Source organism: Cupressus sempervirens, chromosome 2 (assembly GCF_028749045.1).
Source record: "Cupressus sempervirens isolate cs-2001-9-10 chromosome 2, ASM2874904v1, whole genome shotgun sequence".
Lineage (NCBI taxonomy): Eukaryota > Viridiplantae > Streptophyta > Pinopsida > Cupressales > Cupressaceae > Cupressus > Cupressus sempervirens.
The window spans coordinates 687,021,511-687,093,599 of NC_143119.1; the positions used below are offsets into that span (position 1 = coordinate 687,021,511).

At 34.1% G+C, this 72,089-nt stretch overlaps 1 pseudogene; it reads left to right on the top strand.

Annotated features, from left to right (window-relative positions):
• The first annotated feature begins 11,259 nt into the window (after nucleotides 1-11,259).
• LOC149575250 (protein CTR9 homolog) lies at nucleotides 11,260-52,702 on the top strand (annotated as a pseudogene).
• Nucleotides 52,703-72,089: the final 19,387 nt, after the last annotated feature.

The window sequence follows — 72,089 nt, forward strand, 5'->3', positions numbered from 1 at the left end:
TCGCAGTTTGTTACTTTGCTCACTTCGCATTTTTCCTCCAGCAAGATTACGTAGTTCCCAAATTGACATTCTTGGAACAATATCTGTGCCTTAGGGTCATCTGAGGGTGTCACTATATATTTGTTCTTTGGTTCAGGCTCCAACTTTACTCGCTTCTTGCCTATGGGGATATATGCCTTCGACCAATCTAGTTTGATTTCTCCCCCCAAATACTTGCAAAAGGTTCTACTGAGGAGCATCCTGTAACTAGGTAGAATGTCGGCTACAAGGATGGTGAGTTTTACCCTTTTCTCAGGGCAAGCATGTAAAACAGCTTGTGCATCTTTCACTTGTCCTATTAGTGGCACTTGTTTTCCATCCATTGAATAGCAAGAACCAAGGGTTGGATTACAATCGAGGCCTAGGGCTTGAGCGACGACTTTGGGCATTACATTATCTGAAGCCCTGGAATCGATAATGCAGTTGCTAAGCTTCTGTCCATTTAATAGCAAGGAGATATAGAATGGTTCAAGCTTTCTTTCATCTCTTTCTCCTCAAACAGAGTGCATAGATATGTCATCATAAGTAGCACTAGTCTTGAACTATTCTGAAACAAAGATTGGTTCCTTGCAATCATTTGGACCACTAGAAGTATCATTTGTGAATTGAACATTATTGGTAGAACTACCTTTCACGTAATGAACCAGCTTGTCTAGTTCTTTAGGGTTGAGTCTTAAATATTCAGCAAGGGAGATAGTTATAGAGGATGACTTGTAGGACTCAACAATATCAAAGGATGAACTACCAGCTATTGCCTCCATCTTCTTCAAGGATTTTGGATCATCATGTGCAGGGTCTTTCCCTTTGGGAGCAGTTACATTTGGATTATCTCCAGAGTAAGGTTTTTGGTTTCCCTGTCCCCAATTCATCACTATGCATGCAAGATTCTGTAGGGTCATGAACACAGTACCCCCTTTCTTAGAGTCTAATTCATATTCTAGAAAATAAGCCCCTTGATTTTCCTCCTAAACCTTTGATTCCTCAGACGCTTGTTTAGCAGCAATAGCATTTTTGGCCATTTGTACACAATTTAGCCATTTAGGGCAATCATGTTCGTCATGATCATTCATCATATGGAAAGAGCACATTGTCTGTTTGGGCCTTTCTTCGATCTGTAGTCTTGTGGGAGAAGAACTTGTTGTGGGGTTCTTGCCAGAATTCTGAGGTAGTGATCGCCTTTGTGTGTCTTAGTAGGGGTTAGGGAAAGGGCCATGGGTTTTATTCTATTGTCTCTTCATCATAGCAATATCATTCATCAATTTTTGTAATAGAAGATCAGTGGAGTTTGAAGAGCAAGGTGTCCCTAGAGTTTGAACTTCTCCTTTCCATTTTCTTGCATTGATAAACGCATCCTCCAATCGGATAGCAAGCACTTGCGCCGTAGCAAGGGTGGCACATGCATCTTTTATTAAGTGGAAACTTATATCAGGATGTACAGCATTGATGAAAAATGATTTTTGACTTTCTACATTAGGCCTAGAAGTAGCAGGGATTCTTTGAACCAGTCTGTTGAATTTAGCTACAAACTCCCTCATAGGTTCATGCATTTCCTTTTTCATCTGGCTGAGCTGGAAGAATAGGGACTTTCATTTTCAAGAGTTTTGAACCTATCTTCGAAGGCATTTTTCATGTCATCCTAGCTAGCGATGGAGTGATGGGGAAGATGATTAAACCAGTCTACGGCAGCATCGGTCAATGTTTTTACAAATAATCTTTCCACGAATTCTTGTGTGGGGACACTTATAATGGTGCAGGCCGAATGAAAGGCACTCAGGTGGTCTTCTGTGGAGATCTTGCCATCTCCACTGAACTTGGGTAATACTTCAGCGGCTCCTTTGGGTAATGGGGCAGGATTGACTCCTAGGTTTAATGGTCCTATGTTCTGACCCCATGGTTCAATGGCAGCCATGTTTGGAGGTGGTATAGCTTGTAGAGGCCAGACGTTAATAATAGCAGGAATAAGCTGATTCAAGGGGAGCAAAGACTACACTAAAGGCAAAACAGGGGATTGTTTTGGAGGCGAACTAGGTCTACTTTGAGATTTGATATCTTTTTCTTTAGGTCATCAAAATCAGGCAGCAATTTCAAGTTCTTTAATGGCTCGAAGTTTTCATCAAGAATCCCTTTTTCTGATTCTCCTCTTGTGTATCTTCGGTTAGCCAGCTCATGGTGGGTGTGAGTTCAAGTCCTTACTGGTGCTTGAGCTAACCTATAAACAACTGCCACTTCTTGGACCTCTGGTACTCCTCTCAATAGTTTGGCTCTTTCTTCTTCTCTTTCTAACACAATTAATACCTGCTGGTATTGTGGACTATTCCTTCTTAATCTCCAAGCGGTTGCAGCTAAGTCTTCTATCAGGTCTTCTTGAGTATCTTCGAATCAAAGATTGAGTTGTAATACTAGGAAGACCTCGTTATGGGGAAGAACCATTTTTATACATAATTCTCCTTAGGGTTTTTAAGGTTCTTTAATGAGACTCTCCCCAGTAGAGTCGCCAAAAATCTGTTGGTGAACAGATTGTCCCACCTTTACAATTAACTGATTTTACTCTATGCCCATTTCTTGCGGGAAAACAACTATTCACAATAGTTGAAGAAGTTTCTACCCTACTCTTTAACTTCTTCTCTGAATTTTCTCAAGGTACAACTGCCTTTTCAGATTTACAATGAATTGAAATTATTTTTGCATTTTTACCAGAAAATGCTTAAGGGTCTCTCGGTTGCTCTTCGGCAATGAGGTGATTAACAACATCAATCATGAAACAATAATGAAATTTAAAACTAACATGTAAATAGAGTTCATTTCAAAGCATGATTTCGCTTCATTACATGCAACCTTTCAAGCAAAAATGATACTGAAACTAAACTAATTCTCAATCAACTTACATAAAAAGAACAACAGCTAAGAGTTCGAGATTCACAGTTTTCACTCACAAAGTAATGATAACATAGTGCCTCGAACACAAAGTCTCAAAGCATAAACCCCAAATCTTTAATATATGAATACCATAACTTTCATGCTCAAAGTCTTCTGAAAGCTCAAAGATGCATATATTATCTCAGCTTGATATTTTTTTTTTTTAAAACACTATCTGCTACTAAAAGAAACTTAACTATCTATTGCTAAAGATACTATTACTTGAAAATTAAAAAGGTTTAATGCCCCAGCATTTATAGTTTGAAATCTTGAAAAGAGCCTCCATTAAAGCCCAACTCTTTCGGTTAAAAATAAGAAACAATTATAAAAACTAAAAAGAAAGATGCCTAGCTATTCCTTTAAACTCTTGCACCTTGACTTGTTTCCTCCTCTTCTTCTCCGACCGTCTGCCGCACTAATTTCCAGCTATGAAACGTAGCCACCAATTCTTGAGTTGTGGCAGGGTGGGGGTCTTTCAGGCTTAAAAGCCAGGCTTGACACACATCATTTTGCCACCTGTATTCTTTCATCTTCAAGCTCTGTCATGGCATCAGGTTCCAGTTAAAGTGCAGCATGGCCTCAACACTCGTCAGCGTGGAGAAATCTTTGGCCTTGGGGTGTTCACTGTCCCTGATCTGCTCTGCCACTTTGGTGAAGCTCTTCATTAGCACCTCTGCGTCCATCTTTCTCTCATCAAACTGCAGGATGCCCGTTGGGTTTACTATCTTCATGTCCTTAATAAGTTCCTCGTGCATGTTAGTAATCCTACTTTCAATGCTCTGGATTTCTTTAATTGCTTCCCTGTAGACCGTTTTCTTCCAGTTCATGTTATTCTTGAAGATGAATAGCATGCATTGGTCTATGGTTTTCATAGGGTTTTCACCCAGGAACTTAAGGATGCCAAAGCTTTCTATCTCTGTCACATGGGAAACCAGGAATTGGCATCATGATAACTCTATTTCCCACACGGGTACTTACGTTTGAATTTCCCCTGACAGTGCTTCTCCTTCTGCGTAGACATTTGTAAATTCTAAAATAAATTTGTTACCTTCCTGAATTATGTTGTTTACCCAGACTCCCATGGCCTCCATCAAGAACTTCCCCCTTTGCACCTGTCTTGTACATAGCTAGCTTTCTGCAGAGTTGGGGTCAAAGGATTGCAGCAACTGGATGATTGGCGTGACTCCAAGATTTACCAAGGAATCGATGTACTCGGCCATGGAAGTCACCATAGCTTTCAGCTCCTTCTTTTCTCTGTTGTCCTTTTTTGATTGTGTGAGCATATGATCGGTAGAAAACTTGAAAAATTTGTTGCCAGTGCTCCTGTTTATAGTCCCTAGGTCAATGGAAGTAACCTTCATTCCTTCCTCATCTATTTCTATGGAATCTTGCTTCTGTGTATAAGTGGCCACCTTCGCAGTTATCTTCCCAATTTGGGGGTTCTTTACCAACTGGGCGTCTATTTTCATTTTCTTGGCCTTTGAACCTTTTGCCGCATATCTTGTGACAATGTCCTTAACTAGCATAATCACAGGTTGTAGGCTTCTTTTCTTGTTGATTTAATTTGAGAGCCAAGAGGGGATGGCAGGGCTTTCTGGCCTCAATTGCGTATCCCTAATCAGAGTCAGGAATCTGAGCTGGTCTATCTTGGGGGCTTCTTTAAATTGGACATCTTCGTTTCCACTATCAGATGGCTCCAATCCTTCACCCGAGTCTGGACCTTGAGATGCCATTTTGGTCTTTCGGTCCTCGACTTGTTCTAGAGTTTCAGATTTGGAGCGAGATCTTGACCTGGGGGTCGTTGTTTGTGGCTGGAGATGAGATTTTTCCTTCTTTGTTTGAATGATTGTGTCACCTGCAACAGGGGGAGAGGAAATGTCAGACTTAAAAAATTCAAGAGAAGAAGTTACTTCAACAGGAGGCTCTCTGATACTCCTGTGAGCTCTCAGCTGCAACCAATCATCCATATAGGTAAGGATGAATCCGATTCTTCTATTAATGTCATCTTCCTCTTCTTTGAACTAGTCTACTATCAAGAACCTTGCTTCGTCTGACTTTTTCCAGCGAGGTTCAATCAGATTTAGGCCATCATCCATTATCCCTTCTACATTGAAATTCAATTTGAAAGCTTTAATTTTTTGAAGGGTCAGCCTGGTATGATCTTTCTGCAGCACTTCTTCTTCATTTCTGCAATCTTCCCAAATATCTTCTAAATATGAAACAGTCGGAGGACGCATTTCTAGGAAAAGAGTCTCAGTTGCGTAGCCTTTACTATCAAAATCCCTCCTTCCACGATAGAACCCAAAATTGAACCCTAGTAAATTGTTCCAAATGATGGAAGCATTATCCATGCTGCTGCAGACAAATAAACTCAATTCAATGGGAAAAAGTAACCTCCAGTTCTATTTTGGTAGATTGTCTTTCACAACAGAAAAGAGCTGTCTGCACAATTCGGCCAAAATGAAACAATCCAGGGCGTACCTAGGTAACTTCATAGGTTCTTCTTCAAAACCTCCAACTCTTAAGTATGTGAACCTGGGAAATTGTATATAGAAGCTCCCATATTACAGTACTAAATTTTGAGCTTTTGTGGAGAGCCTTGGCATTTTCATCTTTTTCAAAGACATATGACCCCCTTTGACCCATATGAACGTTTCAAATATGTCCTTATGGGTCTTGGGACCCCTAGGGACATATGTCATCGTTTAATAGGTCAAAAGGTGTCATAAGACACCCTATGACCCACTTTGACCCATATGGCCCATTCGAATATGTCCTTAGGACCTTTAGGGACATATGTCATCGTTTAATGGGTCAAAGGGGATCATAGGGCACCCTATGATCCCTTTTGACCCATATGAACGATTCGAATATGTCCTTAGGGGTCCTAGGACCCCTAAGGACATATGTCGTCGTTTAATGGGTCAAAGGGCGTCATAGGTCACCCTATGACCCCCTTTGACCCATATGAACGATTCAAATATTTCCCTAGGGGTATTAGGACCCCTAGGGACATATTCAAATCATTCATATGGGTCAAAGTGGTATGTCATCGTTTAATGGTTCAAAGGGGCCATAGGTCACCCTATGACCCCCTTTGACCCATATGAACGATTCGAATGTCCCTAGGGGTCCGAGGATGCCTAGGGACATATGTCATCGTTTAATGGGTCAAAAGGTGTCATAGGTCACCCTATGACCCCTTTTGACCCATATGAACGATTCGAATATTTCCCCAGGGTTTATAGGACCCCTAGAGACATATGTCATCGTTTAATGGGTTAAAGGGGGTCATAGGTCACCCTATGACCCCCTTTGACCCATATGAAAAATTCGGATATGTCCTTAGGGGTGCTAGGACCCCTAGAGACATATGTCATCATTTAATGGGTCAAAGGGGGTCATAGGTCGCCTATGACCCCCTTGACCCATATGAATGATTCAAATATGTCTCTAGGGGTCCTAGGACCGCTAGCGACATATTTGAATCATTCATATGGGTCAAAACCGCCTTTCACCCATATGACCCATTCGAATATGTTCCTAGGGGTCAAAGGACCCCTACTGACATATGTTGTCGTTTAATAGGTCAAAGAGGGTCATAGGTCACCCTATGACCCCCTTTGACCCATATTACCCATTCGAATATCGCCCTAATGGTCCTAGAACCCCTAGGGACATATGTCATCATTTAATGGGTCAAAGGGACCTATGACCCCCTTTGAACCATATTACCCATTCGAATATGTCCCTAGGGGTCCTAGGACCTCAAGAGAAATATGTCATCGTTTAATGGGTAAAAGGGGGTTATAGGTCACCCTATGACCCCCTTTCACCCATATGAACGATTCAAATATTCCCCTCGGGGTCTTAGGACCCGTAGGGACATATATCATCTTTTAATCGATCAAAAGGGGTCATAGGTTACCTTATGACCCCCTTTGACCCATACTAACCATTGTAATATGTCCCTAGGGCTCTTAGGACCCCTAAGGACATATGTTGTCATTTAATGCGTCAAAAGGGGTCAATGGTTGACCTATGACCCCCTTTGACTCGTATATATGAATAATATACATATCTATTAATAACATACATACATATATATATATATATTACATTATTATATTTAATTAACAGATTACATTATTATATATAGATTAATGACATATATATATGTATTACTTTATTATATTTAATGAAAATATTATGTTATTATATATATATATATATATATATATATATATATATATATATATATATTAATAACATACATATTAATATAATCATATATATAATACATATTATATATTTATATTTAATATATTAAGTTATTATATATATATATATTAATAACATACATATTAATATAATAATATATAATACGTATTTTATATATATAAATTTGTTGGTGAAGAGATTGTCCCACCTTTACAATTAACTAATTTTACTCTATGCCCATTTCTTGGGGGAAAACAACTATTCACAACAGTTGAAGAAGTTTCTACCCTACTCTTTAACTTCTTCTCTGAATTTTCTCAAGCTACAACTCCTTTTTTGGATTTACAATGAATTGAAATTATTTTTGCATTTATATTAGAAAATGCTTAAGGGTCTCTTAGTTTCTCTTTAACAACGAGGTGATTAACAACGTCAATCATGAAACAATAATGAAATTGAAAACTAACATGTAAATAGAGTTCATTCCAAAGCATGATTTCGCTTCATTACATGCAACCTTTCAAGAAAAAACGATACTGAAACTAAACTAATTCTCAATCAACTTACATAAAAAGAACAACAGCTAAGAATTCAAGATTCACAGTTTTCACTCACAAAGTAATGATAACATAATGCCTCCAACACAAAGTCTCAAAGCGTAAACCCCAAATCTTTAATATATGAATACCATAACTTTCATGCTCAAAGTCTTCTGAAAGCTCAAAGATGCATATATTATCTCAGCTTTCTATTTTTTTTTTTAAAACACTATCTGCTACTAAAAGAAACTTAATTATCTATTGCTAAAGATACTATTACTTGAAAATAAAAAAGGTTTAATGTTCCAGCATTTATAGTTTGAAATCCCGAAAAGAGCCTCCATTAAAGTCCAGCTCTTTCGATTAAAAACAAGAAACAGTTATAAAAAATAAAAAGAAAGACACCTAGCTATTCCTTTAAACTCTCGTGCCTTCACTTGCTTCCTCCTCTTCTTCTCCAACCGTCTGCCACACTAATTTCCAGGTACGAAACGTGGCCACCAATTCTTGAGTTGCGGCAGGGTGGGGGATTTTCAAGCTTAAAAGCCAGGCCCGACACGGATCTTTCTGCAACCTGTATTCTTTCATCTTCAAGCTCTGTTGTGGCATCAGGTTCTGATTAAAGTGCAACATGGCCTCAACACTCGCCAGCATGGAGAAATCTTCGGCCTTGGATTGTTCGCTGTCCCTGATCATCTCTGCCACTTCAGTGAAGCTCTTCGTTAGCACCTCTGCGTCCATGTTTCTCTCATCAAACTGCAGGATGCCTGTTGAGTTTACTATCTTCATGTCCTTAATAAGTTCCTCGTGCGCGTTAGTAATCCTATTTTCAATGCTCTGGATTTCTTTAATTGCTTCCCTGTAGACTGTTTCCTTCTAGTTCATGTTATTCTTCAAGATGAATAGCATGCATTGGTCTATGATTTTCATAGAGTTTTCACCTAGGAACTTAAGGATGCCGAAGCTTTCTATCTCTGTCACCTAGGAAACCAGGGCTTGGCATCGTGATAACTCTGTTTCCCACATGGGTACTAATGTTTGAATTTCCCCTAACAGTGCTTCTCCTTCTGCGTAGACATTTGTAAATTCTAAAATAAATTTGTTACCTTCTTGAATTATGTTGTTTACCTAGACTCCCATGGCCTCCATCAAGAGCTTCCCCCTTTGCACCTGTCTTGTCAGCAGCTGGCTTTTTACAGAGTTGGGGTCGAAGGGTTGCGGCAACTAGATGATTAGCATGACTCCAAGATTTACTAAGGAATCAATGTACTCGGCCATGGAAGTCACCATAGCTTTTAGCACCTTCTTTTCTTTGCTGTCCTTTTCTAATTGTGTGAGCATATGATCGGTAGAAAACTTGAAAATGTTGTTGCCAGTGCTCCTGTTTATAGTCCCCAAGTCAATGGAAGTAACCTTTAGCCCTTCCTCATCAATTTTTGTAGAATCTTGCTTCTGTGTATAAGTGGCCACCTCCGTAGTTATCTTCCCGGTTTGGGGGTCCTTTACCAACTGGACGTCTATTTTCATTTTCTTGGCCTTTGAACCTTTTGCCGCATATCTTGTGACAATGTCCTTAACTGGCGTAATCACAGGTTGTAGGCTTCTTTTCTTGTTGATAGAATTTGAGAGCCAGGAGGGGATGGTAGGGCTTTCTGGCCTCAATTGCGAATCCCTGACCGAAGTTAGGAATCTGAGCTGGTCTGTCTTGGGAGCTTCTTTAAATTGGACATCTACGTCTCCACTATTAGATGGCTCCAGTCCTTCACCCGAGTCTTGGCCTTGAGATGCCATTTTGGATTTGGAGCGAGATCTTGTCCTGGGGGCCATTTTTTGTGGCTGGAGATGAGATTTTTCCTTCTTTGTTTGAATGACTGTGTCACCTACAACAGGGGGAGAGGAAATGTCAGACTGAAAAAATTCAAGAGAAGAAGTTACTTCAACAGGAGGCTCTCTGATACTCCTGTGAGCTCTCAGCTGCAACCAATCATCCATATAGGTAAGGATGAATCCGATTCTTCTATTAATGTCATCTTCCTCTTATTTGAACCAGTCTACTGTCAAGAACCTTGCTTTGTCTGACTTTTTCTAGCTAGGTTCAATCAAATTTAGGCCATCATCCATTATCCCTTCTACATTGAACTTCAAATTGAAAGCTTTAATTTGTTGAAGGGACAGCCTAGTATGATCTTTCTGCAGCACTTCTTCTTCATTTCTTCAATCTTCCCAAATATCTTCTAAATATGAAACAGTTGGAGGATGCATTTCTAGGCCAAGAGTCTCAGTTGCATAGCCTTTACTATCAGAATCCCTCCTTCCGTGATAGAAGCCAAAATTGAACCCTAGTAAATTGCTCCCAATGATGGAAGCATTATCCATGCTGTTGCAAATGAATGAACTCAATTCAATGGGAAAAAGTAACCTCCAGTTCTATTTTGGCAGATTGTCTTTCACAACAGAAAAGAGCTGTCTACACAATTCAACCAAAATGAAACAATCTAGGGTGTACCTAGGTAACTTCACAGGTTCATCTTGAAAACCTCCAACTCTTAAGTATGTGAACCTGGGAAATTGTATATAGAAGCTCCCATATTGTAGTACTAACTTTTGAGCTTCTGTAGACAGCCTTGGCATTTTCGTCTTTTTCAAAGACATATGGACATTATCCAGAAGCACATCATGAACCTTGCAGAAATCTTCTAAGACATTATCTCTTTGCAATAGAGGGCAATACTGAAACACACACATTTCTTCATTCCAAGTACCATGAGGCAAAGGGGTGAGGTCGCAAGTACATGCAATAGAATAGGTCAGATAGGATGCCATGTAGAAATCTTCACAGAACTCTTTGGCATGCATCAATTGCATCCTCAGAGAGGTAGCAATGATTTCTGCCCAGTCCCTCCATTGCTCACCCTTGAAAACAATTTCTATATATCTAAACATCCATTCCTCAAAGAGAGAAACATCTGCTGAACCTTTCACACGATGCAACATTACGACCAAGTCACCAATGTGAGGTTGCATGTGATCTTTTTTAATAACTTTTGGCAGCCTAGACCCACCCCCATAATTGACTTCATTCCATTTCCTGGCTAAGGTATTTCGAAATGTACTAGGATTTGCCCAGTATTCAGCCAAGGCTTGGGTAGGTGAAAACACTGCAAAAGTATTAGTCGTTAGACGCAGGACTGAGGCAACAATTTCTCTCGAAATGGAAAGAATAGGGGTGCCATCTTCACTCAGAATACTTTTTCTCCTCACATCATAGTGATCTATACACAACTGCAAAAGTTTAGGGCTTACAAATGATGGGGGGAACGCTGCGGCCTCTATTAACCCACTGGTTAACACTTCCATGCACCCATTATTTTAATTAGAATATTCTAAAAACTTGGTCTGCAAGCTTTCTATCTTTACCCCTCGTAGATCAGTGTCACATATAACTGGTCTCTTGCATTCCAAACCAGAAGTGTTACCCAGGAAATGCAAGACTGTCCTCATGATAATCTAAAAAAATGCAAAGACTAAACAAACAAATCTGGAAATGAATATAGTTGCAGAGCAAACAGGATTGTCAAATTCTCACCTGTTCTTTGCCGAAAACCCAAAAAATCTCTCCTATTTCCTTAACAGCTCCCCGTCTATACCAGCTTCTCTCGTGATAATAGACTTTGGAGGAAATTACATGAGTTTTAAAGGAAAGCAGTAACTTCATGCGAGGGTACGGGATAATAATTACCCACTACTTCGACATCACCTCCGCCAGCTTTCGCATGCTTGAAAACCCTTTGCATGAGCTCGACATTAAATTGTTTCCTTTTTTGGACACTTCAACATTAATCAAATTGAGTCCTTTTGACGACTTGAAGATCTTCAACATGATTTACAATGATTATATTTCTTGGAAATAGGACTGTCTTTTAGACCACACTCATCTGACAAGATCACGAGTAAAAGGTGGCGCACTGTCTTTCCACACTTGAAAGTGATCATTACATAAGTCTTGAACTACTTTGAACCGAGGTTCAAAGTGGTTCAAAGTGCTTCAGAAGAACAAACCACCAAGTGAGATACATTACCTACACAAAGAAAGCGTTAGTAATAAAAATCGCATCGAACCACTTTGAACTACTTTGAACTATTTTGAACTAAGGTTCAAAGTGGTTCAAAGTGGTTTAGAATGGGGGAAAAAGGGCTGACCGTGTGGGTTTAAGGCTTTGGCTGGGCACTTCAAGGGCGTTAAGTTTCTCATGCAATAGTGAAAGTGGATGCGCTTGAGAGAAAAATTAAAACCGAAAGTGAATTGGCGACTATAAATGTGGCTAACAAAATTACATTATTATATTTAGTAAAAATAATAATAATATAAATTATATTTATAGATTGTAATAAGATTAACATAATATATTAATATATATTGTTAGATTATATCTTATATCTTTACATTACGTTATTATATATATATAATATATTAAAATACATCTTTACATAGTAATCTAAGTGAAATAATTTAGAAATAATAAGTTGTGACGTTTAAACCCAATTTTCCCTCCAAAATGGGTTGAGATTTTAAATTTTCTCACCTCAACATATCGGATATCTGATTTCAAATCGGATATCTGATTAGGCTTGGTAAATACCAAGCCTACCTAGTCAACCCAAAAGACGTGTTTGAAGAGGTTTTTAGTGATACTCAGACTTCGGGTAGCCGTCTGACAATGTTATTTTGATCGAAATTGAATAAAACAATTTTTTTTTTTAATATCGATCTCTAGATTCCATAAATATAATTTTTGTCAAATTCTGAGTTCGATAAGTATTTATTAGTTAATTATCAATGAAGATAATTTTAAAGTGCTGATTGACACACTGATTGAAAAATAGCTATAACTTTCAAATGATATAATATTTTTTAAATCTAAAAGTTGTGTCACATTCTATACTTTGGCTAGTATAAGAAAAAATAATAATTTAAATTTGGTATAATTTTCTATTAGTTAGGGTGGTCAGACACGGGACTTTTTTTTTTTTTCAAAAAAGTTTTGGTAGAAAATTCATAGTTAATTATTTATTTGGAATTAAAATACCAAAAAATATGCGTCATATCTGGGCATGAGTCTACTTTTCATATCTATAATTATATTAAAAAAATATTATGATTTGATTTTGATTAAGGTTGTCAGACATACACCTACTTTTTATTTTTTCCTTGGAATTTTCTTAGTAATGCACTAAAATTCAAACTTTTGACCAATTAATTATTTTTTTCTCCTGATAAGGCCTGGTAGTTTAGAAACTACATTCAATTTCTTACAGATTATTTTCTTACAACTTTTTGATATAAAGTCCATAACCACTTAAAAATTATGTGTCAAGTTGACATAAACCTGATTTGCTAGTTTTTCACTGCCACTTAAAGCCATAGTTTGGTACACCATGATCCTGCACATACCCAGGATGATTCAAAATTTGATCACAGATCTGATTCTTTTTCACCACTTAGCATCTTTGCTAGTACACCAATAGTTCAAAAAGCTAGAACTAAGCATAAATTCATTCCTACCCCGTTCAATGCTCTAGGCATTCTTGGGAAACAACCACATGTTGGTAAATACTCCTTCCTAGAACATGCCACTTGTCATGATCCATGTATATGCACTACTAAAAGGGGAGAATCTTCAAATCCTACCACTCTTGCCAGAAGATTGCATAGGCCTACCCCTCAAGCCAACTCATCCAGTGTTAGATGTCAACAAGCAACGTGAGTATAGTCTTCCACAAGCCCAAATGTTGATGAACAGATCAAATAGGGCTTCCAACCTCTTTCAAGGCTTTTAGGATGGAATTATCCCCTTTACACAGAGCATGCCAAAAATTGTCTAGAGGGAAAAAATATGCAAATGGATAAAGGAAATGATCTATTACAGGATCCACAAAAGGAGTAGATACCTTCTATCACTCTTCTAGAACACTTTATCGACTCAAACATCGTACTTCTTCACCAAACAACTTTAATTGGTAAGTTTGCAAATTCTTCTTTGTAATCTAAGATTATTTCAAGATGGGCTAAAGACAAATAGTTTGGTTCAAAAGAAATCATCCCTGTTGATTCTACATCAAATTTCTTTGTTGCAATATTTGATTCCAATTTATTTTTGTAGTGGTATCAGTCTGTGTACTTTGCACTGAAGGCCAAATTTCAAATCAATAGACAATCTATGTCATTATTTCTCAATTTGGATTGTCTTTCCCTCATTTCCTTTGGAGTAAATAGATCCATAAATTCTTGAAATCATGGCAAATTAGTTGGGTATTTTTGTCAGATATGATTTTATTACATTTGAACTTCTTCATCAGGAATCTAGAGTTTTTATCCTTAAAGAAATATCCAAGCCTATTTCAAAGGCTATTGTCATTAGATCAAAATGGGGCTCTTGGTCACAACAATTTTTCATTCAAGATGAAAGTATAGTTCACAGATTTCAGCATTAGCTTGGGAATCTTAACTCCCACTATCATCCAATGGAAATGATGCAAGTTTCAATATGTGAGGACCACATATCTGATCTGTGCAAGTGCTCAGTTTGAGAACAAAATATTCAAGACAATCATGACTCCTTGTAGTTGAGCCCCCATCAATATCAGGAATTTTCTCTAAGTTTGATGACTACCATATACAAACTAAGTTGGCTGAAATCATTTCTAAATACTTCTTGACGATTCATAAATTTCTCTGGAGTCTTTATTATACTATCTCTCATCTTTACTCAGATTCTTCAATACAGAATCTTTCTCTTTCAGTGTCGATACCATTTCTTTCATCTGGAGAATAGAGATTTTGTAGTGCATGATCTCATCTTTCAAGATAAATTAGTTGATTTTGCATTGATTGATTAAATCCCAAAAAAAAGGCATAAGCTTTTAGACAAGAGTCTTCAAATTATAGCAGATGACTAGCTTGTTACTATTGCCATTTCCATGATTAATGAAATTGCAGTAGAAGGATTTATTTTGACTAATGAAATTTTTCCATCATAGAGTGAAGTATGCTTGAGTTCATCCATAGTTGAAGAAACAATTGCCTTTTGTCTTCTCCTTGTCACTCTCTCTTACTCTACAACAACTACCCTTGTGGCTGCTTATATAGTAGCAAGTCCCACAAAACCACTAAGTGGTATTACATAAACCATGTGCTAAAACCATGTGCTACCTAACCCACTGACCCCACATTTAATATTGGGCATTTAATTCTTTTCCCCAATATTAAATAATTACATGAAATATTTTCACAATGTTACAATACAACTCATCAAGAATATTCCACGAGAATCTTTACATGTTGCACGTCCATCTAGGCACAACAATACATAATAAAATATAATAATAAAATAACAATATTATGCAATGTGTGCAACACCCATTATCTCAACAACAATTTTAAGTTACTCTAATGAATCCTTGGAGAAGACTAGTTTTAATCAGATTGAGTATAGTATTGACCAAGTGTAAGATTCATATTCAATCCCATGCCATCCTCCTATTCCTCTTCTTCAATATGTCAACTTAGAGTTTCCTGTAGGGATTGATGCTCTTCATTTTAAGGAGGAATTTCTCCATAAAGTCAATCAGGCATAAATTTACCCCCTCCAACACTTAATTCTATTGATATTGCTCCTTCTTGTTTTCTGCACTTGCAAAATTCAGAGAACATTATGTCTCTTGAAGAAGATGAATATGATTTTAAATAGTCATAATTACCTATAGATTCTTTTAATTACTCCCAGTCCTTCACCTTAGAACAAAAACCTTCTTCAAAGAAGGTAGAGAAGAAACTATCAAAGTCTAAGGGATGGAAACCTAATAGTGCTAAGGTTCTTGAGGAAATAGTTTTAGTGATTCAGACCACACTAGAACATCATAGGCTTAAGTGCCTCTGATAAAAGGTATAGAATTAAGTAACAACTTGATTCTATTAAGGCATATATCTACATTATTCAAGAGATCAAAATTTCTAGTGACATGTATGCTAAAAAAATTAAGAAATGGTCAGCTTGGAAGTCTCTGCATATGCAAGGTATAGGTTCTTCTAGAGGTCTCCTTACTCTCTAGAATCCTAAGACTGTTTGTGACTTTTTGATTAGGTAGGATCATAATAAGAAATTAGTGAAGATAGTGTATTTCGATCTCATATTCTTGTTAATAAATGTTTATGTCCCATCTTCCATCTTGGATAAGAGAAACCCGTGGACAAAGTCATCCCAAATTACTCATCATGATGAAGATCAACGATTCATAGTTGGTGGGGACTTTACGATAATTCTGTCCGATGATGATAAGAAGGGAGGTATTTCTCCTCATCCAAGAACTATTCAAGACTTTCTTAATTTTACAATAAACAACCAATTTTTAGATGATATCCCACAAAATGGATCTTTCACATGGACAAACAAGCAAGCTAGATTTTTGTAAATCTCTGAGAGGCTTGACAAGTTCTTCATACCTCAGAGCTAGAAACTCCTTCATGTCTCTTTCAATTATAAAATTTTACTAGTATCTAAATCTGGTCACTTTTCTTTTCTCTTGAATGTTGAGTGGAAAGTCTCTCCTCAGTACCATGCATTTGGTTCCTCCTTTAAGTTTGAGAGTATGTGGTTTAGACACCCATGCTTCGAGCCCTTACTGAACAACAACACTAGTGGATTTCTGCTCCATTTTGTAGAGGAACTAAAATGTTCCAATTTTCATAGAAGCTTAAATTCATTAAGCTCCAACATAAGGATTGGAATGGCAAGGTTTTCAAAAAAATCTTAAAGAAAAAATTGATGATTTGTAAGCTACTTGATGACATTAACCAACACATCATCCAACATGGTTTTTATTTAGCCACATTGGATAAGAAAAAATCTCTACAAGTTGAGTGGAATGAGCTTTGCAATTAGGAAGATGTATACTAGAGATAGAAATCAAGAGAGTTGTGGCTCAAGGAAGGTGATAGAAACACTAAATTCTTTAATGTTTCAATAAAACATAAAATGGCTACTTCTGTTATTTCTTCCATAAGATGTTTTGATTCTAGTTGTCTTATTGAAGATGCACATGGTAGACAAAAGGAAGGAGTTAAATTCTTCAAAAAAATTCTTACTCCCCCAAATTTAGACTCTAACTCAGATATTGTAGTTGATCATCTCCTTGCATGCATTACAAGATTAGTTTCAACTAGTGACAAAAAACTATTCCTATCTCCATTTACTCTTGAGGAAATATGTAAAGTGGTTTTCTCTTTTCCTCCAAACAAAGCTCCAGGGCTTGATGGTTTTACAGCCTTATTTTTTCAAAGATGTTGGGATGTCATGTGTGTTGACCTCCTACCTTCCATGGAAGAATCCAAAAGAAATGGTTCTATGCTAAATTTTTTTAATGCTACAAACATTTCTCTCATCCCAAAAGTTGCAGCTCAAATTACATTTGTAGACTTTAGAATCATTTCCCTATGAAACATGTTTTGCATGATTATCACAAAAGCTATTTACTTAAGGCTTCAACATCTTATTCCCTTAACTACTTTTCATGAACAAAGAGGTTTCATTCTGGGAAAAGATACAATGGAAGGGGTCTTAGTTGCCCATGAGCTTATTCATTCCATTCAGTCAAACCAACAATCTAATTTTGTCATTAAATTGGATATGATGAAGTCCTATGATAGGGTGTTCTTATATTTTATGTTCAAAGTTCTCTCCAAATTTGGATTTGCAAAAAAATGGTGCAAATGGATCAAAGCTTGTGTCTCAAATGCTTGGTTTTTGGTGCTTATCAACAGACTTCTAGTAGGATTTTTCTCTTGTACTCAAGGGGTTAGGCAGGGTGACCATTATCTCATTTCCTCCTTATTATTATAGCAGATGCATTTAGTAGGAGCATTTTGAGAGAGTTTGAAAATGGTCTCTAGCATGGGGCTCACATCTTAGGTACTTCGTTCTTAGTAACCCACTCCTTTTTTGTAGATGATATTCTTTTATTTGGTAAATCATCTGTCATAGAAGCTAAGAAAATCAAGCTATCCTTGGAGTTGTATACTTCAACTTTTGGCCAAGAGATCAATGAAAATAAATCAACTATCCTTTTCTTCAACACCAAATCATTCATTTCAAATAAGATTGTTAAGATTTTGGGTTTCTCAGTTGACAAAATCCTCTCTACTTGCCTAGGGATTCCCTTCTTTATGGGGGCCAAAAAAGATTATTATTGGTCTATTGCAATAAAAAAAATTAAAATTAGGACCTTAGCTTAGAAGGTTAGGTGGTTGTCTTTTTCTGGGAAATTTTTTCTTATTAAATATGTTCTATCTGCAATTCCCAACTACTATATGTTGGTCCTCAAAGCTCCTGTAGCAATCATCCACCAAATTGAGAAAATTACTCATGATTTTCTTTGGGTTAGCAATATGACAAAAAATAAGAAGATTCTTTTCATCTCCCTCCAAAACATGGCCAAAAGAAATTGCATGGGGGAGCTCGTTTGCACAACCTTGTCCACAGAATGAAAGCTTTTGGGGGAAAGCTTGTCTAGCAAATGTACACTAAGCCTGGCTCTATATGGTGTGAAATATTGTAGGAAAAATATTTGGATGACAAGTGTCCTTACGAATCTTCTCCATTCTTGACCCTCTTAAGGGATTAGCAATATGGAACTTCATGATTAATTTTAGAGACCTTGTTACCAAGTACATATCTTGGGAAGTGAACAATGCTTGTAGTGTCAAATTTTGGTCTGACTGTTGGAATGGCCTCCCTCCACTCTCCCACTTGGATCAATATGAAACATCATTGTCATCTGGACTAGCTATTGGGGCTCTAACTTGCTCAACTATATTTTGGTTATGGAAATATTCTCTTGGAAAGTAATTTCGAAGGACCCTTCTTCATCGCCTCTCAATGATATCTAGTCCTCTTTTCTCACAAATATTTTTCAACAATGGTCTGTATTCTTATCAAACTTTGAGGACAATCTAATTCAGGTTCCATCTAAGGATGGCAAGTACTCAATTAAAGAAGGTTATAGGGCTCTTCAACAGATTGAAAATAACAATAGTAAGAGTAGAGTATCTTTTTTCTATTGGAACCCCACTATCCTCCCTAAAGCAGGTTGCTTCTCTTGGCTAGCTCTCAGGAAGAAGATTCTAACAAGTGAGAGACTTTCTAAGTTTGGCATTGCAAATCCCTTTAATTGTGTCTTATGTGAGGAAGAGTTAGAATTAGTGGACCATTTATTTATCAATTACAAATTTTCTTTCTCCTGCTAGTTGTTTATTATCAAGAAACTTAATGTGTCCATGCCCTTACCAAATAATATTTTGGATTTTTTGAATCCTAGGCCATGTTGTTCTCCTCAGGTCCACTTTCTCTTTCCTTTGGAAATGTATACCTTCTTCAGTTGTTTGGGTGATATGGTGGGAACGAAATAAAAGAATTTTCAAGAAAGATGTCTCTTCTATTGATCAAGTTTTTGATAAGTTGGAAGTCTCTATATCGGAGATAGCTAACTCTAATTTATCAAACATCAATGCAATCATTATTTTTCTCATTGGGACAAAATGACTTTAAAAGTATGGAAATACATAAATCTACTAGATGGTTTAGCTCCAAATTCAAAATCTAGTCATGCTAAAGACAGGTCCATTACTAAATGGCATCCCCCCTTTCCGAGATTTTGTTAAAATCAAATTTGGTGGAGCATCAAGAGGTAATCCTAGTATTTCTAGGATTGGCATTTTTATCAGAGATTGGTTAGGCAAGCAATTGTTAGTTAAGGCTGCTCTCATCAATCCTGGCACAAACAACATGGCAAAGGCACATGCACTTCTTCACAGTTTGGTTTTGGCAAAGAAGATTGGTTTTTCTAAAATCTAGATTGAAGGGGATTCTCTTGTGGTAATTAATGCATGTACGACCAAGAAAATTCACAATTGGTAGCTTCGATATATTATGAATAAGATTTGGCAATTACTTCATTATTTTTAGGATATATGCATCATTTACATGCTTAGAGAAGGTAACAAGGTGGCTGATTGTTTATCAAACCTTGGTTGTGATGGCAACTTTATCAAAAAAAAATTAGTAGACCAGATGTCAAACTTGTTCCCTAAATTGAAAAATTTATTATCTTCTAGAATTGTTTATTCAAACTGTAAGTACTGACCTCTTCTTCCAACTCTTTTGCAACATGCTGATGGGTGTTCAACTTCTTCATCTTTCTTCTCTTTCTCTTCTTGTTATAGTATGGCAAGGATATTGGGTTTTCTTCTTGTTTCTTTCCCAATTTTGCCTTTGAACTAGGATATTTATCATTTATATTTATATTTTAGTGGTTTTCCTACTTTTGATTTAAAAAAAAAGATTTATTCTACTTTGATGGGTTTTCCAATAAGATACCATAGAATTTCTTCCTTGACATACCAGCATAGCTTTCTTCTTGCTGAAAATTAGATATGTAAAACAATAGAAAAAATGAATAAACTAAGAAAGTAAGACAAATTTTATTGATCTATAAAATCTTTGATACAATACATCCATTGTTTTAAGCCTCTATTTATAGAGCACATTCAGCAATCAAATACTAAGAAGAACCGTTTAGAGTTATCTCCTATGTGGGCAAAGGGAGATGGTACAAAGAGGACTGTTAGATAGCATTGATAGTTTATTCACTTATTTAGTAGAAAATGGTACAAACTAGCAATAGATTGAATGTTCTTTTATCACTGTTTGATTACATGGGTACTAATTATTCAACACTCTCCCTTAATTTCTACCACTAAAGAATCTTTCAATGGGTGAAATTACAATAAAAAATTTGAACAGAATATGTCTCATCATTAAGCCTTTTGAGGTACCCATTTACAACATAATTATTTTTTTAGTTTCACTTATCACTATCACTATGCAAAATTCATTCCTCTTGTTATTATTCTTTTGAGTTTTCGATTGGTTCACTCTTAACCTTTTGGGATTTCCCACAATTAGTGCAACTACTCTACTTTAAGGATTTTCACCCAAACAAGTGGCTTTGTCTTACCACAAACTCTTCAAAATTTTTACAAGTTGTTTTGGCTTAACACAAATCCTTCAATAAACTTTTAGGTTTTTTCACCTAAACAAATGGTTTTGGATTACAATAAAATCTTCAATAAAATTTGAGGTTTTTACCTAAACAAATGGTTTTGGATTACCAAAAACCCTTCAATAAACTTAGCAAAAAAACATTTCACTAATGGAAAAAAAATAATCTTTAAGTTTTTCTTTTATGAAGTCTCACTTTTCATGGATGTCTTGGTATATGATGATTTTTATTTGTATGAACCATTTGCGATCCTTCTTGAGGGTTCACACTTTGATAGGTTTTGATTATTATTCACACTCAAACATTTGTATCTAAACAAACCTTTAATCTTACCTATGATATTTTTACAACTTGATCCGTAACTCCATTCAATGTCCATTTTGAAGCATTTCTTTATAGAATTCTTTTTATACTCTTTGTTCCAACATGTCTTTTCACAATGACTCTTTAATCCACAAATACGACATGGACGTAGATCTCAACACTTGTCTTTCGTGTGTCCTTTCCTATTACAATTTGAACATTGCATATATTGTTTACATTGAACAAATTTTATTGAATCCATATAATCATTTCTTACATCTATCATATATCCCAGTCCATACTTTGGTCTCATTATTGGCTCAATAGGCTCAATAATTCCTTGTTAACGTTTTCCCAATCTTTTACCTTTGCAATCATTTTTCTTCATTATATTCCATCCAACATTCTTATTATCACAACTAATAGTATTTGATGTCACATTTTTATATTCTTTATCACAAACAACTTCAACAGAGTCACACTTTTCTAGTGGTTAATTCAAATCATCTGTACTGCATGAAACATCGCATACTAATTTTTCTTTCACATATACATTTCTCTCAATGACGGATTGATTTAGTTCATCCTTTAACAAGTCATTTTCTTCTTTTACTTTCTTCATTTTCTCCTTTGATTCATCCTTTAACAAGTAATCCTCTTCTTTTACTTTCTTCATTTTCTCCTCTAATTCATCATTCCTTTTCTTAATATTATCCAACAACTTCAATTTTTTCTCTAGCTCTCTATTTGCTTCTATATAGACATTAATTTGATTAAAAAATTTGCATCTTTCTATATTCATTTCATTTCTTAACTCTATGAGTTCTTCTTGCAAAAAATTCTTCTCACAAATTAAGTCTCCATTTTCTTTCTTAACATTTATTAATTCTTCTTCTAAAATGTTTATCTCAGTAATTAAATTTGCATTTTCCTTTAACACTCTTTTACCTTGCCTCCCCATTATGATTAATCCACAAATAACACTTTCTTTGAATTAACTTAGTATTTTTTCCACACTTCACAATCACAATAAAATTTTCAAATTTGCTCATCTAATTCCTTTAAAAATTTAAATGTAAGATTATTGGACATGATCACCATATCAACAACATCACACCAAACTCTATGACCTTTTCTCTACATTGATGAAATAGATAATTTTTCCTTCAACAATTTGATTCTTCTCTTAATGTAGCAATGGGCGAAATACCAATAGCCCTTCTCTTGAGTAATCTTTTACCAAACATTTTTTATTGTCCTTTAGGTAGCAACTTCAAAAAACAAAAAAAAAACTATTCCACTACCCATCTTGACTTTCCAAACACCCAAAGGTTTCTTTGATGCTGCTCAATCAGATTATAACCTGCAATAGAATAAAATCACATAAAAAAATCTTACCATAGCCAAAGAGTCAATGATGCTCTGATACCATCATAAAAATTGAAATATAAAATAGCACACTATTGGGTCATAGAGCTAAATAGGGAGAAGAGTAGAACAAAGAAAATAGAACTAATTTTATTGATAAATATATGTGACTGCAATACATCACAAGTGTCAAGCCTTTATTTATAGAGCACATTCACCAGTCAGATACCAAGAAGAAGTTTTCAAAGTTATCTCCTACATGGGCAAAGGAAGATGGTGCAAAGAGGAGTGTTAGACAACACTGATAGTGTATTCCCTTATTCAGTGAAAAATGGTATAGACTGGCAGTAGACTGAATGTTCTGTTATAACTGTTTGATGGCGTGGGTACTAATTATTCAATACTCCTGCTAAATAGAAATCTCGGTTCTTATACTATGGAAACCTCTCAAACCAATTTAGAAGAAACGTGTATGCATCTCGAACCATTATTTCAGCAATGTCTTAAATATTTTACAAGCTCACTAGTAAATTTAGGGCTAAATTGCGATGCGAAAAGGTCTCAATTTCGACAAGAGTAAGTTGCTAAAGCCACCAAAGTTGTTTTCACACAAATTTGGTCGGTTTCCTACCAAATTCATTGCGAGTCACAATTTTGACTTCATAAACATGGACTTACCAACACGAATTTTGTCAATTTCTCTAGCCAACCTGAACTGTTATTTTCTCATTTGTGAGTGCAAGTCGTCTCAATTCTAATGTAAACCTACCCAATTTTGCGTCTAAATTTTGACCACAAACCCTTAGTTATCTACGCTGGTGTCATACTTGCGAAGTAAAATTTGCCAATTTGGTGTCGCAATTGAGACCAAGATATGTCGCAATTGAGACACACTGTCCCATTATTTTTTGAAAGCTTTGCTCTCATAGGAGCATCCAAAACTGCACAAAACTTGATTATAAAGCGTAATTTCTTGATGCATGAGAGTCAAGGTATCATGCACATTTCTACCTCCACACCATTGTTTCATTCATCAAATGATTTATTTTATACAAAACAATGTGAAGGAGGAAGAAATGTGCATGATATCCTGTTTTCACTGAGCAATTATGCTTTACAACTCAAATTTTGTGGTGTTTAGAAGGCTCCTATGAGAGCAAAGCCTTTGCAATAATTGGCACAACATCTAAATTTTGGTTCCTGCAGGGAAGAATAAAATTAGGAAATAATTATTTATCAGGAATGAAAGCCAATAATTTCATCTATTTTTTAAACAGATAAACATGACAAAAAAACTTACAATCCCAATCACATCATCATAAGAGCGCATATATAACCATAACTATAATTGTGTAAAACCAACATAATTTACAAATATCCACAATTCAAATATTATCCGTCGATGTTTTCTTTAATAATGCTCCAATGCCTTAAGGCATTCAGTTAGAAACTTCAAAACTAATGCTATCAACTTAGATGTTGTTTCATAGCCACCAAGGATAAGGTCCATAATAAGATTCAATATCTCTTCATCCAAAAGATTTGTAGTTTTGATGAGTGAATCTAGAAAATCTCCACTCTCATCATCATTTCCATTTCTCCTTTGGTTTATAATAACTCTTAGAGTAGCATGAATTTTGGACCTTGACTGTCATGAAACAAGAACATTCTAATCATAATCTAATCCAAAAATTTGAAAGTATTAGCATGGATTGTGGAAATCAAATAGATATCACAAGAACATTCATTATAACACTTGACTAACCTTGCAAATTGAAAAACATTGATTTGACATAATGCATTTAACACTCTAAAAAGAGCATTTGCACATTACCTTGAGAGCTTTTGTATAATCTGTACCAAGGATGTTGAGAGGAAATACAACTAGCCCATTCATGAATTTCATTAAATCACTAAAAATTTGAGATGATTGCAGACTCCCTAGCATTAAACTTACCAGCTGCTTCAGCATTAGATTGAGTGTAAACTGCATTAAGCAACAAAGGTTACCTTTGTAAAAATTATAATATTAGAATTTAGAAATAAATAGAAATATTCTACTTAAAATTAAAGTTTAAAATGCTTATAAATTATAATCTTAATATCAGAATATAACTAGTAGTTTTTGAGAGAATTTTATTGATGCATGTTTTATTAGTAGTCATTCATAAAAAATCATCTCTTATGACAAAGTTGATAGATTAGGTATTGGGTTTTTTTGGGGGAGATCACCAATCTGAATACAACTCCAATAAAAGCATGTGTAACTATAGAGTTCCTTAATATTAAGTCCACTAATTACATATAGATCTATAGATGTTGATAGTGGAAGGGGTTAGTCCATGTTTCAATAATCTTGCACTCCTTGTGTGAGGCCTTATTGGTACTAGGCAAGTAAAGACATTTGTGCTTGTGTATTGAGTGTATTGATAACAGTTGTTAGAAGAAAATGTATTGAATATTAGAAAAATACGTATTGTACACACCTTTAAGATAGTTATAGTGAACTATTGTTGAGACAACCTAAAGTAATTATCTAATATTAGAAAAATATGTATTGTACAAACTTTTGAAATAGTTATAGTGAACTATTGTTGAGACCTATAGTGGTCTTTTGTTGACATTAATAAAATTATCTTATCTTATCTTATCTATGTAATCACTTTTTTATTGGAACAAGATTAATTAATTCTCCAATATAACTTGTATGTCCACTACTTACATATAGATCCATAGATGTTGATAATGGAAAGAGATAGCCCATGTTTCATTAATCTTGCACTCCTTGCTCACCTAATCTAATTGAAAGAGTTGCGAGGCTCTATTGAAACTATTGTTGAAACAACCTAAAGTAATTATCTAACATCACCTCTATGTAATCATTCTTTTATTAGAACAACAATATGTAATTCTCCAAGATAACTTGTAAATGACTATTTTTTAATCTTTGTACACATACAAATCATCCTACATTATTCCTCTAAATTCAATGTACCTATCGAACCTAAAGTAAGGTCAAGTTTATTTTCTAAGATAGTCAAATAATTGTTATATTCAAACATCACCCGATCAAAAACTCATTTTGATTAATAAAAAAAAAAGTGTATTCATCATATTTTCATGTGGTGGAGGTCAAGTTTACAATTTCTATTAATCCAGATGCTATCTACATAGGGCGTGGAAGAATTAGTATAAAATGTAGATAAGACCAACTGCCCCTAAAAGCAATGAATGATATATTGTGAAATAAAGATAGCAACATGTGTAGAATACTATTGAAATAGTTAGGAAAAATCGCAACGAGAACAAAATTAATTTTCTATATTGTAATCTATGTTTGAAATAGTAAAAGCTTAAGCATAACTTGTTTATTTATTTCTTTGCTCAGGCTGAGGCATTGAAGTGTCTGATTTGGCCATTCCAAAGCTTGGTGAATCAGTCATTTTTCTTGAACTCTAGTGTTGTTCATAATGTGGAAAATATTCAAGAGCACCAATGACCTTTAAAGCACCTGATCAGATCAATGGGTCAGCAACTTTTTGATTTTCCATTCACACTCTTGCACAAATTCATATCATTGATCTTCTTTTGTTAAGGAATTGTGTTTTAGCTTCATTTTTCTCTTCCCCTGCAACCCACCAAATTTTGTTTTTCAATTCACTTCTACAAATGAAATGTACTCTATTTTGGTTTTCTTTTGTTAAGGAATTGTGTTTTAGCTTCATTTCCTCCTCCCCTGCAACCCCACAAATTTTGTTCTTCAAATCATTTCGACCAATGAAATGGACTCTATTTTAGTTTTTTGTGTAAAGTCAGATGCTTTTGGAAGGTATGAGAAATTGTTATCCAATTTGTCTAATGTCTAGGATGCACCAATATACAATTAACTTTTATACACCAAATTTATACGTTGGGTGCTTCCTATTTCAATAAATGACCCACTCTTCCTACCCATCTCAAATATTATAATGTGAGAAAATGCCGAAAACTCACCTTGGTTGAGCGACTTGTCCACCCTTTTGATTCCCTCCATTACTGAAAAAACTAAAATATATCAAAAAATTAAGTTTTAGTGAAACTACTTGAACAAATGAAAGGGAAAAGTTAACAAATTTTGTACAATCTAAGGGTTTTATTGTGAATTAAGTAGACTTCGAGATCATTTGATTTCTAACATATGATAATAGATCACACTATTGAAACATTGATATAAAAAGCATACAATATATTGAAAAATAACAACAAAAAGCATTACATATTGTAAAAACAATAATATGTACCAGAGATGCAAGGGGTGAGGACGCCATCTCCTATAACCATACACATCCCCACAAGGGCTAGTATTAACAAACATCTCTTGGCAAAGTTACTTTGTTCAAGAGCTTCCTTTATCCTAATGGCTCTATTGGGCTATATACCTACAACTTCAAGTGTATATGAGGAGAGTTTCCTATCTTCTTCCTGGTGATTGGGTATCATGTTGACATTTGCATGGTGGCAAATCAAAGAATAAAGAGAAAAAGTTCCACCTGCAAAAGAAACTATCCCTTTAAACTTAGAACACATGTTTTCACATCAAAAAGATCAAACTTTGACCTAAAAACAAAGTGAAACTAGAGCTGTTATAATCTTACCATCTCCATTATCATTGACCCACAATACAATGAAGATGTATTTGATGAGGGGAAAAAGAGTGAGAGAATATATGATCAAATAAAAAGCCCCAAGAATATCATCAAGATGTTTTATGCCATTAGGAAAAGTACTCGCATACACATAAAGTGGTGATGTTCCTATGTACCCATAAACCACACCAATACTCTGAAATGCCAATTGCACAACTGCAGCCATGCTCAACATCTGAGAAACACCACAATCACAAACATCATCAAAAAATATCCAAAATAATGTTGCCCTAATGAATAATTTCCTTATCTGACAGCTGTGATGAGGAGATACCCATTCAGTAGCATAGTCAGTGTTCTACTTGGTAACAACCATAATAGCACTATTTAGTGGGAAAAGCTTCAAGACACAACTCTCTTCATCCAATCTCTTCTGCCTAAAATTTGTACTAAACTACTCTCTGCATTCAGTGTTACTAAAAAAACTAATTCATTTTTGTATAGCTACAAGTTATTTGATTCCATTTGTCCTTGTTCCAAAAACAATTTATCCATTAATAGGGTGGGGGATTTACTTACTGGGTTCTCTGTCCCTTCTTCTTGTCATGATGAACAAATTCCATATCCCTATTTTGGCTGTTATTACTGTCTAGATTGTAGTTTTTGGAGCACTGCTTTTCATGGCGTTTCCTCTTTACAACGATGGAATAGTATGGACAGTATCGGTGACAGCCGATGCCTTCTTTTCTACTCCATTTCTATGGAATTCACTGGTGAAGCTGATGAAACATTTAGTCACATGCTTTGAAGAATATGCTTCATTATTCTTAAGATCTAATTACAAACAATCTCATCTTTCCAAACTGTCTTGAATGACAGAGCTTGAGGCATATCTTCAATTGTTTTGACTGGCAGAAGTCACCTCCCCTTTCTGGAGTCTAAACTTGTGATATAAAACATGTCAGCACATTTCGATGCACATCTGACCATGTTAATGTTTTATTTAGCATGGTCAGATGAGCAGTTGCATTTCAATCAATATATAAAAGGTAAAATATGTCAAGCTGATTTCAAACCAACAAATTGTTATCCATACACTCTAAAATAGTTGAAACTGCAAACTTTCTTATGGAATCAATTGTGTGCATTTTACAACAAAACCTATTACATAGTACCAAATATGAGGTAAGTTTTACTTTTTCAAAATTAAATACCTCTGATAGATTCCTATCTATCTGGCATCTATCAATGACTAGTCTATCAGTAGTTGTAATTTTATTTTGATTAAACCCCTAATATTGGATTGAAGGTTGTATTTTCATAGACCACTATATAAAAATAAATTGTGTACATCTGAGCATAATATTAGTTTTATTTTAAGTACACAATTCAGCATACATCTTATGACACCATTTTGTGTGAACAATCCATTTTGCTTATATGTCTTTTCAGTAGTTTCTAAGAGTTGAAATGTTGCAAATGATTCCTATGATAAACTTGGATTATCCTAGCTCTTTATTGATAGCACTGTTGTGAAGGTTACTGTCAATCCCAAGAGCTACACTTCTATAGCTCCCTATTCTTTTCTTCTTGGACTAATTTTAATGCTAGGCTCCATTGTACAAGATTGTACAATATTTACTCTATGAGTCTGCATTAAATGTAAGACTCCTTTGTAGTTATAAACCATTATGTGCAATTCTAGTATAGCTATAAACTTGCCAAAAAAGCTCTCTTTTTATCATCTTATTAGTCATGTGAATCCTTCCATAAAATATTCAATTTTCAAATTTCAATTCTAAACTTCTAAATTACCATGAAATCTCTTGCCAAGATGTGCAGAGTTTGTTTTGGTAGTGGCCTGTTACAAATTTCAATATAATCCTTTTATGTGATGTGGAGATAGCCGACTTCCCCTTATCTTCACACCAAAATATCTTATGCCGACGATGCCTCTTTGACAAGACTTGATGCACATTTTACCCTATTACCCTAAATACTTGATAATTAAGACAACCCAATTTGTTTAATGTAAAACAAATAGAAAATTTTGCTTTCCACAAGCCTTCCTAGCCAAGCGTTCCCAGCCACAAAATGAATATCCAAATAAGATGCAGTGCTTCAATTTGTCTCTCTCTCTCTATATATATATATTTCATAGAAATTGTTTTAGTAGTGATCATTACAAGCTGAATATTCTATTTAATTTTTTAAAGACTTATCCATCCATTACCTGCGGTGAGATTGGGTTCTTAAATATAGTTTCACAAACAAAGGAGACATGGAAGATAATGATCATGGCAACCCTGCTAGAAACAGGAGATAAAATTTCAAAAAACAAAATTTAATGTTAAAAGACATTAGATCTTAGAGAACTATTTTGAACTTAAATGTTTTAATAAATGGCATAATAACATTTTGATTGGTTATTTTAGAGATTAACCAGAGCTTTCCGGGAGGACTAAGAGAGCTAGTTCATGTCATACTATACTGCAGATAGTGAAGAGCATATTATTCATTGTATGGCATAAGAAGTTATGATATTCTTGATTTCAATAGAGTTCACCTATTAGAACATTAGGCTTAAACTTTCTACTACCACTTTACGTTACGATCCAACTCTTTCATGAGAACTAAGTTAAAGATGCATCTATTTTATAATCCTCCTCCTTCTGTATGAGAACTTGGTCAAAGACGTTGCATCTGTTTCAATGAACAAATCTCTTACTAAAATTATGGTTGCACAATTTAACTTTTGTTATAGGCTATCCTTCAAGAATCCTTGACTTTACCAACCATCGTGGGCTTTCAAAGGGATTCCCCCATGTAATAATAATAATATACATAATATAATGTAGTTCAATTCAAAGCAATTAATGAGAGGAAGTAATTTTACCAGTTAGTAAACTCTGTAGTTCAAACCTACCATTACTACACTCCCTCTCCCTCTCCCTCTCCAAACATCCTTGCAATTACCATAACTGATTGTAGTAGAGAACAAGATTATAATATAGTAAAAATATAAATGTATTAGAGTATTACTACTTCCAGCCTAACAATAGTACAACAAATATATGCATAAACTATGATTGACATGAGAAAGCTTATACCAGTATTGATAGGCTAGAAAACCTAGTAGGATCTTGCTTACCATAGAAACAAAAAGATATGGGGTGAGTATTCTTTGGTAACTCATCTTCTAAAAGACCCCTCTAAAGGAAAGCACAAATTGGAAGTTTGAAAAATATACCTTTTTAGCCTCCTTAGAGAAAAGTATGTCCTATTGATGGTTCCATTGATCAAAGACACAGAGTGCATGCCACTCAATATCTTCTAAAAAACTGGCACTTTTCTTAGCAGTATTGATCATATTAACTGCTAGAGATCGCATTCTCTTGTGTGCATCACCCACAGTGATGAGAAAACTTGCCAAAAATACTATTTATTGACTTGGGATAGCTACTCTGAAACAACTAATCCTCATTCTGCAAAACATACAAACTAAAATTGAAATCACAAGATACAATTGTGGGCTATCCAAACACATGCGACGCAAAAATCTTGCCAAAGCTGCCAAAAAAACCACATTTTTAAAAACTCTATAACCCAAATCATCTTGGCATAGATAATCATTTATAATAAAATAGAGTGTGATGAAACAATTTGTACAAATGAAGAAGATAAGATGATGCTACCAAATATTAGCAGTGAGTAATAAGACATTTTAGGATGAAAAACTTTTAATATCTCATACTTTTCAATATGTTGATCATATAAGCTTTACTATTTGAATTCAAGAGTTGTCTCTAAAATTCTAATTTTGAAGTTTCTAACTGAATGCCCTAAGGCATTGGATAAGTTAGTAAAGCAGACCCAATTTTTCGTTCTTTTTTATGACAAACAAGAGATCTCAAAATCTTTTTCCAATATTGAGTGTATAGTTCTAATCTTTCAAAACATCTATTTGAGAAAAAATGTTTTTATGAAAGTTATAAAACGTATGAAATCATAAGTCTGGTTAATGTGTTGAATTCTGTAAAACTCTTCAACACATTTTTTCCTCTTGCTTTCCTTTTCATAATCTCTATAAGGATCAAAGATTATAGTGCAATATGAATAATGTTTTTGATATTTATCATTAATCCAAAATGAAGTAGCCATGGAAATTGCAAAAAAATATATCACTTGAAAGCATGGCTGAATGTGTTGCTTTCTGGTGTCACAAAACCGCCATCCAAAACCAAGTCATTAAGAGTGTCTTCAATAGCTAGCTTGTCATTATGAGTGCTGGTTTCATCTCCAAGAAGGGGCTCTGCAATTTATAATGTAAAGATTAAAGAAAGGAAGTAAAAATAGGGGGAAAAAAACACCTTGGGTTTCAAGAACAAATCCAGAAAGAATGTTGTGAATGCACAAAGAGTTTATCTGACCTGCTACAATAATTGTCATGTTTTTAAATACGTACACCCCTTATTGCTTGTCATGTCCTGTAAGACAACAACTTTGTTCATGGAACAACATTTTTATTGTTTTCTCAACATTCCTATTAAAATTCAATTGTATGAGGAGGGACTATCATTTCTTATTTTTGAATTTGACTATTCTTAAACTATTGAATTTGGCTAAGGAAAGTTCAATTTCACACCATTTGCCATGTTGATGTTGAGATACAGACCTGTGCAATCCAATCTCCCAAGGAATAGACAGCACCGCATATCACCATCTTTGCCAAAACAGGATTTTTCATAAAGTGATGTTAGAATAGTTACTAAAATGGTCATAAATTATGTTGTTATAGTAAAAGAATACTTTAACTTAAGAGAAAAAACTATACAATATTAAAACATGATATCATGCTTTAAAAACTAAAAAGGTACCTGTAACAAAGAACTTCATTTTGACTTGCTAATTGGTTGTCACTATTAACTATAAGCTTATCTTTAAAGTTTGAGCTTCACTTGGTTTCAAGAATAGTTAAATATTCTCTACTTAACAGGGCCAACCACGTGAAGGTGGAAGCTCATTTGGCCCCTCCCCCCCCACTAACATCACTCTAAATTCCCCATTAACATTTAATAACATTCAATTCATCCATTTTTGAAATTGAACATTCAATCATTATAATCACATGATAACATTCATTAACACATAAAATTCATAAACACACAACATTCAAGAGTAATTCATTCATGAATAATTCATTAACACAATATTCATTAACACCCAAAATTAATGAATAATATTCATTAACACAATATTCATTAACAATATTCAAGAGTAAGTCATTTATGAATAATCATATATTTTTTGCTTTCTTGCCGTTTCCTTTTTTCATAAAATTTCTAAGAGGAATATCAATGTCCTCATCATCCCCATTAACATTTAATAACATTCAATTCATCCATTTTTGAAATATAACATTCAATCATTATAATCACATGATAACATTCATTAACACATAAAATTCATAAACACACAACATTCACGAATAATTCATTAACACACAACATTCAAGAGTAAGTCATTCATGAATAATCATGTCTTTTTTTCTTTCTTGCTATTTATTTTTTTCATATAATTTCTAAGAGGAATATCAATGTCCTCGTCAAGATCCCCCTCCTCTACTGGTTCTAACACATGTCTCCTCCTCATCTGTTCAGGAACATCATGAGGCCACTACACCAAAGGGGGGTCCGCTGCAATAACAAGTACTTCATGAGGTTAAATTCCCACCATTTTATATTAGTGAATTACGATTTTTTATTTAAGTAAAAAAACTATAAATCAAAAAATTAATTTAAAAGAACAAAACATAGATTTTCTTTACCTAAATGTGTCACATGATCTACCTGCTGATCAGTCTGAACATCCTCCGGCACTCATTCAGCACGACATGATTCTATATCCTCAACACAAAAAGATTACACCAAGTTCAATTAAATATGTTAAATTGTATTAATAATTAGATAATTAGTTTAAAATAACAAATGAACACCTCCATCGACAGTATGATGCACATCAGGGGCTTCATGATGCTGTGTATGATCTATGTCAGGATTAATAGGCTGCATTGCAATGTCATGCGCATTATTATCAAATAAATTGTTGCTCAAGTATTCAATTTCTAATATATTTTTTGGCATATTTACCTATGCACATGATGCAGGAGACTGCTCAGTTAGGGAAATGGAAGCTTGCCGTAGGCGTTCAACCACCGCTGCATAGCCTTGCTTGAAGGCAATTCTTTTGTCTTCTTCTGTGGCCTCCAAATTAAAATCAATGCCCTACATTTTTTATTAATTAACAAAATTATTTGCATTTTATAAATAATTTTTCTTTGCAATTCATTTATTACTACTTACAACACGTGCTTTGACTTTTGAATATCCCCTAGAGCCAAGTCTGTGTTGTCCAACCTTTTCCAACCTCGCCTTTGTTTCTTTTGATGTGTCCTACAACCTATGAAAAGTTTGAAATATGTTAGATGATATAGATATAAATATTAGTACTAAATAGTGGATTATTATATATTGGTATGAAGGTTTTAGCATAAAGTAGCATGTTCCACCAAAAATATGAAAAAGGAGAAGAAAGTATAGCATCATACCTTTAATTGACATGTGTAATCATGCTATTTATCCATGGAGTTCATGCTATTTATCATACTAGAGTCTAGACATGTTCTGCTTTGCATCGCCATTTATTGAAATTTTTTAAGTTTTAATGCATTTATTTTCTGTACTTTTGAAGGTATTCTCATTTGGTTACTAATGTTGAATATTGTGATGTAGATTGCAATTGAGACTGCATCATTCTCCAAATATGTTGGCTTTACAGGTGTCCATCTTGGATGGACAGTTGTTCCTAATGAGCTTCGATTCTCTGATGGATTCCCTATTGTAAATGATTTCAATCATATCATGTGTACTTGTTTCAATCATGCATCTAATATTGCACAAGCTGGTGGATTAGCTTGCCTTTCTCCAGAAGGGTTAAAGGTAAGAAGTGCTCTTCAAAACGGTTGTTTTGACAGATATGTAATATCCGAGTTTCTGTTGTGTCATATTTTATCATTTTCAAGTTATATTTTTTGATAAGAGACATTGATAAGGTAGCAAAAGGAAAATTAAGAACTCATTGATAATTTACCTTATCTATTCTTTATCAATGATTAATTAACTTACCTAATTCGTATGAATCATACTTGTTCTTGCTGATATGAAAAGAAATAACAATATGTCAAAAAAGAGTCATTGATAAGGTAGCTATTGTCAAATTTTCTTTGACCTTTCCTCTGTTGGATTGAGATTGCTTATTATAAGAAAGCATGGTTTTGGTCACAGAGATTTGCAAAGCAGTAGGGAAGTTTATTTGAGACTAAAATAATGATCGTTCACTTTAACTTGCATTAGTGCTAAAATATTTCATATGATGATTATTAATGTGGGATGCTCAATTTTGTTGTAGGCTATGCATGGAGTTGTTGAATTTTATAAAGAGAATACTAGAATCATTGTGGAAACATTTACTTCACTTGGGTTTGATGTCTTTGGAGGAAAAAATGCGCCATATGTATGGGTTCGATTTCCTGGTCAAAATTCATGGGATATTTTTACTGAGATCCTTGAGAAAGCATATATAGTTACAACTTCAGGAAGTCGATTTGGACCCGCAGGTGAAGGTTTTATAAGGGCGAGTGCCTTTGGTCACAGAGAGAACATATTAGAAGCTTCATTTGTCAATATATATTTTTATTTCTCAATATATCTTATGTAGGATTTATGCCTAGATTGAGATTGAGATTTATAAGCAATTGTGTCAGCATATGAATTAGATACCTTTCATATTTACAATAACAAAATTTAAATAGTGAAATTGAGGATTATGCATGGTAGTATGTTGGAGAAATAACTCCTATTTTAGGGATTTTGACAAAACAGCATAGTGAGAAATATTGAATTCAAAAGGATGAGAATGTGAAGGAATAAGAGGTGCAGGTGAAGGTTCAAATCACATGAAAAGTCATTTGTACACACTGTGAATTTTGTTGTACATTATGTTGTTTTTTAAGAGTGCTCCCCCAAGGTAGATGTGTTAGGATTGGTACTTTGTCTCTTTACTTCACTGATATATGTGTTTGAATTAGTCTACACACAAATAATTAACATGTTACCAAAGCTGATATGCCTTTTGTGAGTTTGCAAGGAGCTAAGGAATAGAAGAGAAAGATTGGAAGCAGGGTGATATCAGGAAAAATCTCTTAATGAGTTTCCATCTTTAGAGTTTCCATAGGAGAAAAGCAGGGATTCCCTAAAAAGGATAATCTATTGGTTGGGTATAGACACATAATCCATGTGATCAAAGCTTCAGCAGCAACGAAAAATACTAAAAAAGAAGAATAGATTTTAGATGTGGTGGAAACACTCAGCTTTAAATTCTTTAGGATTCTTAGACTACATTGTTATCTGAAGATAGAGATTAGATTTTATGATGCTTCACACTTAAATCTGATGTATAGTGTATATGCACTTCTTTTTTGATATGCACCAAAGCACAAAATGGAATTGATGACAGTATAAAATAACAATCACTAACGACAACATTATATATTGTTATCATAGTTAACAGAATACTATAGAATATGGGATTTGATATCTTCAATGATGGATTTCATTAGGATTTACATGCAGATTAAGTGCAAATTTGATGCACACATGACCTGAAAGAAAATAGGGGATAGGAAACTCAAGATAGCGAGAAATTATTGTAAAAGAAAGGGAAAGTCAACAAGTATATTGGTCAAGGCGTTGCCTATTTTTATGACTCAAAATCTAACATGGTACATCATATCACAAGATTCGGTTGTCACAACTTTGAGTAGGAATTTCTTAATTGAATTTGAGTTTGAGTTCAGCGAAGATAAAATTTGAGAAAAGAACCGATAGGAGACATAGGCTCTAAAATTTGTCACTAAATATGAATAAAGGGCTTCATTTTCTCAATATATCTTATGTAGGATTTATGCCTAGATTGAGATTGAGATTTATAAGCAATTGTGTTAGCATATGAATTACATACCTTTCATCAATAGATAGATTAAATTCAGCTAGTTGAAATTGTTGATACTGAAGTTGAACCCTAAATTTGCTCATTAATGTACTTATAGTTAATACTATTGCATACCTTTTTGGATTTGTTGGTGTACTTTCTTTTGGACTTTTCCCTTTCTCCTTTACATCCAAAATGAACTCATTCCAATCCCTCAGTGAAACAAAGGGAGGACACTCATACTTCAGGTTTAGGACGAGGCTCTTTCTATATGTGTCCCTCACAACCTTAAGATGTCTGGCAGATTTTTGTAAAAATTTCTTACGATCAAAAATATTACTACCAAACTCATGCTCTATATCTTTGATGAGCTCATCTTTTAATTTTTGAGATTGGTAGTTCCACCTTTTAAGAAAAAACACAAAATTGTTAGATATAGCTAGTATAAGAAAAGACCTGAATGAAAGGAAAAATGTTGCACCAATTAAAGATATGAAAAAAAATAGTGGGATAAAATTAGTTCAGTTATGATGTACAACAACCTAGTACGTATGGTGGGCTCGAATCTTCACAGTGTGAGGTCGTAAAGCCTCCTATAAAATGTATCATTTCCTGCAAAAAATGTCATGGGATAATTAATAGTAAAAACCATTAAAATGAATCATATGAAAGAAGACTCCCACTTTTGGTTCTCTGCAGAAAAATTGGTTAGTATCTTCTACTTAAAGCATGAAATTGCAATGTACCAAATTACTAAACTAGAGAATTACTGGTATAGACAAAAGGTCATTGATAATTCAGATGATCCTACCAAACCCCTAATAAAAAGGAATTCCAGAATAATTAAACAAATTGCACAATATGACACACTAAAGAAGGTCATAAGGCATCACTCCACATCAAAAGCCCTTGCATTCACCACTTCCTATCATGTTTACATCTTGCAAGAAAATCTTTATTACAATATAAAAAATAATTATTTAAAGTACCTGGAATCGTAGGATCTTTCAAAGGCATTAATTCATTATCGTCAATCAACAATGATGTCTCCATAGATCTCATGCTAGAAACACGGGTAGCTCCAGGAAATGATGGTGAATTATCACCAATAGATGCACTATGATCTGCATTTGGCAGCGTGCCATATGGTGCATCTCCTACCACAAAAAAAACAATACACTATGTGATGCATCCCAAGATTAAAGTACATATTATCAACTCATAATTAACACAAAACCAAATATAGAAAAACAAGGATTTACCAGCTAGATGTCCCCTTGTTTTCGACATTGTAGTCAGCAATCTCGTATGGGTGTTCGTCAACCTCGTATGAGTCTCCTGCACTAGATGACTTGAACAATACATTGTTAGCAAAGACATTCTAAAATAATAAAAATAAGAGTTAAGAAGTTTTGAATGTTCGAAATAAAAAATTCCTTCTAACTTGTCAACTAAAAGATTATTTTACCAGTGGCAGTCGAAGCTCTGCTACTACCGGCCTCACCGCATTGTCTTTGACCAGGTTGTGGATCAATTGCCAAAAATTCTTGCATAACAAGAATTTAATAGTTAAAGTTTCTTACAACTCTTTAAAAAAATTGCATCAATAAAGTATTTTTGCACATATTACATATTTTACTTCACAACATAAAAGATTATAAAATATAAATATTTATTGAACTTTTTTTATAACTAAATATTCATTAGAGCTTACTTCATAATGTTGAGCTTGCACTTTCAAATCTGATAGCTTCTTCATCATCTCCCCAGGTTCCATATTTGCCTCATCCAAAATTTTCATTGCTTCTATATTAATTTTTCTAATTTTTTTCTTCAACATTTTTATGAAATTGGGAGTATCAACAATATCCTCATCAAAATGCATAGCTAGTGGCTCGGTGCTTATAGCTGCTTCTTTACCCTTATCCTGAACATCAAATTGTGAGAGGAATATCAGTAAAACTATCATAAAAACTTAAAAATCGTAAATAAAATAACGTAATAATATAACATTTTTCAACTATCTAATTTGTACAATTTCAAAAAGGTTTACCCTCACTGAAGAAGGGGTGGGAGTAGCATCCTGGTGACCTCTATCATCTGTCAGATCCATATCATCCTGTCACAAAGATCAAACATAAAAATTTTAGCTAACTGAAAGCAATAGATAGCAAAAAAAAACTTATTAACAAAATGGTAAATAGTACTTACAGCCCTCATGATAGTAACTTTGTTTGTATCTATGTGATTTAAATGGTAATCAATTAGCAGTTCTTCCCCTGCACTTATTGATTTTATTGCACAAACAAAAACTTCATTCCCCTCACGCGCCTCAAATATGCAATTGGGTTGCTTACTAGTTGAAGAAGGTCGCGTACTATTTATAAAACTTGCAATATTACCTATTGATTTTGGTCTCCCATCAATGTACATAGCAAATCTTTTACTTTGATCATTTTCTTTCCATTCTATATAATTAGCTGATACCCCATACCTACGCATACTTTTTTTATATCGAACAATCCGCATCCAATCATTGTAATTTTAACATGGACTGACATACTTGAACAATTCGACAACTTTGTTGTAACATACCTTTATCCCATCCATGGAAAATAGGCCCAAACCATGTAATGAGGATGGAGAAATTTGATATATCCTCTCATTAACACAAAAATCTGTGTTAATTGGAGGTAGCTCATTGGGTATCCATTCTTTCTCAATGTGTGAGTATTGAAAGGGCACCTTGATGTCACCTTTGGTCTCATCATCATAAGAACATGACCCTCCATTAGCAAGGAAAAATTGCATGCGTTTATCAAATATTTTTCTATTCTTTTGACCTCTAGTTGATCTCCCTCTTTTAGCCGTACTACATGTAGAGCTCTCATCTACCATTTCCTCATTTCCCTCATTTGATGTAGATAGATTTGACAAGTACCTATTTGGTGGGTCCTGCAATCCATCAAATGGAAAGTGAAAGTGACATATATAAAATGTAGTAAGTTGAAAGTGATTATAGAATTATATTTCTATAATTATATTTCTATACGGACCTTCTTTGTCTATATATACATTATATGATTATATAATATGTCTATTTATAACATACGTGCTCAATGATAAATAAGAAGAATATAAGAGAATTATGTCTATTTATTGACTTATACTTGTTGATCTATGTCACTGTGCACAATCCACGCCAAATGGGTCAAATCTCCTATAGTCAATTGATTGTTTGCAAAAAGGGTGACAATCAAACACAATATAAACATTGGTAATTATAAATAACATATGTTGTAATAATTAGAAATGAACACAATAAATATGTAATCAAATTTCCTAAATATGTTAATCATTTACCTTAAGTTAGTTAAAAATTACATGATACACGTTTGCTACAAATAACTTAGAAGACAACATGAACAATAGGCAACATCGCAAACATGAAAAAATTTCCCTTATATATGGAATGCAAGATCGTCAACAGAAGGGGTGATGATGTACCTGTAGTCAATTGACTATTTGCAAAAAGGGTCATAATCAGACACAACATAAACATTGGTAACTATAAATAACATATGTTGTAATAATTAGAAATGAACACAATAAATATGTAATCAAATTTCTTGCATATGTTAATTATTTATCTTAAGTTTGCTAAAAATTACATGATACGTGTATTCTACAAATAACTTAGAAGATGACATGAACAATATGCAACATCATAAACATGAACAAATTTACCTTATATATGGAATGAAAGATCGTCAACAGAAGGGGTGATGACGTTTGTAGTCATTGGTTATCTTCATCATCATCATCATCATCATCGCCATCATCACCATCATCATTGCCATGATCATCGCCATCATCATCACCATCATCACCATCATCATCACCATCATCACCATCGCCATCATCATCATCATCACCATCATCATCATCATCATCACCATCACCATCATCATCATCACCATCATCTTGATCTTTATCATCTGCTTCTTCATCATCTTCAATATCTTCTTCTTCCATAACATTATACTTTATTGGCCTTCCTCTTGGATCATGTCTAACAAAAAATGACCAACCCTATTTATTTGGAACCTCTGAGTAAAACACTTGCTCACATTGGCTTGGAAGAACATAGGGCTCATCTCCAACTGGCTCAAATGACCTTGTATTGATCATTCTAAATCCATTATCATGTTGAATAACCGTTCTATCTGGATCATTTTGATTTAGTCATAACCTATACCATTTGACAACAAATAGAACTACTTTGAAGGTGTTAAATTCACACTCAATCATATCATCCAAGATGCCATAGTATTGATTTTGAGATTGTTGAGGATGTATGTCATTTCTAGATGATATATTGGTGACCTCGAAAATTGCAGTTATCCCAGAATCACAAGTTTTCTTTGTGTAATCCAACCTTTTTATGCCAAATTTGTGGCCATGATAGTACATAGCTTTGTGGTGCTTGACCTGTAATTTTTGAAGTGTGTGTAAATTATTTTTATCGTGAGTTGATATGAAACATACGTTGAGTTATGATCATTAATAAATTTCTACGTACCTCTCCACCTCTTAAACCCTTTACTAGATCAACTACCATCGGCATAACATTAGAATCTCCATTACGATGAGCTTCTGTAACCAATGAAGCAACACCTTCCCATGTTAATGAACAACCATTTTGTTGACATTGTTTAATCCATTCCGTCATCCAATCAAGATTGTTTGCAATGTACAAATGTATTGCATCCCACTCTCGACCACTTGTTTCAAAAAAATACACCAATTAAAAATAACTTATATTGAAGATTTATATGAATTAATTAACTACAATAACATCTTAGATTTACCTCTCACTTTCCTCAATCTACCTTTGTCCATCAAGTACTCCCCTTTGAATTTGTTACTTGAGTTGAGATCCCAAATACGATCTACATAGATGTTTGCTGCAAACTTAGGAAGATATTTAGTAATGTACACTATGGTCTGGTATACCATATATCCCTCCACCATAGAACCCTCGAGATGTGCTCTCTGTTGAACCAAGCCTTTCAAAAATTTCAAGTGCCTCTCAACCATCCACATTGAGCTGGTTGGTACAGGTCCACACAATTCAATCACCTCAACTTGATGTATGAGGTAGTGTTCTTATGCATTGAAAAAACTTGGAGGTAGACACTTTTGCATTTCACACATCAGAAGAGGAATTTTTCTCTTCCAATATTTTATATCTTCTTTATTGATTTCTTTAGATGACAACCACCTCATGTATTTTCCAAGATCATATATAACCTGTTTGACATTGTTGGCAAAGTGGTGTGGGAGAGATAGAGGTAGAGCGTACTGCAATATTTTTAAAATGATCTTGTCAATATTTTATAAAAGAATGGAATTGAAACTGCATGCAATATATAAATATATAGTGAATACAAAATAACATGAATTAACTTAATAAATGTATGCCACTCGTGTGTTTTCAACCCTGGCCCAAATTCACTTTTATTTGATATGACATTGTTTATGTTTGCAGCAAATCTTGTGGGAAATCATTTTTTTTTATGACTTCTTTTATAGCATTGCTTTGTTGCTCTGACAATAACCAACTAAGGGCACTTGTATCAATCCGGTCTCCATTTTTATTTGGTCGAATACCATTTTTCATTGCATGGTTGGATTTTGACAATTTGATCTTTGTCATGCCTTCCATCCAAGATTTTCCATAATGTCTCTGCTAAATTCTTTCCAATATGCATAGGATCAAACAAATGCACAATTGGGAGTTGTTCATAGTACGACAACCTAGTAAATTGCATAGGATAAATTTTTAGTCCTTTTGGAAGTTGGACATTGATGTCTTGATGACCTTCAAAACCATCAATCAAATTATTAATAAACAAAACACAATATCGAAATATAAATTTGAAACAAAATGCATCAAATGGAATGACATTACCTCGACGATTTATTTTATTGTATGCCAACTTCCATAGGTGAGGTTTCATTCTCTGTGGCTTTGACGTAGTCTCTTCTAGACCATTGAAAAGATGTTTTTCGGTAATTTGGTACTTATGATTTCTGTGCAGAAAGTGTCTATTCTCATCAAACACCTACTTTCTTAAACTTTTTGAATGACAAGATTTCATCTTTGGACCACAAACTCGACATGCAAATTTACCCTTTGTCTGAAGACCTACAAGATCGTGTATAATTGGATTAAACATGTTAACTTTGACATACCAAAAAAGAGGTGTCAAGAAGAGAACATACCACAAAAATGTGTTAGCCCATTGGCATTGTGTATTGTCCATACAAGCATTGCATGAAATTGAAATTGTCTTTGTCCTATTGGTCTAAAAATGTCATACATAGTAACCCCCATTCCATAACACCACCAAGTCATTGATAAGGGGTTCAATATATACATTGATATCTTTGACTTGGTACTTACCTAGTTGAATGAGGAAAAACATTACATAATTATTTTGACCATTTGATGGATTAGTAATAATAAATTAATTTAGATGACCACTAAATCAAGAAATACCTGGAACAATCAGTGTCAACTTTATGTGCTCTCTCTTTATGGACAACCAAGGAGGTATCTTATTGTTGATAACAAAAATAGGCCAAATTGAGTACGTAGATCTCATCTTTCCATAAGGATTGACACCGTCTGTTGCCAATGAAAGCTTGAGATTACGAGGTTCTTCTTTAAAGTGCAGCCATTTTTGTTCTATTTCCTTAAATGCCGAACCATCTGCAAGCATTCACATAATGTCATCTTGACTTCTATTTCGTGTATGGTAATCCATAAATTGTGCCAACCTATTGCACTTGAATAATCATTGCAAACGTGGAATAATGGCAATATGCCAAAGAACCTTGTGAGGCACCTTTTTTGTTAATCGATCTGATTGATATCTATTGATATGACAAGTAGGGCATTGTGTTGCAAATTCATGTTGTTTATGATATATAATATGATCATTCGGACATGCATCTATTGTTTGATACTCCATTCCAATATCTTTCATGATGGCAGATAATTCTCGGTACAAGTGAGGTAGAATGTTTGATAGTGGTAACAAACACTCACCTATCAACCTACGAACAAAAATATAATTTCTTAATTTAAAGAATATTAATTGCTACATGAACCTAATGTTAATTGTAAGGGAACTATGAGTAAAATAATGAAAGAATATGGCGTACCTTAACATACATGTCATTTCTACATTGGATAAACCATTCATAACCTTCAAGTTCACCAATAGCAATACAACGGCAAGAAGAGTTGTTTTGGAGCCTTCATATAGGGATTGGTGTGCCTTCTCAAGTAAAGGTACATCAAACTCTGCATCATCATCACCATCATCATCATCATCATTATCATCTTGATCATCGTGATCTTCATCATCCTGATCTTCTTCCATGGTATCATTACCTTCTACTTCAATATTCACACCTCCATGTTCCCTCATTTGGAAATCCGCATTCTCTGAATTGTCATGGTCCATAACATGAAACTCAGGGATGTTGACCTATATGAAAATGATGACCTTATATTAACCATGACCATGATGTCATCATCAAATCATGTCTTATGTAATTTATAAACTATTAAAATACATACCAATGGGTGATACTCATTTCCCCCTTCAATGTGATCATGTTTCCTACAATGTTGCTCAGCTATTGTGATTAGATATCTTTGACTCTTTAAGACCTTACACATTTTGCAAGGACAATAACATTTTCCATCACCTTTTCTTTTTAAGTTAGACCACAGTCTAGCAATTGTCTCCCTATTTTTTTTTGCGTATCGTTAGACATGTCTTTCTTGAATCGAATGACTCGTTGGTGGAAAAGGAGTTAGGTCTCTGAACCAAGTAGGATTTAGGAATGTTGGAGTGGGGTCAGCCCAAGATATTTTGGAATCTTGAAGAACCTGGTAAAGGGTATCTGGAAAGGTGAAAATAAACAAGTATTTTTACAGCTACAAAGGAGGAATCGAGAGCATTATAAATAATGAAGAAGAAACTTAAATCCATACAACTTCACCTCTATTTACAATTTGACCTTTCTGCAAGTGAAATATGACAATATACAAAATTTCCAATCACATTTTCACTTAAAGAACACCAAATATACCTTTGCTACAATATCTTCTTCAAATTCTTCGCTATCAGATTCTTCAGAACTGCAAGCTCCTATGCAGAAAAAAGATGAGATGTACTAAGTAATGATTGATGGGCAATATTTAAACAAATCAACTATCAAAAAAATAATTTATGAAATTCAGTTGCTTTATTATGTACTGAAGACATGGTAGGATGTTCCCAAGTCTATCTATAGAATGCCTATCTGCATGGTTGTTTGTAAATAGTCTAGTATGGTGCTGCTTTTGAACAACAAAAAATGTCACCGGGGTTGGTAATTTGGCTCAAGAGATGCACAAGCTTGTTGACACCATAGAACTTTTAGTTCATCATATAGCATTCAGCTATCTTCTTTAAAAAAATCTAAAGAGAATGCAAAAAAAGTAATGAGCCGTGTCTATCTCAATTGAATAGCAAGTACTATAGTGAGTATTAGGAAACTAACCTTGCGAATAGCATCCAGTTCATAAACTACTAGGAAAGTGACCTTGCTAATTAGTTTAACATAGATTGGTGAACAGAAAATTCATAATAAAAATCTAATTTTTTTCCACACTTGTTCAAACCATATAATGAAACGACAAAAAATGAATTGTATACAAAGACCATATTGTAGGCTATCCAAGTTGAAAGTGAATAGATGACCTTTATGGGGTGCTGTACCAAGTGGAGCAATTATGTGAGAGCTTGAAGATGAAGGTCTCCTATTTTGGGGCCAATATTTGGTGGTTTCAAGGTTCCTAGGGAGAGCCTTTGATGCTAAGTCTTAGTTATGTAGACTTTGGCGAATCTAGTGAGCTTTCTACAAGTTTGTACCTGTTGTATCAACAACCACTATGCCCTATTCCAAACCTTTAGTATTCTGATTGACATCAATTATAAGTGTGCATCTAGATGTTAGCTACAATTGATTGGGGTGGCTTTTAGTGTGTATCAGTCTAATTTGACATGTGTGATGGAAATATCAACGTGTTATCAGCATCTTACATTATTTAGAAGAGGTGTAGTTCACTGGGTAAATGTTCGATCATTGTGGGAATGGTATTCTATGCTTTCTGTTAGGTTAATTTGTGATGTTGCAGTAGTTTGATTTTATAATCTGAATGTTGTATCAGTTTGTTTCAATAATGTTCTTGTTATTTTTCTATATTGTAATGCATCTCACTATAATGTCCCCTTTTTGACATGACATTCAATAATAAAAATAAAAAGTAAAAATATATAAAATTAAAATAACATGTAATATAATTATAATTTAATTAAGTTTAGTGAATGATCAAAATGAATGCAATAAAGAGTTATGAGTATTGAAGGATTAAGATATAAAGGAGAGACTATTCTATGAGAAGAGAGCATGAAGGAAGCAAACAATCATTTGGAAATAAATTATTATTCTGTGAGGCAGCAATGAAGGGTGGTGACTCAATTCCTTTTGAAGGAGGAAATTCTTTTATAAATAAAATATAAAGGGAAGATCAATAGAAATTCACCATCAAATGTCATTTCATTCAACTAGATACAAAATCAGAAATCCATTCAAGAATCAATTTATGAAATCATTACACATCAATATATCAAATCAACATTCATTCAATCATCACTATCAATATTTGTTAAATCATCAATCCTGAATCCATCAAAGTAAACCATTCAATTGTCCACCTATCATCAATTGGGAATAAAATATCAAAATAACCAAACAATCAAACCAGCAAGCAAACAATCAGTCACTTATACAGGCAAATATCAACTATTCAAGTATCAACCATTCTAGCACCCAATCATTTAAATATTTATAATTAAGACATCAATTGGTTAAGCATCCACCCATCAATCCTTCAAGAAACGATAATAAAGAGAAATCAGACAATTGACAATGATCTATCAAATACATCAAGATATCGGTTTTCAATTCTAGTTAGTACTTGCAAACAGGATAGGTTCTGGGCCGATAGGGTAGGCTAAGGATTTGGGGCAATATTATTGATACATATTCCACAAAAATTAGCATGATTGGTATAAATACTAGGTCGTTACTACAGAGCGTAAAAATTGGTTGATTAGGACATTTAACAATTCCCGATTTGGATACTCTATTTCAATTTGTTTAAATTTTTTTGTCCAATGTAGGTTGATGCTTTTTAGTTTCAACGTTGAAACCCAACGTGTCATATTTGGTAGGCATGTTTGTTCTTATAGCCTTAAATTCATTGACTGTGATTTTAAGAAAAATCTACGGCGAGACTTATTTTTCAGATGCATGATGAGAAACGATTTCCACATTGAAAAGTTTTATGAGAATTCCTAGGTTCAACAGCTATGTCTTTTCTAGGGTTTATAGCATCTCTTCTTTTGAGCTTATGCAAGTGACAAAGTATGAGAAGGGTAGACATTAGCAATGGCTATTGCTTTTGTTATTATTCCATTCTTTATTATTTTTCTTATCTCATATCTATGTTTATTTTACATTTTTTCATTTCCACGTAAATTATGGCCTAAGGGGCCAGACCTTTTTATATTGATTTAAGAAAAAAGATCACACATAAGGGTGCATCTATAGCTAACTACTTAACATATAGAATCATATTAACAAAAAGGTTCATATTCATTCTCAAACATATTAAATTGTACATCAGCATAGCCGACAGGGCTAGCCTCCAAGAGCAATCTAGAAAATTTTCACTATTCAGAAGGGTGAGAAGAATCATAGTCCATCTTGCAAAAATCATTTTCCAGACCAATACACAGGCTTTCTCAAGAGTATAGAGAATAGCCCAAGCTTCCATCTAATTTTTAGAATGAATACTTAAGGAAGTAGAAAAGAAAAACTAAACAAGGCTTAAAGTTCCACTACTAGTACCACCCATTCCTGTTGGATGTGGATTACTCCTTGAAAACCCATCTATATTGATTTTGAAGAAATCATTTGGGAGGGGAGACACTAACCTAAATGGTTCACTTTCTTGACTTGCTAAACTCTGGGGCCAAACCTATTTTGTGAAGAAAGAGAAAAGCATTGATCCAAGTGATTAGCAATGTGGAGATCCAAATGAACAGTTGACTGAGATAGCTCTTGTTTCGACAGACCACCCTCTCATGAAATCTCATTCATATTATAATCTTGCACGATCTTATCATAGAAAAGGTGATTATGAAATTGCTGGCCGCTACTACATGGCATCAGTCAAGGAAAGATAGAAGCCACATGATTTTGTGTTGCCATACTTTGGGTTGGGACAGGTTAAATGAAATTGGGAGATCTTAAGAGTTCTCTCTCAAATTTTGAAAAGGTTATGGAGGTTCACCTTGAGAACTGTGAGAGCTTGAAAGCTGTAGGCCATATATATGCTCAATAAGGGCACCAAGAGAAGGCTTTGGAAATTCTAACAAAGACAACTTGCATAGATCCACGTGATGCTCATTCCTTTATTAAGATGGGTGAGTTATTGATATCATCAAACCTTAGTGTAGCCTTAGATTCTCTTAACACAGCAAAGTCTCTTCTGAAGAAGAGCAGAGAAGATGTACCCATTGAATTGTTAAACAACATTGGGGTTCTTCATTTTGAGCATGATGAACTAGAGTTGGCTCAGCAAACTTTCATGGAGGCATTAGGAAATGGCATTTGGGTTGAATTCATCAATAAAAGCCCCAGTATCAATTCTGAAGTTTTTCCTGTGTGTTTAAAGGATATGGAATTCTTCCATCAACTAGAAGAAGAAGGTGTTTCACTTGAGTTGCCGTGGGATAAAGTTACAACACTATTTAAATTGAGCTGCTTTTTAAATACTATTTAAATATAATTTAAAATATGAATTTATCCATGAGAAATCCAATGAATAGGTGCTCTTGCATCATAGACGGAGATGCTGATGCAAGGTATGATGTTACCGACTTCCCTCTTAGTGCCCTAGTCCATCAACTCTTACATGAAACCATGGGACAAAAAAGAAAAAATGTTGGATTTAAAAGCTTTTTCGATTGGTTATTAGGATTATGAACGAGGTCTGCATGTCAGATTCGAATGAAGCCCTAAGATTCATTCAAAGCCCCCACACCAATATCGGCATGGAGGCTTCGAGTGAAGCCCCTTGGGACCTTCATTCAAAGATTTGGCTTCATTTGAAGCCCCTAAAATTTAGCTTCCCCACTTTCCATCTGATTTCTTCATTATGGAAAGTGGGAACCATTATTGTGGCCCTACCCAGGAACAGAATTTTATCACCTAATTTTCCTTTTGTTGACTTCATGATCTTTCTATGAAGTAAATAAAATAATAATTAACATTTTCTATGTTTCAAACTTCTATGTTGACTAAAAAACATCTGCTGAAATAACTTTATTTGACAAATTCTATTAAAAAATTATAACCTTTTTCAACCTAGACTTATATTAGACATTTTATAAGTTACACTAGATTAACATGTTTAAAAGTAACTACACATATCTAAATTTGTGCACTACATAAGTGTGCAATAAAAATATATATGTATATTTCAATCTATCTTGACATATGTTCATAATCACTCGTATGAAAAGGAATGTATTCAAATATTTCAAGCTCATCTTTGTCATTTGGCTCCCCAAAAATGTGCATACAAGTAACAAAATATTATAGAAAGTCAAGTATTCAAACTATTTGTTAAATGTTACAAGAGAACGATAGATCGTTCATTGTTGAATATATAAAATATTTCATATACCACAAAATAACTATTTTATAAATGAAAACTTTCATACATGGGATGAAGCATTCTGGTTGTTTGAAAGTCTATTGGACATTGTGAGCTTGTATAAAAAATATCACAATAGTCCTTGAATGCTTGAATGTTCCTTTTTCACCTATAAGTAGTGGTGAATATAGAAATAACGAGACATTTTATTTAATCTACTATATGGATTTGAAGCAAACAAAATTATTATAGCAACTCAATGCAAAGGAAAATCAATATATTTAATTTAAAATAGTCTAAATGTGTTCATACAAAAACTATAAATGATTATCCCTATTTAATTGATCTTTATATATTCCTAGTTTTTCAGCTAATGACCAGCCAAATGAAGCCCATAAAGACAACAAGACACAATTTATACCCAAATTAGCATTTCAGAATATTATGGGTGAACCACTTTTCTTTCTTTGTAGCCTATTTTATCTTGGAAATAGGATACCAAATCATGTTGTTATCCTTGATTTATAATCTTATCCTAGTTGATATTTTCTAACAAAAAATTCAATAATCTATTTAGATAACTTGTCTTTTATAGTGTTAACCATTCTCCAAAAATACATATTTTTTTTCTAAAAATATCTTCGAACTCAATGGAAAGCTCATGATTCAACTACCTCTTGTCTCCTATTGAGGTATTTTGGGGATGGTATAATAAATAATTCATTCCATCCTACATTGGTAATACTTCTTATTTGGTGAATACATCATTTCATCAAAAAGACTCTTTGTGTGGTGAACCTTTAGTATTTTACCTATACAGTAGATAGATCAGAAGCAACAACATATTTAAATAAACTAAATATCTCTAGAAACATATATGTATATATGTAATAATGTAAATCAAATCAATCTGGAATATTTTCAAGATATAAGTTAAATTCTCATGGATCATTTAGAAGTCATATGTCACAAAAATCTTCAAGTGGGTTACAATTTCTTATTTTTGAAAAATAAATCAAATATTGAATAAATTTGAACCTAAGATTTATTTAAAATAATTTTAAGATATATATTCAAAAAAAACATAAAAAAATAAAAGATAATAGAACTATATCATAGAACATAAGAGGAACAAAATTTCATCACTTGATTTTCCTTTTGTTGACTTCAAAATCTTTTTGTGAAACAAATAAAAAACAAATAACATTTTCTATGTTTGAAACTTCTATATTGACTGCAAAACATCTTCTTAAATAACTTTTTTTAGTGAATTCAATTTAAAAGATTAGAACCATTTTCGACATAAACTTATACTAGATTTTCAACAATTTTCAAACTTCTATTTTGAGTACAAAAGATCTCTTGGAGTATAGATCATCCATTGTTGAATATGTAAAATATTTCATATACCATACTATTTAAGCTTGCCAGGCTGTTTGAACAACTACATGACACTGAAAAAGAAAATCTTTTATACAGGCTAATATTGTTCAAGTTTCTTGATTATGTGGATGCATATCTATGACTTGCAGCCATGGCCCAGGCTCGAAATGAGATCCAACTAAGCCTAGAATTGATTGGGGAGGCACTTAAGGTGAATAAAACCTCAGTAATGCGATTACCATGCTTGGCAACCTAGAACTGAAAATAGATGGCTGGCTTAAAGCAAAAGAAAAAATTAAAACTGCACAAAATGTATCAGATGGTAAGGATGCTTATGCTGACATTTCTCTTGGAAATTGGAATTATTTTACAGCTTCACGCAATGAGAAGAAGGATCCAGATGCGAAGGGAATACATCTTGATAAGGCTAGGGAACTGTATTGTAAAGTGTTGGCTCAGAGACCTGGAAATGTTTATGCTGCAAATGGGGTAGGCATTGTGCTAGCCGAAAGGGGTCATTTTGATATTGCAAAGAAAATTTTCACACAAGTTCAAGAAGCTGCAGCAGGAAACATCTTTGTTAAGATGCCTGATGTGTGGGTAAATCTAGCACATGTTTACTTTGCACAAGGACAGTTTGGGCTTGCAGTGAAAATGTATCAAAATTGTTTGAGGAGATTCTATTTTGGCACTAACACCCAAATTTTATTATATTTAGCTCGATCACATGATGAAGCAGAATAGTGGCAAGATTGTAAAAGAACATTATTAAGAGTAGTACATTTGGCACCCTCAAATTACATGTTACGCTTTGATGTTGGTATTGCCATGTAGAATTTTTCAATTTCAACACTTCAAAAGCAAAAACGTACTGCTGATGAGGTTCGTCAAGCAGTGTCTGAATTAAAGAATGTGCTCCATGTGTTTAGCCAACTGTCAGTAGTACCAAGCCCTCATACACATGGTAGGTTTCAAGGATTAATACAGGCCGCCCACGTTGCAGCCCTATATGATTGCTTTCACAACTTGCCATCTCCGTGTATTTTTTCTATATGTATGCTAATTTGATTTAAGGAACTGTCAGGGTATGTAATTGTATGATTTGATCATGAGCAAAAGTTTGTGGAATAATGAAATATGATACAAGAAACAAGGAATATGCACTATGTTTCAATGAATTTTTAAAAATGTCAAGGTTGATTTTGCAAGATGAGCATCATAGAACTTTACAAAATTATGAAGACAAGGCAGATTTTGTGTTGCTGAACAAGAAAGCATATTTCTAACTGAAGTATTGACATAAAAATTTTAGTAACTGTCCTAGAAAGTAATCTTGACAAAAGAGAGCATATTCTTAAAGTAGTGGCTTGGTAGAAATCCATTAAAAGTGTCCATTAAAAAACACAATACAGCCTGAATATGTCACTATATGGCAGAGAGTTTTACATGGCATTCTTGGGATAAATAGAATAGTAGTCAAGCCCTATTCAAGAATGAAAAAGCTTGTTATTTTCCAAGGAGAGGACTTCTATCAAGACGAATCATTAAATGTGGAGTGCACTTTGTAACCGACACAAAAGATTGCATGAAAGTTGTGAAAGGGGTGCAGAAGATGCTCACTTTTTCCTTACAAAGTAACAAGTAGTTGGTGTTACTGCTTCTATTAGTGTGAATTATGCAAAGTAGCCAATTGCGTTTGATAAGAAACTTAGTGTCAATTCAGACAACATCCATTTCAAAGGAAGAAGACCTGATAAAGATAAGGCTCTTCAAGCCCTAAGGAGATCAAAAGCATTCAAAATTCTAGAACCCTAAATAGTCGAGAGAAGACAGAGTGTGCAGAGTTTCCCTTAATAGTTGAGATCATGAACATAATCCAAATAGGCAGTTCGTGGAAAGTCGCATAGTATGAGTGAAGAATCTAATGAGATGATACACTACATATCATAAAAAGTGGAAAAAAATACCCCAAAAAAAACTTTAAAATACCATGTGATCGGAGCATGAAGGAGGTGGCAAGAACAAGAGCTAAAACAAAAGGGTGATGACATTCAAGAAAGCACAAATGGAAGTCTACAATCATAGCAATAAGTCACAACAAAGTTTTATTACAATGTTCTACAATCAAACGCACCCGTCAATGATCTGTAGCAGATGTGCCCTTGTGCCCTTTTCGATGGAGACCGGACTTTTTTGCTTCCCTCGCGCCAATGTTGATGGAGACCGGACTCGTAGCTTCCCTCGCACCAATGTTGATGGAGACTGGACTCGCAGCTTTGCCAAATGAAATGTGAATTACATTTTTGCCCTTTTTTTTGTTTTATGCTACCATGTGTGTCGCAATTCCGACAAAATTAATTTGTCGCAATTGCGACCAACATGGGCATGTTATTAAAAAAAACAAAAAATTGCTTTATAACGCGACCAACCAACCCATTTAAAAAACTTGGTCGCAATTTTTGGTCGTGATTTAAGGTGAAATGCACTAGTGGCTCTAGAACCATTATCTGCTATTTCTGCCACTTTACATCGCAGTACCATAAAAATCTAAAATCTAGAAACAGTATATGTTGTAGACAAAGATGCCATCAGCCTTGTTCTATGCTTGCAGCTGCTCCCTATAGACGTCCTTGTTGTCATCGCAGTCAGCTATAAAACCCTAATTTGTGTCATTCTAAATCCTAAGTATTGACCAAACTAGACATTAGTTATGGTTTTAGTTTCCATGAAGTTGAGTGAACAAGATTAAGATTCACCGAAACAAGGGTTCGTTAATGACAAAATGATGCACAACTAACTCTTTTCATATTCGAATGAAAATTTTAAAGACAGACTAGAGATTACACTTTACAACTAATTAATTGAGATTAGTTATTGAAAGGTTTTCCGAAGTTTGAAGCTTCAAAGATGAGTGAATACACGTAAATCTTACCATTCCCGAGTTTTAATGATTCACTACAATCTCGCCCTTCCTGAAACTGAAAAGGAAAGACAACGAAACGAAGATCAGAATACATTTTACCTTAAATAAATGTAAGCATTCTACATTTTCATACACTACGCCAACCTCCAAGTAGTCATTACATCATATCCCTGATCTTCAGTTAGTCTGGTAAAGACTGAACCAATAAAATGAAATTCTATATGGTGGTTGAGTGATGAATATGATTGGGAAAGTTGCCGGCAGCAACAACATGAAATTCCATATGAAAACTGCTCCTTGGACCAACGATGGTTAGGTGAAGGTCCGAATTAAGCATTGACAGTTTCGATGCTGTATGTGAGGCGCTTGGGCTTAAATCTTATAGTGACCTAGGCATTGTTGAAGTCATGCAAACCAACCCATTCTTGATCAAAAATATTTTGGAATCTCGTGACACAAACCTTAATGCTCACTTTGTTTTCAATTTGTTCCCTCTTTTCCTAAGATTATTGATTGTTCCAATCTCTTCTCAGATTGTCATCACAAACGTTTCTACTACAGGGAAATTTATTTAGGTCTACTACTTCCATTTAAATTAGTATTTTCATTTATTATCTTCATTATTGTTCATAATTCTATTTTTTTTTTAGTCTTAAGTTGTCTTAAATACTTTAAGAAAATCTTTCCTTGCACAAATATAACATCACTTTATCACTTCTTCATACACTTTCTATTTCAGTTATAAACTAATATTTCTAAAGTATATTTTTTTATTGTTTATTTGTACTCTTTGCCTCATTTATTGTTGCACTTCTTATGTATATCTTGCTAGAACTATTATATCTTGAATTGTCTCTCTCTCACAACTAAGATCAATAAGATTAACAATTCTCTTTAGATAGTTCCCAAAATAATTTGGTAATGAGATTTTCTAATTTTGCTATTCTTTTTATAATTAAAAGTATATTTATCTTTTCTCAAAATTAGATCTTATTGTCTCATATCTAATCTAACTCAGTCACAACACAAATCAACCAAACTTTTATTGACCAAATGTTTATTTACTAACGATTGGATATCCAAGTCTAACTCATATTCATATAAAAAAAATTAAAAAATTATGTTTGAAACCTACTATTTTTCTATTATTTTGAATTTGGAAACTCAACTATATTGAATCACATTAAAATGCATTATATATATATATATATATATATATATATATTCATACACACACGTACAAAATATAACTCACATCTAAATTTATAGTCATATAGAAGCAAAAAGGAGAGTTTGAAATATATAATTTTGTTATTATTTTGAGTTTAAAAATTCAACTATTAGCATTTGACCACATTAAAAATTATTACACACACACACACATATACATGTTACACTTACATACACATGTATGTATGTATGTGGGTGTGTGTGTGTGTGTGTGTGTGTGTGTGTGTGTGCATATTTTTAGATGTATACATATATGTATATATACAGATATATATATACATACATACATACATATACACACACATATATATACACACACACATACACACATAGATACATATGTACATATATACACAAATATATAGATATATAAAATTGTTGGACATATTTATTTATTATTATTATTTTAAATAGTTTATAAAGGTGAAAGATTTTATTAACGTTTTCTTTTTTGCGATATCAATTTTCACCTGTTGGGTTTCGCTACTAGTAAGGTGGTGTCACTAGAAGATAAGTCAGTTGATGGTGATGGACAGTTGGATGTCCTCGCGCATGTGATGGAGACAATTAGTACCTCTCCTCCCTCTCCTATTAATTCAAATTTGCATTATATCTTTTTAGTAGATGCTTCATTAAATTGCTTGGCACCTTCTTAACTTCCTTTATCTGCAACAAACACTCCTCTGAATGCCAATATTAATGGCACTACTTCTACTACTAATCCTACCACCTTCAAAGCCATAACATTTTTAGAGGTGGTTCCTCATTGTGTTGTGATCATCAATGCTTAGGCAAGGTTTGTTGTTGCAGGTCTTGAGCACAATAAAGCCACCCAACTAGTAAGGACCCTCTGGCTTCCTCGATACCCTTTTCTTTGGCTCCTAATTCAAAAATGATTGGCAAAATTGTTAAGGAAAAAAATAGACTTAAAGACACTACTATATTTTTTGTTGTGGTTGAAATTGATAAGTGCCCTCCTTACAAGTTTTTAGATGATTGGATCCATAATTTCTAGCACATTAAGCTAGGGTTTCATATATCATTTTGTAGACAAATCCAAAAAGGCTTATTTGCTATCTTTTTTGCTAATCAAGAGGCCCAAAAGGAAGTGTTGAAAAAACAATATTAGTTTGTAAGGTCAACTTCCTTCCGTGCTTTGGCTTTGACCCCTAAAGCCATCCATGAGGAAATTTTGGCTTTGTCAGCTCCCAGATGGATTCTTGGGAAAAATATACCCCCTTTTCTATGGAATTTTTTACCATAGTTATTGGACACTTTGGGTAAAACTACTAGGATGGATGATACGGTGAGACTTGTCCCTCACATGGATGCCAGGTTTCTCATATCTCTACTCCCCGATAATGAAATTCCTTCTTAGATCACTATCAATGTGCTGAATGAAAATTTTGTTTTCCCTATCAATGTTTTAGGTGGCTTGAATGCTTGTTTCTATGTAGGAAGGAGGGCCATCTCAAGAAGGATTATCCCATTATCAAAAAACCCTAAGCTAAATCCACCAGTAACCCTAATCCACCTTTAAATTCTACCTTGCCAGTTAGCTCCTCTATTATTTCATCTTCTACTAATCTTCCTTCTATGAAAATGTCTAAATCATCTGTTATGGTCTAGAATGCTCCTCCTTCCAATTTAATTATTTTGCCTCTCCCAGAGATGGTGTCAGGACCTAATCTTGACGATGGTTTTACCATGGTTAGGAACAGGAAGAAGAGGAAGGGGAATAGCTCTGGTAACTCAAAGCTAAAGATCCCTAATGGTAAACCTACTACTCCTCTTACCATTGCCCCTTCTCAATTTGTTGATATCATTGAGTATCCTCCCCCTATTACTAATTCCATTAAATCCATTTCAAATACTCAAAGATTGCCGCCAAATATTTTAAAAGAATTTGATGATGATTATTTAGTTGAAGTTAGTCCTACTAATGGCTTGTCTCAAAATGTGGATATGGAATTTTCAGACTTTGATGAGGATCCTAAACTAGATGACCTTTCCACAAAAAGGTGTAGGAGGCCACCTGGGTCAAAAACAAACCTACGGGTAAGAAATCTGGAGATAACTCCAGTAGTCACATAATGTTTGTTGATAATGCATGCCTTACTCCTATTACTAGTTCTCAATGAATTAATTATCATGGAATGTTAGGGGGCTCAAGTGTTAGGAAAGAAAACATGATGTTAAGAGTTTATTAAATTCTTTTAACGCTGTGGATTTATTTATGATGCAAGAAATTAAAACTACTTGTTTCACCCTTGAAACCAATCTTAATTTTATTTGGCAAGATACTATTAAATTTTACTTTAACTACATCATGGGGAAAGGAGGAATTGTTGTCCTTGTTAATCCCAAATGGGGGTCACTCATTACTAATAATGGTGTCTCTCCTTGTATAAGAGTTTTCTAGTTCATCATGAACATTAATAGTAATCCTATGAGATTTTGTTCTATTTATGCTCCTAATGATACCAAAGATATAATTTCCCTTTGGAATTGGCTTCCATTCTTCTTAATATACCCTAGCTCTTGGGAAGGGATTTTAACATGGTTGAATCCCAAAGTGATAAAGTTGGTGGGAATCCTTTCAGATGGAAGGATTATGAAAATCTGCATTGGTCTAAATTTATAAATTCTAAAAACCTATTTGATACTCTTGGTAATAATAAAGATAATAATGTTGGAATATGTCACACCTAGTGCAACTTCCAGCAAGGTCAAGCTAGGATATACTCTAGATTAGATCACTTTTATGGTAATAAGGATTATTTTTCTTTTTTACCAGATAATAAAGGCAACATTGTTTTGGTCACCACTACCATTCTTTCTAATCATCATCCTATATTCACCCGTGTTAGTATCAATTTTTTTTCTATTAGACAGAAGCTTGCCTATCCTAAATTCTTGTTAAACTCTAAACTTCTTCAGGATGAAGATGTTTTGTGTGCCATTCAAATGATTAGAAACATCAATCATTTTAATCTCAAGGACACTTCCATGATTAACAAGTGGAAGGCTAACCTTCCTACCTAGAAGTGTTTTCTTCAAACCATAGGCATAAAGTTTGCCAAAGACTATAGATTCATTGAAAAGCATCTCTGCTCTGAACTTCAAATCACTGAGCAGAATGTTTAAGCTGACTCCTATAATCTGGATCTCTTGAACTATGTGTTAGTCACCAAAGATGCCTTGAGCAAACACAAACAAATTAAAATTCAAGGAGCTAAAATTCGATCTAGGGCCAATTGGCTTCAGCATGGGGACTGCAGACCTAATTTCTTCTTTAATCTTCTTAAGAAGAAGCAAATTAAAGAGTCTATTGATAAGCTTGTTATTAACAATCAAGAAATTTTGGACCCTAAATGCATTACTTTGGCTTTTGCTAATTATTATAGTAAACTTTTCTCATCTGAGGATTCTCTAGAAGCTGATGAAGTTAGAATGAAATGTAGGTCTCTTTTTCCTAATAAACTGGATATTGTTGATATCATATCCCTTTCTAAGCCTATATCTATCGATGAGATTATAGGGGCTATAAATACCATCAACGATGAAAAGGCCCCTAGGCCTAATGGGCTTCCAATTCAATTTTACAAGTCCAATCTTAGCAAGATCTTTATATTGAGGCCATATGTGCTGGTTCCCTCAGTTCTAAGATCAATAGGGGTATTATTAAAATCCTCCCTAAAGATGGGGATAAGACTCTTATCAAGAACTGGAGACCTATTACTCTCCTTAATGTTTCCTATAAAAATTTGGCCAAAGTTTTAGCCCTTAGGTTAGTTCACATTCTGTGACTCAAATGGGTTTTATCAAAGGTAGATACATTTTGGAGAATCTTATCACTGCTTGGGAAGCCATGGATTGGGCTAAAAGTTCTCATCAAAACTCTACTTTGTTTCTCCTTGACTTTGAGAAAGCCTATGATAGAGTTGAGTAGAGGTTTATCATTATGATGTTACAATCTTTTGGTTTTCCTCCTTATTTTTGCAATGCTATTCAAATCCTTTTCAAAGATTCTTGTGCTCAAATTGAGATTAATGGTTCTCTCTCTGACCCTTTCCCTCTTGGTTGGTCCATTAGGCAAGGCTGCCCATTGGCTCCTAGTCTTTTTGTCATTGCTGCTCAAGCCTTGTAGTATATTCTAAGAGATAATACCCTATCCCTAGAAGTTAGAGGTCTTTACCTTCCTAAAAATAATGAGCTTATAAATAGCCACTTTGCTAATGACACTACTTTGTTTTTTGAGCTCACTGATAACAACCTTAATAATCTACAAACTAAGTTGGATATGTTTTGCACTATTTCAGGTGCTCACATCTCTCATGCTAAATCTATTTTCCTAGGACGGGATGATCAACCTCCTGAATGGTTTTCTCAGCATAACTATCAATGGGGAGGTCTTAATAAAATTGTTAAGTATCTTGGTATACCCTACTCCATTGATCCTTCTCTTAAAGACATGTGGAGTTGGGTTAAGGCTAATATTGAGAATAAACTTAATAAATGGCATAAAAAATCCTTATCTCTTGTTGGGAGAATTCAATTTTGCCAAAAGATTCGATCCTCTTATAATATTTATTATCCTTCTGCTTGGATGTTCAACACTTACCAAATTCTTGAAATTCAAAAGGCCATCAGGCATTTTCTCTAGTTTGATGGCAAGGGGAAAAGAAAAACTCATTCTATTAAATGGGATTGGTGTCATATTGATAAGACTCTAGGAGGGCTAAGGCTAAAAGATCTCAAGTTACAAGGTATAGCTCTTTCCACCAAGTGGATCTTTCAATCTTTCCCAAGAAATCTAGATCTTGGAAGAATCTCCCTTTCTGTGACCTTATTGTTGGTAAATTCTAGGTTATTGTTCAAGGTTCTGCCATCTTCAAATCTATTTGGCATGCTTGGGACATATCTAGAGATTTATCACCAATAAGGGATTTTATAATGATAATCAAATTCATGGTGAAAGATCCATTTGGTGGAATTTGAGTATGTGTGGAAAACCCTTAGCTCTCTACCAAGGTTGTTCTGCCAAGTCCTGGGCTAATTCTCGTATTACTCAATTTGCTGATATTTTTGAACATGATAAACTTATTCCTTGGGAAGATCTCAAGAGTAATTTTAATTTACCTCAGTCTCACAAGAAGAATTATAATTTAATATTACAAGCCTCTAAAGACCTTCCTTTTGTCTTCCATGTTGATTCTCATAGACACCTTAAATATAAATGGCTAGATGGAATTGTCTTAAACAAGCTTAATGCTAAGAATATTTACAAGATCATTGATCACAATGAAGATATTATAGTTCATGTTAACAAATTTTGGTACTATTCTTTTGATAATAAAACTTGGAATAAATTTTTAGATACTATTTGGAAAAATCTTGTTGAACCAAAAATTCAATGTTTTAAATGGTTGTTGTTACTTGATAGACTTTTGATTAAAAGAGATAATCAACATTCTGATATATATAATAACTGTAGGTTGCCTAATTTTGGTATACATATCTTGTTTGATTTCCTATTTGCTAAAGAAATATGGAACCTTTTTGGTATTTTTTATCCTATTAATGTGAATATCATTGAAATTGTTACCGGTCACATTAAAGGTCTTAGTAAGGATACTATTTTTTTATGGAACATGCTATCTTCTAACATTCTTTGGTAGATATAGAAATGCAAAAATGAGGGAAAATATCAAGGTAAGCCAAGGGTTCTTATTGAGCTTTATCGTAAACTCACATATTTTAGTATCTTCTTGCAGATTCAAACTACCATGATGATTGAAAAGGATAAGCTAAGAAGGTTTCTCAAAGATGGTTAAGCTACTTTATTCTTTTACAAGCTTAAGTATGGCTATCAATGGAGAAGAACTCTTGATGATTTGTGGATGTTTGAGCACACGTCTTGGAGATCGAACCAAGTGATAAGGATGAATCATAATGCCAAGAAGGAGGATATCTAGGAGTGGAAGAATATTGTTTGGATGGAAGGCCCACTTAGTTGGACTATGTGGGTGGATACTTATTTTGATATTCTGAACTAGTTCCTCTGTTGTTTATGTTTTTTTCATGTTGTATATGGTTTGTTCTAGTTGTATAGTTGCTACTGTGGATTCAAAGTGAGGCTATGCCTCTTTTATGATACTTAGTGAACTATGTATTTCTCTTTTTGATCTCTCTATAGCTAATAGAAAAAAATATTTTATAAAACTTAAATAAAATATAAAACTATTAAAAAAACTTACATATGATATTTGAAAAGTCACTTGTGCACATCCTCTACAAAATCAACTTTTATCATCTTGATGTTAAAATAAATTACATATTAAAAAAAACATGCAAAATCTTACCCATAATAGTTTTGAAGTCTATCAATATTCTATATGAGTGCTTGGAATTTTTATTACAACTATAATGAAATTCAATAGAAAAAAAAATTGGTAAAAATTGTTTGATCCAAAATAAAAACCCCTAGTTGACAAATACACAATCTTTAGGTCTAGGATATCCATTTCACTATGTTGACACATTCATTTCTCTATCTTCACTTTTGTATTGGTTATAGTTTATATTTCTATTTATATTAGGAATCTTGTTTTTTTTAAAGAATTTTACTTGGTCATTATACATTCACATCAAATCAAAATCAAATGAAGAGATAATCATATACAAAATCCAACTCCATTCTATAATTAAAGCCTATCTTTCTTCAACTACTGATACTAATTTGGAGATTAGCTCACGTGTCTAAGTTAGGACTTCATTGCAATATGCCCACTTTTGTTAAATTAAAACTCAATATCAATAATCTTATGGTTTTTAATAATTTATTTCTTAGTATACTTTATTTCCTACTTCAACCACTTGTTTGACCATCTTCTTTATATCTTCTTCTCGAGCAACAGTTTAATCGATTAAATCATGTTTTCTCCAATTAGTAAAATTCTATCATTAGTCTATCTTATGCATTGGCACTGACATTCACACAAAACCAATCCATATAGAGGAAGGCAAGAGTATGTTAAGACTTTATATAACTATTACATTTTTGTTTTCTAGTTAAAACCTCTTTACTTAAAAAAGAAATTACAATATTTTTTGAGGTTTCATTTATAGAGGTTAGATTTTGCATGATATTTTTCTAATTTCTATGTGTCATAGTACATAAAGGGTTTGAATTATTCTTATGTATATTTTTTTGTTAATTTGTGCACTATTTTAGAAAGTTTGGAGTATGTGGAATCCTTTAAAGATCAAGTACACCATGGCCCCATCAAAAAACATTTTCCATGGAATATTCTCAACTATGGTGTATAAGTAAATATTATTCTAATTAAAATATGGTTATTAAAGGAGGAAGTTTTTTTACAAAATAGTTTACTTTTAATTGAGATGGAAAAAGAGGATCTTGAACCCAAATAATAGGTCAATCACATTACATCTAAAATAAATAGACTCCACCTTAGGCCTTTACAACTAGAATCCAACAAAACCCATCATTGATCAAAATTAATCAAAAAATTAGTTTAGTACTATCATATGTCCCTAATCTAATTCCATTTCCCCTATTATCTATACTATTGTATATCATCATGTGATTAAAGAAAAATAATCCCTTTTTGCTTTTGGAAAGAATGTCATAGTCCCCATTCAATGAAAAATAACACAACAATTAAATACCATTGAAATTTGAGATAGTCTAAGGAAATCCATTTGAGAGATAATTGAGATCCTTCTACCGGTATGTTTGAGAAATTCCCTATTGTTACTTGTTGTCCTTGTGACCTTTTTATTTTTTCTTCTTTGCATTCTTCCTTCTAATTTTTCTCTAGACCATGACAAAGACAATTATTCATAACACTTCTCATTAATATGCCAAGAATAGAGATATTAATATTAAATTATTGGTTAGTAATGGAAGAAGTAATAGAATTCTCTAGGGTAGCCACTATTTTTTGGAATCCTTAATTTCATCCAAAATTGTATTCTCCCTTATACATGATCCAATTTAGGAGTAGGGTAAATATTTGTCCTACAATCCTTATCTTGAAGAACATGGTATTACAATCAATAATCACCATCTCTTCCAAGTTTTAAACGTTCACTATGATATCTACATATTCATCTTATTGCATCTCATCTAACTCTTTAGTTTCTTCTTCATAACCCTCATCCTCTGAATTGCCAATGGTTTTAGTGTCTTTAAATTCATACTCAAATTTTATTTTAGGAACCAGTTCCTCTTTAGACATTTTCTATTTAACACATTTCCTATGCTCACTAGAGCTCATTGAATAATTACTTTGAAAATAGCTCTCCATATTTCCACCTTCCTAAGAATTATTTCCTTGTTCCATGTCATCCTTATTTACATCAATGATATATCAAGTTTGGCTCTAGGTTTGGTTTTCTTGAATTTTGGAGGGTTATCTTAGTTATGGATGGGCCTTTAATTTTAAATAGGGTAGTGTCAATGAGGGCCTCTTCATATGAATTTTTTTGAAGAGTTTGTGGAGGTTTTTTTTTTTTTTTTTTTTCTTTCTCTTAGGTTTAGGGTTTAATATTTTAGGGAAAAGGCTTATACCAAAAAGATCAAATTTGACAATGGCCCAAGGGGATTCTTCAACTTGTTGGCCTTCTAATTGGGTGCAAGTACTACACTGACTACACAAATAAGATTCATAAAATACACATTGATAAAACACATAGATTATACCTTGGTGAAGGGGAGGGGATTTACCCTTGGCATTACTTTAGTTAGGGAAGAGAAAATAAAATAAGATAGATAACATTTTTTCTCCATGTCTTATATGGTTTAAAATAGGAAAATGGTATATGTGAAAAGAAGTAAAATGAAGCTCTAACATTAATTACTTTATAATGTAGAGACATTCTAGAGCATAAGAAGGGGAAAGGGAAGATTCTCATACTTATTACCATTAGCCAATATCACCAGTTTCTCACCCTTCTTAAACTATATTTCATGTAGTTTTTTCAATCTCCAACACTTTTTCTCTCCACATTTTTCCATTCACACTTCACATCTATTGCCTTTGTAACTAGCTTTGATGTAACACATAATGTCACACTTCTAATAGCCACATTACCCTTGTTCCATGAATTACATAATTTTATGGAGAGGGTGTTGTTAAACATCTTCATAGCTTGAATATATTAGGTAAGCCCAACTATGCTAAACTCATTCCATAATTCTCTATTATGTAGAATAGCTTCTTACAATACTTGAGCTCCGCTTTCTTAAGAGGACAACCCATGATTCTAAACTAGTCTAGACCTCCCTTTTTGTCATTCCAATAGGCCTAGTATATCTAAAACTTCAATAAAATGAAAATAAATATCTCTACATCTATTTTTAAGAAAATGCCAAACATTATTGAAGAAGGAAATAACACCTTAGAAATACTTTATCCCCATTTTGGAACTATTTGAATGTGTCTTTCTTGTCAACATAACTCTTTTGTTGATCTATTGCCTCTTTCAACCAGATGCAGAATAAGATCACCTACTCTTCCATCTCTCTTAGCATCTCAGGAACCACAATAGCCCTATCCTCATCCCTATCCCTACTGATAGGGTTCTGACATTTCCATCCATAAAGAGCCTCAAATGGAGCCATACCCAAGGAAGAATGATAGTAATTGTTATAGGAAAACTCCAATAATGGAAGATACTCATCCCATTTATACTAATGATCCATGCAATACATGTGCAAAAAATCTTTGAAAATTTGGTTCACCCTCTTGGTCTTCCCATTAGTCTCAAGGTGGCAAGTTGTGCTGAAATTCTGGTGTGTACCCAAAGTGGAGTTCAAGGTTGTCCAAAATCTTAAAGTCATTCAGGTATCCCTATCAGAGATGACGGTTTTTGGAATACCATGCAGTCAAAATATCTCTTGGAAAATTTTTCTTGCCAAAACTAGAGACCCATCCCTCAAATTGCTAGGGATGAAATGGATGACATTGATTAATTTTTTGACTACAACCAAGATTACACCATGCTTGTATCGAGTCATTGGTAAACCCTATACAAAATACATGCTAATAACCTACCATTCATACTACAGAATCTCATGTGGATATAGAAGACCTACTAGATGGACATGCTTAGCCTTGACACACTGACATTCCATGTACTGGGCAACATACTGTGTGACATCTTGTTTGAATCCCAGCCAAAAGTACAAAGGTCTCAAATCAGCCATCATCTTTTTTACCCCTAGGTGCCCTAAAAATGGAGTGCAATGCATCTCCTCAAGAACAACTTTCCACAAACGTGAATTCACGTTTGGGAACATACATTCTATTCTAGTATTTAAACACACCATCCTCATCAAAAGAGTAATCAAAAAATCATGAATCAAATGTATCGATATCCAAAATAGACTTCACACATTCATAATAGGTATCTCTAGGAAGGTACTAAAGAATGAACTCTCTCATAAGAGTTCAAGATGAAGTAATAGTGGTGGTATGCCTCCTATGACTAAGTGCATCCACTGCCCTATTCTCTTTTCCTTTAGCATATTCAATGCCAAAGTCATGCTCACTAAATAATTCAAGCCACCGTCCTTGTTGAGCATTCAAATTAGGTTGAGTGAAAATGTATCTCAATCCCATATGACCAGTCTTAAGCTAAAATGGCTTTCCTAGTAAGTAGTGCCACCACATCTGCAAGGCATGTACTATTGCCATCAGCTCTAAATCATGAGGGGCATAATTTACTCCATGCAATTTGAGTTTCTTGGACTCATAGGAAACAACCTTACCATCCTCCATTAATACACCCCCAAGCCCATCTCTTGAAGTATTTGTGTTGACAACAAAATATCCATTAGGATTGGGTATGACCAAGATAGGAGTGGTAGTAAGCTTTTTCTTAAGTAATTGAAAGGCTTTCTTACATGCTTTTGTCCACTCAAATCTTTTACCCTTGCACTGAAGAGACATGATCAGTGCTACAATACTGGAAAATCCCTCAATGAATTTCCTGTAATACCCAACAAGACCCATAGAACTTCTAACTTCACTTACATTATGTGGAGTTGACCATTCAAGGATGGCTTTTATCTTTGTGGGGTCCATTGCTATACCTTCTATTGATAAAATATGTCCCAAGTAGAAGATAATTTTCTAATAAAAAGAGCACTTGGAGAGTTTTCCATATAGTTTCATGTCTCTTAGATGTTGTAATGCTATGTGCAAAATTCTCTTCATGCTCTTCTAAATTCTTGTTGTATATTAAGATATCATCAAAAAATATCTCCAAAAACTTGTTGAGAAAGTTTTTGAAGGCACTATTCATTAGGTTCATGAAAGCCACAGGTGCATTTGTCAGTTCAAAAGGTAAGACTACAAACTCATATTGCCCATACCTTGTTCTAAATGTTGTCTTAGGTATGCCTTCATCCCAAATCCGAAATTTGTGATATCTAAATCACAAATAAATTTTAGAGAAAATCATTGCTCCCTTAATTTAATCAAAAATTTCATCAATCCTTGGGAGAGGGTATAGATTCTTTATGGTCTTCTTGTGTAGCATATGGTAGTCAATGTACAATCTTAAGGTACAATCTTAAGCTGCCATCCTTCTTCTTGACAAAGATTATAGAAGCTCCCCATGGTGATACACTAGGTCAAAATAAAAATTTATCCAATAGTTGTTGTAGCTGAATATTAAGCTCATACATTTTGGTGGAAGTCATATAGTAGGGAACCTTTGATTGAGGTTCTACTCTTGGCACAAGATCTATGGAGAAATCAAACTCCCTCCTAAGATGTACTTTGGGAAAATCATCTGGAAACACACCTATGAATTCATACAAAATGGGATGATCCTCCAGTCGAGGTGGAATCTCTTCCAAACTCTTAACATGGGCAATGTATAACTGACATCCTTTCCTCTTGGCTTTCTTCAACTACATTGTTGAAAGTTTCCTCAGTTCCAAGGGTCATTTGACACCATTCAATATCACTAAATACCCTTTGTCATCAAGGCATTCAATCACCTTATCCCAATAGTTTACTAAAGCTTTATGCTCACTTAACCAATTGATGCCTAGGATGAGATTGTATGAGCCCAAAGGTGCTACATACAAGTTGACCTCTATTTGAAATCTAGGGAATTCCAACTCATTGCAAAATAATCATTGCTCTACCCTATGTTTAGCACTATTACCATACTCTATAGTCCAAGGTTTAGCCATAAAACTGGCCCTAATAGGCATCTTAGCTACTATCTTAGGATCTACAAAGAATTCAGTAGCACAAGTATCTATAAGGATAGAAATAGGGTAACCAAAAAGTGTATCAGTCATCTATATAGGAGTGGCTTGATAATCTGCCTATCTATGATTAACTATAGCATGAATGTGGTACTATAGAGGAAGGTCCATCCTATCAAATTGTTGTGTTAACTTAGTAGTAAAATGGTTGTTGCCACATACAAAACATCCTATTCTAGGGTCTCTCTTATCATCATTCCTATTCTAATCACCTATGTTGTTCCCATTCCTTCTATTTTCATTTATGTGATTTTGATGTTGTTGTTGTTCTAGTTTTCCTTATTCTCGTTCTTGTCATAATTGTCTTATGCTTTATCCTTCATGTTTCTAATCTATTATTTCTTTCCATTTCCCTTTGGTCTGTCATCCTAATAACCCCTTTATCCTAAAATAACCTATTATCTTGGAACATCCTTTTATAGTTCTAGTTGGAGGATTTATATGAAGAAGCATCCTTCAGTCTCTGTTCCTTCTTAAGGGCCTTATGTAGTGCAAAATACATGGTCTCAAGCTCTTGCATTTTGACCTCACTATAGATCTCTGGTCACAAACCCATTACAAATTTTCAAGTTCTAAATAGCTCATCATGTTGATACTGAGGAACATACTTCACCAAATGACAAAATTGTTCATGATACTGTGTAACGTTCATGTTCCCTTAAACTAGTTTGTAGAAATTTATTGTTTAATTTTCATAGAATAGATGAGATAACTACCATTTGTGGAAGAATTGCAAGAATTATTCCTAGGTTACCTCCCCATGCTGGAGCTTCTTTTTAGCCATAACATTTTTCCACCATGTAGCTGCCTCACCCATTAATTGAAATGTTTCCCAAACTCCTCTAGATTTTCTTGTATAGTTTCGAACTAGGAAATACTTCTCCATGCTAGTAATCCATGCCTCAACATCTTCTTAGAAGTTGTATCGTAAAATGTGGGTGGAGTCACCTTCTTGAGATCTTCACTCAAGTTTGTTGCTATTTGTACCCTATCAATATTAATGAGAGCAACCTAGCAGTCAACTTTTTCCTTCTTCTCTATCTTAGATCTCCTAAGTGTAAAAATTTTCCTTAGGAAAAAATCACCCAAGACCAAGAAGCTCAACAACTAGCACAAAATAGACCAACAAAGTATGATCAGAATATCAATATGAAAAATGAATGATATGATTGATATGATATATATGATAGAGTTTTTTGTATATAAAGGCCTCTAAGATGCATCTAGAATGTCTCTAGAATGAAATAGGAGATAAGTATTACAACTAAGCACACATCCATCAGAAGTGAATTATGCTCCATTATGCATGAATGTATGTGTATCAATGAGAGGATAAGTATTGCAAGGTGTATCTTGTGTAGAGATGTTGTAGACACCATGTGCTAAACTAGAGTTTCTTACTCATGTGTTGTGAACATGACAACTCATAGGAGTGCACATGCTCCTAGGTTTCTAACCTAATAAATAATAAAATAATGCTTTTATCCTAAGTAAATTTAAGTAAAGTGTAAATAATAATTATTTACACTAACACCCCCCTCCTTAACTACAACTTAGGGGAATGCACTTAAGCTCACAAAAGCTATGATGAAATGCATAATGGGTCCTAGCTACTAGGCCAAGTTAGGTACCTAGTACAAATGCAATGTGAAATGCAATGAAATCTCTCTAAAAATGGAGAAAGAGGGAAAACCTAATGGAAAAAACCCTCCCCAAAAAAGAGAGATATGTACAACAAAGAAAGATGCATATATGGATGGAGTAGTTAAGACCCCCCATATGGCATACATCATGCATATACAATAGAGAATCCCCTACAAAATCCCCCTTTAGTGGAGGATCTTGTAATGATAAGTGTCTAAAGAAAAAAGAAAATCCAGTGTTAACAAACAACATTTATCCCTTTAGGAAGAAGATACACCAAGTATAGGTGCAAGTATGCTTCCCATTATGGATAGGAAGATGGAAGAGGGATCTATATGTAGTATGTTGTGGATGTTGCCTCTGAAGTCTTATTATTTTTCGACAAGTCCTTGATGAATGTAAATGTCAAGAACTAATCTGGTCAATGCCCAAAAGATGGTGGTGAAGAAGGTAACATGCCCATGTATGAACCTAAATCAAGCTCCAAAGATGATGAAGCATCCTGGTAGGAAGATGTAGGAAGAGAAGAAATGTAGCCTCCCCTCAATGATATAGGCACAACCATGCAAGAAGTTCCTTGATGACTAAAGAAGTTGCACCATGAAAGCTAAATAATGTTCCTCCTTGTAGGAAGAAATTGTCCCATAGGTGTAGTAGAGAATGCTCCCCAACTAATAGGAAGAATCTTCAAAAAATATGATGTCTAAGGAAACTAGAATACAATCTCCAAAGACTGATATGACTCCTCATAAGTGAAAGAGTCCCTCTCCATCTGTTGTAAAGAAATAGCCACAATCAAGTCAGAACAATCAAGTGGTTGAGGGTCAGAGTGTGCCCTTGAAATGAGTGAAGAAGTCTCTTCAACAAAGAGAGGATTGATGTCATCAATGATGTCTCCCACATCTTCAATGTGAGAATCCACCAATAGCCCTATAATTTATGGAAGGAAATGAAGATCAAGTAGGAAGACATGGTATATCCTGTTGTACTAAATTAGGAGCATCTGTGGCTGGAATTGGATTAGTGTGATCAATAGGAATATCAATATGTATGATCTCATCTAGAGTTGAAGGTACTATAACTAGAGTGGTTGGAGGTAGAATGTCCTCTAGAAATGGAGGAACTATAGGATCTCCATATACTTTCCAAAGAGTTGCATCCAAATTTCATAAGGATAATTGAACTTTTCAATGACATCAAAGAAAGAATGATTGAGATTGAAATAAATCACATCTAAAATGATTTTAACAAGTGGCACATCAATGAAAGAGAGCAGTTCATTGAAACATAAATAAGGAAACACTTCCTTATGTGCTCTTCTGAGATGATCAATTATCAAGGCATTCTATTTCTGATAGTTCCTCTTTGTCAACCTTGGTCAAACACCAAACCAACATCAATGAATGTATGCACCCCCTAAAATGAAAAACTAATCAATCAAACCCCCCCCCCCAATGTATAATTTGGAACTTTATATCGAGTGCATTTACAATAGGCCATTGTGTCAAAATGGACTAAGTGGACTTCTAATTTTTCCTATTTACAACTTGTTCTTATAGTTCAAATCTAGAACTTAGCAATTTAGCACAGAAATATAATAATTTTGAAGTAATATGATGCAAAAAAGGACCTGCTTCTAAAAGTGGTGTTTTTGTCTACACCTACCTATAATCTAATTACAGATCTAAAAAGTAGATGAAACATTATTCACTTTTTTAAAAAAAGAACCTGTTTATGTATCCAGATGAGCCTGAACGGAGCAATTGAAGTTACAAGATGTAGGATTGGATAGGTACAGTCACCAAAACTACAACTTTTGACAAATCCATGCACCAAAGTCATGTCCAAAATAAAATAAAAATTGCGCTTGATTTGGAGCCCAAATGGCTAAGATATGGCCTCCCAAAGTTGGACTGTCAAATCAAAACTGAATCTAGAAATGGGTTTGATAAAAAAATTGGAAGGTTAAATTTGACGTCCAAACAGTTGTCACAACAGTGTAATTGAGCCTGCTAATGATGGTCAAATCACTGTCAAATTTACTGTAGCAACTAGCTAATGTCTGCAAAAATTGTCTTGCATGACATAGCAGTGATGTCAGTGATGAACGTTAGTAGTACAAAATCTTGTTTGGCATAGCCATACACTGAGGTGATGGTCCACTTATGAGATGAGCTATCTAGCTAGCATGTGTAGGAGGTCCACATGGCAGGGGTCTAAGCTGTGATGTAGTACAAACATGGTAGAATGATGTCATGAGCTGGCACTAACTATTTGCAGGGTAGAGTACAACAGACACTAGGGAGATTGATTGTCATTGAGAAGTCACGAAATGTCAAACATAGATAATGTTCTGGCATTTTTATGGGGCAAGGAAGTGGGTTCTTTCAAAAATATTTAGGAGAGTCAGATCATGTCCGGCAGTGGCTAGAAATGTAAAGATTGGCACTAAGGATCCCTGGAAGGTCACACTGGGAGATGGGATGTAAAATCCCACATTGGTTGTGGAAACTTATGTTAGAATGTTTAAAAACAATAACCCGCTAATGTGAATCATAGTGCAGACTACGCTTGTGTGTATTGGTGATGGGTGGTGCTCAGCTAGAATTTGTAGAACTATCCTATTATGTGAAATATTCACTTGAATATGATTTGAGCCACTGGGTTATGTGATTCAACTTGTAACTAAATATGCCAAATTCTACGAAATATTCCACCTATAGGGCCTAGGATTTGACCACCCAGTTCTTAAAAAAATAAAATTGAACAAAATAATCCAAATAATATAGAGAAAATAAAATACAGATCTAAAAAAAAAAAAAATGTGTAGATCTAATAGATCATACAACTAAGCACACATCCACTAGAAGTGAATTATCCTCCATTGTGCATGAATGCATGTGCATCATTGAGAGGATAAGTATGACAAGGTGTATCTCATGTAGAGATATTGTAGACACCATGTGCTTAAATCAGATTCTAACTCCTATGTTGTAGACACCACGTGCTAAATTAGAGTTGGTTACTCCTATGTTGTCAACATGACAACTCATATGAGTGCACATTATCATAGGTGTCTAACCTAATAAATAATAAAAATAATGCATTTATCCTAAGTAAACTTATGTAATGTGTAAATAAAAATTATTTATACTAACACTAAGAGCCTCAGCCAATTGCTCATACTCACATTTCTTCCTCAATTCCTCTTCATGTTTATGTTGGGCTTCAGAGTGCTAATTTTCATCATGCTTCCTTGCCTCTTCTTTAGCGTGACTACCCCGAGTCTCATGCTCTAGGTTATCCATAATTTTTCCTTATTTTTATAAGAAAGCCCCCATGTTGAGTCAACAATGCCAATAACTGATCTAACCTCTCATTAGGTTCCTCAGCCCACACACCACTACTAGACCCACCACTTCATTTAGCTCTTGTGGCCATGGTGATAAATCGAACACCTGAGACACATTGGCACAAGTTATCATAGTAGCCCAGAGGCCTAGGTTTAAACCATGCTCTAATACCATACGTAAAAACCACAGACTACTTTAAAATTTTCCACATCAAC